This window comes from Gossypium raimondii, chromosome 3, assembly GCF_025698545.1.
Source record: "Gossypium raimondii isolate GPD5lz chromosome 3, ASM2569854v1, whole genome shotgun sequence".
Taxonomy (NCBI): Eukaryota; Viridiplantae; Streptophyta; class Magnoliopsida; order Malvales; family Malvaceae; genus Gossypium; species Gossypium raimondii.
In genome coordinates this window covers 43,642,108-43,703,055 of record NC_068567.1, presented here as the reverse complement: position 1 = coordinate 43,703,055, position 60,948 = coordinate 43,642,108, and the positions used below count along the sequence as shown (strand labels likewise).

The window sequence follows — 60,948 nt, the reverse complement described above, 5'->3', positions numbered from 1 at the left end:
CGGTACTCTGGGTGCAGTGCACTAACTACGAATAATGCAGACTTTATATGCCGCCGATACTCCACGAAACTCCTCTGTCAACCACAAAATCCCAACTCAATGCATATGCAATATGCCACACAATCTCATACATAATCATAACTCAATACTTTTCACATTCATTTGACATGCTTAGCATGTCCTCAATAATCACATACTTTCAGTAAATGGAAACATCGTTCCAATCTTTCAAATTACTATTGTGTTGGTATCAATCAATATCGTTCAATTTCACATACTTTACGGATTTTCATTGTGCATAAATAGCACCCTTTTCAGTACACAATATAACAAATATCTCATGCGTTTAAATCATACATAAGCTTAATATCTCAACACATTATATCATTCAGTCAAACATTCCCATATCTCATAACTCAAATATGCAATTACAAACTCAACCAAACATCCATACTATTAAACTAGCAATTTTGTCAACATGTCAATCTTTTAAGGCTCGAAACATACCTGGTTCTGCCACTCACAAAATCAATAATTTGGCTATTAAGACAATCCAATTAGAAAGCTAATTTATCATATATAACATGATATTTAAAATTTTCAAACAATTTTAGATTTTAGGACCCACACCTTATTTTTTGCTTCCTTGCAGCACACTAGCAAATCTTCCAATTTTCCTTAATAATTCCATAAACGAACCTAAACCAAAATTCAGTATAAATTCAATCAATTTACCATTAAAACAGCCCCCAAACACCTACTTATGAGTTCAAACCAATCGTTGAAATTAGAACTATTTTATGAATCCAAACTAGTTAGATTCCTTACACTTATCGATGCAAACTGTACGTACAATCGTTCTTTGTCTTTACGGATGATTTGGGGCATTTGAGTCAGCACCTAATTCAATAATATATTGGAAAATCAATAGCTAATTAATTATTAAATTCCTTCATTTAATCAATTCATAACCTTTACCCAACGACTATGTCGAAATAACAAACTAGTTAACCTTAATTACACTTACGCTTCATGATTTGTGGGATCCGACAAATCACACGACAACTGCAACACGCAGAGCTTCCTTTAGCTACATCCTTTTCTTCTTTGGAGCGACCTAAGAAGACAATGCTTTAGAGAGAGAAAAATTGGTAAACAGAATTGAGAAAAATTATGTTTCCACACACACAGATATATATATATACTCCATTCACAAGGTCTCCACAAATCAATACCACTACTTAATCCTAATCATTTTCTCTCTCACTATGGAACCAGTCGGTTCCAATCTAACTAAACCAGAATTGAAATCTAACTATTCTCAACTAGCCACTTAAGTTCCTAAATATCTCAATAGAGCCCACAAATTTCTATTTCTATACAATCATCTCCCAGACTCTTCTTTAAATTCGGGCCTTGAAGAGAGTCGGGTGTGACACTATGGCTTAACATAGGCTACTATGGCTCAACACAGGAATGTCCCAAGTTCCTACATCAATTGAGCCTAAAAGTAAGCATCCTGCAACTTAAATACACAAATTAAACCTACCTAAGGCTTGTGTTGGCCTAATAGGTTACTAATAGCAAAAAATGTATCAAAAATACTTATTTTATTAACTTTTACTACTTAGCTACTAACTATTGAAATGCAATAATTAATTATAAAACGCCTAGAAAACATGCTCCTTAAGTGCGGAAATATACCAAAGTGACTACTACATTTGACGTCAGGTCACCCCTTACGGTCTTTAACATGCATTAAAAATGTAGAAATATCATTTAATATGAATATAGATTTAATAGTTATAGTAAGTAAATATATTATATATTTGGAAAATTATTTGATATACCACTTGTAGTGTTTTTTAGACTTCACAAGCAGTTTGAGAGTATGACAAGTGTCATGCTTATTTATAATTTTTATTTTTTACTAAACCTTATAAATACTTTTCATACACTAAACCCGCTTGTGAAGTCTAAAACACACCACACGCGTGTGTATAAGATCATTTTCAGCATATTTTATTTGATATGTAAATGTACAATCATAATCAAATGTTGAAAAACAATTTAAAACTAGTAAGTTTGATAATTTAAAATTTATAAGGAAATGTTTGGTGTTTTCTCATATTATGATTTTAATTGAATGTAATTTTTAGGAATGTGATTGATGAAAAGTTATTACCGGAAAGTTATTTTATAACATTTTATATATATTAAAATTATTGATTAAAAAAATTACATTAACACATTTGATACACTCAACACTTTCATGTAAATGTAATGGTACTTTGCAAAATCACTCCTATTAAATAAAAGATAATAATCATGTATTTTAACATTTTCAATAATTTCTATTATTAACAAATCTTTGAATTAAATAATTAATAATATTTTCAATAATTTTTATTTTAAAAATATTTGACTTAATCCACAAGGTTTGACTTGCTCACGCCTTGGTTGGATCCATTACATGAATACATTTGAAAAATAACTTGTATATTAACTCAAGTTTGTGAATATGTAATATTCAAAAATTTTGCTCACTACATTGTAGGAATAAATTCAAGTGTATTCATATTATATATATATATATATATGAATTGAAATTATCTTAATACTAAAGTTTGATGTTAATGAAAATATATTTTAAAAATATTTATAACAAGAAAAGACATTTTTTAATCTTATTCCTAAACACACAAAAAAATGATAATTTTGTCTTGGCAAATTCTTTTATTTTATATTTTGATTGGAAATAACTTTACAACTATTGGAATACATTGAAAAGAATTAATTAAAATCCGAAAAAGTTACATTATTACGTTTGGTTCACTAAGTATTTCCCTAGGAATGTAATGATAATTTATGAATTTATCCTTATTACATAAAATATAATATTCATATATTTATTTTTTATAATAAGCTTTATTCTTAACCAATATTTGGATTAAATACTTAATATTAAAATTTAATTGATACATTTTACATTATTTTTCCAAAGCCCCAATGTAACATAATTTACATATTGATAAAAAAACATAATTTACTTGAATATGACACATAATTGCTTTGAAATTTGATTTATTACTTGTCTTATCCATTCGAAATTGGTTGTCAATCTTGAAAATCATTCTTGTACAATTTTCAAACACATACAACACATCATAATTCAAAGGTAAATCATGTAAAAAGGTTATGCTTAAAACAATCTTAGAGATAAGCTTGAACTTTAATTTTTTTTCCCTTTTGCTTGTAAAGATTCATAAATACTATGATAAAATTGAATTTTCAATTAATACATAGAAGAAAAGAGAAAAAAATATAATATAATATTTAAACGATATAATATATAGATGATTCCGTTGAATAATTCGTTGAAGTAGAAAAGAAAATCAAGTAGCAAGAAGGAGGTGTAAGGCCCAATTTTAGCCCCCGACCCATACTAGCAAAACAAACCAAAAATATAAAAAAATTAACAGCCCAATAAAAAAACCTAGTGGCCCAAGTGGCCCAAGTGGCCCACAACCTAAACTCAAGTTTTCAGCCAAATCTAACCCTAGCCACCTTAAGCTTTGCTGCTGCCGCACGCCACCTCTTCCCCCATGCGTCTGACTCCCTCTGCCATGCCTGCACTGCCTCTGACCCGCGCCACACACCTCCTCTGCCACTGCATCTGGCACCTGCAAGAGCAAACAACTCGCAAAAGAAGAGGCCAAGCAGTAGCAAACAAGAACAAAGGAACGAAACGAATTTTTTAATTTCGGCTATAAAAGCCCGAATATATCTATGTAATGTCTTCTTCAAAAAAAAAAGGATTGAATACAAAAACAAAATAAAATATTTGAATTTTGTTGAAGGTGATATTCGTTTTTTTTTATGTTAGAAATCTATTGTATTTTATTTATTTATTTTTATCTACGAAATTAAAAGAGAAAAGGAAAGAAAGAACCTCACCTGGAATCGCCCCGCAAGTCAGGTCGTCGGAAGTCCTTTTCCCGTCGTCGGAATCAGACTTAAAAGGGGGCTAGATTTTTCTCTTTCAGCCTCTCGTCGCCGGTCACTGACCACCGGCCTTTAAAAGGGGCTAAAAAACCCATCTTTCGTCATCGGCCACAGACCACGGCGGTGGCGGGGCCGTTCGTCGGCGGTGGCAATGGCCGGATTTGGGGTGCTTTGAGAGGTTTGAGAGGATTTGTGAGTGTCTTATTTTTTATTTTTAAAATTGAATGGCTGAATGAGTAAAAACAAAAAATTGCTTTTATATTAGGACCCATACGGCGTCGTTTTGAACCTAAGCTTCAGGCGCCAAAACGGCGTCATTTTAATACAATCCGAGTGTGTCCCGATCTGCTCCAGAGGGATCTGCGCGTTTTCGTTGAATGGGTTGTTTCCAACCCAGGTCCTTCCGCTTTGTCGTCTGTTTCAATTTGGCCCTTCTGCCTTTTGTTTTGAGTTTTTAATTTGGCCCTGTGGTTTTTGCGCTTGCTTCATTTTCGTCCAGCTTGAAAACGGTGCGCATGGGAATGGGATTAATTTCCACTTTAGTTCCTGTGCCTTTGCGCTTATTTTGTTTTGGTCCCTTATTCCTTTTTTTAATTAAGCCCCTTAATTTTATACTGATTTCAATCACGCCCTTGACCTTTTCAGCCCCATTTTTTTTTATTTTCTCCTTCCATATATATGTTTTTTTAACTGCTCTTGTTTTTATTATTTAGGATATTTCCTTATACATATTGTTTTATTTAAAACTGTTTTAGACTTATAATTATTTATTTCACTTTTTTACATATGTTATTTATTTTGAATATATGTATATATATTATCCATTTTAAATTTATATGTACATATATATTATTTATTTCAAAATTTTCCATATATAATATTTGTTTGAATTGTTTTGTATATAGTTGATGTTTAAATTTCTTTTTCACATTATTTATTTAAAACTCATTTATTATCATTTTAAAATTGTTCTACACTTTATTTATTTTAATTTGCTTTGTACTACTCATCTTAAAATTGTTACATATGTTATTTAATTTATTCATCTTTGATTATTAATGCTAGTCTTTAAATAATGTATGTTGTGTGCTTATTGCCATTATATGTACTATGAATTTTTTATTCGTATTTTAATATTATTGTCATTCATCAACGTAACCATTTATTCATACATTAAATTTAACATTACATCAATTTTTACCCAAATTCGTAAAAGGAAAATTTTGAAAATAAAGGCAATACTCGATACTTGGGATCCTCGAGAGAATTGGGCCCTAACGTGTTGGGTTCTAATTTTTCGTTGAATCTAAATAATCGAGAATGCTCTTTAATAAAAAAAATATAAATAAAAGCTCATTATCGGGAATTCAATACGTTGTGTCCTAACGCATTGGATATGACACGTTGTTTTCTCGAGACGAGGATTTTTCAAAGAAATAATAAAGGCAATATTTCGTATTTGGAAATTCGAGAAGTCGTGCCTTAACTTACTGGGTTTCGATTTTTCTCACGTTAAACCTAAATAACCGAATATCCTTTTAAAAATGAAATAAATGAGGTTTAAATAAAAAATAACAGGCAATCTTATTCTTAGAAATATGAGGTGTCGTATCTTAACTTACTGGATGTGACATCTTGTTACTTCAAGATAATGAGGCATTTTTTATTTTGATTTATTTGAGTAATTTTAAAATAGCACAATATAAAGAGGGATCATATTTTTAAATTCTTTTCGAGTTTTTAATTTTCGACACCAAGACATTAAGTAATCAACTAGGTACCAATTTTGGGCGTTACGAGGGTGCTAATCCTTCCTCGTACGTAACCGACTCCCGAACCCATTTTCTAAATTTCGTAGACCAAAAGCGTTGTTTTGATAAAATCAAATCGTTTATTAAAAACAACCATTTTCTAAGGTGACCCGATCACAACTCATCAAAAAAAGATTGGTGGCGACTCCCATATTCATTTTCATTTTTTTTAAATCCAAGTCGACCCCGTTCTTATAAAAAATGGTGTCAACAGCTTGGCGACTCCATTGGGGAACATAAGAGAGTCAAGCCGTAAATTGATTATTTTTTGTCTTTTTGTCGAAAGTTGAAATTTTTATTTTTAATATATGATCCTCTCATTGCATTCCATCTATTTTTGAGTTTTAGTTTTCATCATGTATTGCATTTTAAATTTTTATATCTCTACACGTTGCATTGCATGACCATGGGTCACATCTTTTAAGTGGAAGTGAAAAACTAGTCCTTTGTGAGGTTTTCACCTCTGTGCAGGATAGTGGGTCGCTTTCGGGATACATCCATACCTAGGTCTTCGTGAGATTTTCATCTCCGTGCAGCCATAGGGAAATGTATCCCCCTGAACTGAACTCGATCCGTATGAGCCTATAATGGGTGAGGATCGAGGAATCTGCTGTTCGGGTACCTTTGCTTTAGAGCCAAACCGCATATAGTGAACCTAAGAGCCTACCCTAGATAGAACCACTTCAAGCCCCGAGTGGTCACTCGAATAGATGTTCTATTTATTCTTGCTTGCTTTTGCTTTGTACTAACATGTTTTCTTTTTAGTTATAATTGCATTGCATTTTCATCATAAAAAAAAAGAGGTGTTGATTCACGTTCAGTTGCTAAATAGAGAGCTTGTCATAAGAAAATGGTTTTCTTGATAAAGTGGATGACAATACGGTTGTCCGAATATAGTCTAAGAAAACGTGATAAGAGAAGGATGATAGTTTAATGGAGGACTACACGACTACCGCTCCGTTGCCCGAGGATTCAATATGACAAAGATTATTCGAGAGCTGCTAAACTTTCTTAAAGAAAAGCCAACGAGTATCACGAGGATGAGTGAGCAACGAGTCGCGGCCTGGATCAAGCAAGAGATGTCCCTTTTGAAGAGTTCGTGAGATTTATCTTAACGCTCGAATGAAGAAGAGGATCGAATGTCACCTCCTATGACGGTAAAGCTGTATAAATATTCGTTTTATGTAAAGAAATTTTTTTTCTAGTAAAGTTGTTCTAATAGAATTGAATCAGAATCAATGTCTCTTTTTGCATTCATTCCATTCATCTGCATTACATTTCATTACATCATTTGCATTAAATTTCACGAAAGAGCCCTAATTAAATGATATTATGGTAGTTACCCTGGAAATCAACAAAAATTTGCCAACCAGATATCACTACTGTACTCGTTGCCAAACAAAAGCAATGGATCAGAGGTTAGAAAGATTGGAACAATTGCAAAAAGAGATGCAAGACAGATGCAAGACAGATGCAGGAACGACTGGATAAAATTCAACAAGACATGCTAGAAGCCCAAAGAACCATGACGAACCAGTTGGCTCAGTTATTGGCTGGAGGGAACGATAAAGGAAAAAGCCCTGTAGTGGATTCTGAGGTTGATCATGAGGACCCTATTTATCCTCCAGGTTTCACCCCGACAAGTACCCAGGCACAACCAGATATGTGCCCACAAAGGATACCTGTCAGTATTAGACCTCAATATCAGGCTGGTGCCTCGGTACCAATGCACTTTCAAACAGGCTCGGGTTCTAATCCCGGGGACAACCCTACCAATCCTGTGGTCCCTGACCTCGATGACGTGGCAGAAATAGAAAAAGCAAGAATGAACTTGCCGAAACAACTTGAGGACCGGTGTAGATGGCTAGAGGAAAAATTTAGAGCCATGGAGAACACTGACTACCATTGTGGAGTTGACGCCAAGGATCTGAGTTTGGTCCCTGATTTAGTGCTCCCGCCTAAGTTCAAGATGTCAGAGTTCAAAAAGTATAATGGGACTAGTTGTCCTGAAGCTCACATCATGATGTTCTACCGGGATATGTTAATAACGAGCAACTGTTAATTCATTATTTCCAAGACAATCTAATTGATCGGCTGCCAAATAGTACAACCAGTTGAGCCGTACCAACATCCATTCATGGAAGGACTTGGCACAGGCTTTCATAAAACAGTACAACCATGTAACAGACATGACACCCGATAGAATCACATTGCAGAACATGGAAAAGAAGCAAAGTGAGAGCTTTAGGCAATATGCCCAAAGATGGAGAGAGGTAGCGACACAAGTCCGGCCACCTCTTTTGGAGAAAGAAACCACGATGCTTTTCATCAACACTCTGAAATCCCCATTCATTAACCATATGTTGGGAAGCGCTACTACGAGCTTCTCAGATATGGTAATGTTTGGCGAGATGATTGAAAATGCCATAAGAAGTGGGAAGATAGATGCGGGGAAAAGTGCTAAAAGATCAACCCCAAAGCACAAGAAAAATGAAGTGAGCAACATGAGCTTGTATAATAAAGGGCATTCAAAATCAATCACTGAAGGCCATCCAAGGACGGTAGCAGCTAGCTATCAAGGCCCTTCAAAGAAAGAATCAAACTCGAGGCCAAACACAGAAAGACTCCAGTTCACACCCATCCCAGTGACGTATAAGGAGTTATATCAAAATCTGTTTAATGCGCATATGGTAGCCCCTTTCTACTCAAAACCCCCACAATCTCCGTACCCCAAATGGTACGACGCAAATGCAAAATGCGATTATCATGCAGGAATTACGGGGCATTCCATAGAAAATTGCATTGCTTTTAAAAAAGTGGTTGAAAGGCTTATCAGTATGGGCATTGTCAAATTTGATGATTCATCTAGTGCAGAAAATCCGCTACCCAATCACATTGATAATGGGGTGAATGCGATGTATAAAGAAGTGTTGGGAAACGTTCACATCAATGCCGTATACGAAGAAACAATTGAAAAGGAATCTCGTTAGATATTCGCCCTTATAAACTTGGGACTGTTCTGAATAATTAGAACTGCAGAAGAGACCCCTGTAGTATTTAGAGCTTACTAAGAGTAATATCAGAACACACTTGTTACTTTCAGCCTAGAGGCATAAGAACTCTTTTGTGAAATAGGCTCATGTTAGAACGTCGTTATTTTAATGAAATATATCTTTGCAATCATTTTTTAGCCAATATTCTTTCATTCTTAATGAATAATTATTTTTATTCTTTCATTATTTTTTCCAAATCATTCTTTCATTCATTCATAATCATATTGTACAGATAATTATTCTTAAATTCATACATTCCTTCTATATTCTTTTGCACCTACAATGGGTCCCTGGATATCAACGACATGAGTGACACTGCTACTGACTCAGAATCTCTTTTTGAGCGAGACATGTGTTTGGAGGGATCTCATGACTTTGAAGATGACATAGATTATATCCTATCTCCGGACTTATTAAGGATGGTAGAACAAGACGGAAAATAGATCCTACCCTACAAAGAATCAATGTAATCCATAACTTCTCCCTATGTGGGGCATGAAGGTCATTGGGTCGATTTCACCAAAAGATTTTGACAGTCATCGATTTATCTTCATAGGTAGAAGCCGCTTCATATGCCAATGTCACAAAATCGACAGTCAGCAAATTCTTGAAAAAAAATCATATATTAGTATAGAACGCTAAAAAGGATCATGTCCGACAACGCACTAAATTTGAACAACAGAACAATATCAAAAGTTTGCAGTCTGTTCACGATTAATGCCATATCGCCCAAAAAAATGGCAAAAAAAACTCTACCGGGGCAACGCTTTTCATTTTGGCTTATCACGTTTCACCCATTGAGGTCAAGATTTTCTTCGCTCTGAGTTTTTGGATCCAATCCTGACTAAAGAGGAATGTTCAAAGCTATCCATCATGGTCAAATGTGCCAAAAGCAAATGATGCGAGCTCACAAGAAAAAGAGAGAAGAAGAAGAGTTCGCCCTAGAGGATTTCACGAAAGGGACCTAGTATTGAAGAAGATCCTTCCCATGCAAAAAAGAACTTCATGCCAAGCTGGGAAGGACCTTAGGTGGAAGGCCTTATATGGAAAAGCGTCGATCTTAATCGGAAGGAATAACAAGGACATGCCTAATCCTATGAGTTCAGATTCAATAAAAAATATTTAAAAAAAAGAGAAAAGAAAGGAAAAGAAGAAAAAAGAAAAAAGAAAGAAAGAAGAAAAAGAAGAAAGAGAGGCCAAGGTGAAAACCCGCAAAGGGCGCCTTGAGACCAAAAGGGATTTGAGTTGAAAACTAGAAAAGGGCGGCTCAAATTTTGGGACAAAATGGGGTATGAGGTGATCAGAGCAGCTCAAATTTTGATCAAATTGGGGCATGTGGCGGTCTTGCTATACCTGAATCAACAGGAAAGGGTAGGCGACATATTGGGGCATCGACAGAGGACTATAGATCACCTAAACACATGTCAAACTTAGAGAGGTCTTCAGGAAGTTTGTACAGAGAAGTTCAAGCTGCGATATCTGGGGTACCTAATCTTCACACTGTCGAAACCGTTTTTTTGGAAAAATAAAAATTTAGTTGTCGACTTATTAAAATAAAAAAATTAGAGTCGCCACCGGTCTTTTAATGAGGTGTGATCGGATCACCTTGAAAACGATTTTAGGTCTACGAATTTTGAGAAAATAGGTTCGGGAGTCGGTTACACACGAGGAAGGGTTAGCACCCTCGTAACGCCCAGAATTGGTGCCGAATTGATTGTTTAATGTCTTAGTGTCGAGAATTTGAAAACATTTTAAAATACGATCCTTTGAAAAGAAAATTTGAATAAACTGAATTAGATGATGAGACTCGCTTATTTCAAAGAAATAAATTGTCACACTCAGTAAGTTAGAGTGCAACATTTTAAATCCTCAAAATTAAGTTTATTTTTTTACTTTTAAAACCTATGCATTTTGAAAAGGATATCTAATTATTTGGGTCAAATGAGAAAATCAAAACCCAGTAAGTAAGGGTTCGATTTCACAAAATTCCTAAATATCGAATATTGTCTTTATTTTTATTTGTTAGAAGAATCCTCGTCTCGAGAAAATAATATGTCATGTCCAATGAGTTAGGACACAACGTATCAAATTCCCGAGAATGAGTTTTTTATTTGTGTGTTTTGATTAAAGAATAATCTCGATTATTTAGATTCGACGGGGAAAATTGGAACCCAATACGTTAGGGCTCAATTCTTTCGAAGATCCCAAGTACTGAACTTTGCGTTATCTTGGAAGTTTTTGAATAAATTGGTTTTGACACTTAAACAATATTAGACGTGACCTTTTAAACGAATAAAGTGTGATGGAGTGATAACGTACAATGCAGAAAGATAATTCGAGATTAAAATGTACACTAATGGATAATGAATAATCAATAAATAAATTTAAACAAGCATAGCAATAATTATCTCAACCATATATCATACAAATACCAACATTGACAAGTAATATGAAGCTAATTGAAACCAAGCAATTTTACATAAACATAAATAAAACATACAAATTTAAAAATAATTTAAGAAATAAATAGCATGAAAGAATGGGAAAGATCATTAATAAACCCTATGCGAAAATAAATTTAAAGCAAATAATATATATATATATATTTATATATATATATGAGATTTTCAAAAGGAAATTCAAAAATAGAGTTAAAAACATATAAAATATAACATACAAAATAATATATACTTAACCTAAATAAGTATTACATACTAAATAAAAATAATATAAAACCAACAACATCATGTATGTGAGGTAAAAATAATTTTAATGAAAGTTATATATGTATAAAATATATATGTATATAGTTTAAAATTAAATAATATATATTACATATGTACATATATAATAAAAAAGTCTAAAATAATAGTACATAATAAAGTAACACATATATATAGCTAAATATAATCAAATATAATAATAATAATAATAATAATAATAATAATAATAATAACAATAATAAATAGTAAAAAAATAATAGCAAATAATAATAATAATTAAGTGATTAGAAAATGCAAGAGGGACTAAACTGCAGTCAAAACAGAAATAACGGGCCACAAATGTAGTTTAAAAAAACACGGAGGGTCTAAACTGCAATTCGCATATTACAAGGGGGGCCAGATTGGAAATTATTCCATTCCCCAAAACGCAGCGCAATGACACGGACCGAAATGAGACAATATCAAAATGCAGGGCAAAAAATAAAAAAAATAAAAAGGACCGATTTAAAAACCATGCAAGAGTAGAAGGCCCTTTTGCGCAATATACCCAAGTGTTGGAAAACGCGCGGATCCTCCCTGGGTCGGGTCACCGCGCGGGTCGGAGGCTTCTGAACGGCATCGTTTTTAAAGCTACTGAAGCATAAAACGACACCGTTTCCTTCACATATATAAACTAAAATAAAACCTAAACAGATCAGCCTCCTGTCATTTTTTTCTAAAAAGAAACTGAAAAACCCTAAAGGTTCTCTGCGCCGCTCTATGCCCAGACTAACCAGAGGCCATTTGTCTTCCAACCGACTCCGATTACAACGGAGTAGAAGGAAAGTCGGCCACCAGGTAAGCTTTGACCCTCTAACTCCTCTTTCTTTCTTTTTTATACACAAATAATAATAAAGAAAAAAACTGAAAAAGAAAAAAACCGCAGAGAGAAAAAGAAGGAAAGAACACCTTCAAAACTCAGTCTATTGCTTTTTTGATTCTTTTTGTGTATTGATATTGCGCGTAACCCTTACAAATTCTGGAAAATGGCTTTATATAGCCGAAGATAAAATGAAATAAAAATTATAACAAAATATATTTTACTCTTTTTTATTTGCTACTCACATCGCTCGCTTTTACTTGTTTGCTTGTGTGCAGTACGACCTGCATTTTAACAGTGGGCATGGAGGCTCGCACGTGGCGTTGGCGCACATGCGAGGAAGGCCCCGTGGTCTGCAGACCAAGGCTAGTTGTGGCTGCTAGTGTTTCGGCGTTTGGGGAATGTTTTGGGCTAGGTTGGGCTGGATTGGGCTTTGGGCTAGGCTAGTGTTTGGGTTGTTTAGGTATTGGGCTTGCTAATGTAATTTGGATTTATTATTTTTTGGGCTTGTAACTATGGCCTGATGGATTTTTAATAATTTTTTGTTTTTATTTATAAAATTGGGCCGGGCAAATTGGGTATTACACACACTATTAAATTTATTGTTCTTGGAATACTTCTTTCTTTTTCAAGATGTGTATTCCCAATCAATTCCTCTTTATTCTTATTATCCTTGATAATTTATTCATTTCGAGCTATGCTCCCAAATCAATTCTATGTTTATCCATCGTAATGATCTTTTGCAAGCATGTTGCATTGGAATAATGATTAATGGACTGACAATACTCCACAATGGAAGTTTTGCATATTACTCTGGAAGTTTCTAAATAATATAGGAACTTGAAACAGGACTATTGTTTAGAAAACACCAAGTTTAAAGGTTGAAATATCTAAGAAGAAAGAATCTGAGTTAAGACTATCCTATTTTGTGGTCCAAACATTGATTGAACAAAATGACGAGATGACATCTTGGTGACATGGCTTCAATGAACAAACAAGCAATGATCATAGAGTGTTAAGAAGAGGTTTTCTCGGAGAAGAAAATTTTGCAACTGTGCAGAAACATTGGGTATGACACCCTGGGAATGGTGTAGGAGACCAAAGAGTTTCACATTCTGTATCCTTGAATTATGATAACAAAGGATCGAGAAAAGGCCAGATCTTTCTACCCTTAGGTTACAGCGGGAGAAAGATGGTTCAAATTTTGTATCTAGTGGATTGAACCTTGAAGGTTACAGTGGGGACAATCCGGTTAAGTAAGAGATGAGCATTACCAACCGGAAAAGATAGCATTCTGACGTGTTGGCAATAAAACCTTATTAAAGAATGAGCAATAACAACTTAAACGTTGAAGGATCATTCTCATGACATTTCTGCATTCATACAAATATCATTCACACACGTCTAGTTCGGAGCATTTGATCATTCTAATCATGTCATCCTAATCACTAGGCATAATTAGGTTCATAAAATAGATTATACAGGTCATGTTCCCCAGAGAACAGATCACTGAAGATAGCAGATCTTGCCTTCCTGTACTGACAGTGAAGTAAATCGAAGACACCATCATTGCCTTCCTGTACTGCCAGCAGAGTAGATTGAAGATAGAAGATCTTGCCTTCCTGTACTGACAACGAAGCAGATCGAAGACACCAGCCTTACCTTCTTGTACTGACAGTGAAGCAGACTAAAGATAGCAGATTTTGCCTTCCTGTACTGACAGCGAAGCAAATCGAAGACACCATAGTTTGCAGAAAAGCAGATTAAATAAACCAATCCTATCTCCCTGAAGTTGTAGTGGAGTGGATTAAAACCACAGATCTTATCTCTCTGAAGTTGCAGTGGAGCAGACAGAAGAAACCAATCCTATCTCCCTAAAGTTGCAGTGGAGTGAATTAAAACCACAGATCTTATCTCTCTGAAGTTGTAGTAGAGTAGATCACATCCAGTCTTATCTCCCTGAAGTTGCAGTGGAGCAGACAAAAGAAGCCACAAACCTTATCTCTCTGAAGTTGCAGTAGAGCAGGTTGAAGTAACAAGTCTTATCTCCCTGAAGTTGTAGTGGAGTAGACAGAAGTTGCTAATCCTATCTCCCTGAAGTTGCAGTGCAGCAGATTAAATCTACCACAACAAGTTTTATCTCCCTGACGTTGCAGTGGAGCAGACTAAAACCACGAATCTCGCCCCCATGAAGTTACAGCAAAGTGGATTGAAGCTATAAGTCGTATCTCTCTGAAGTGCAGTGGAGTGGATTGAAGCAACAAGACACAGTGGACTGAAACGAAGCTACTTGAAGAAGATGAGCACCAAGAAGTCAAGATTCAGTGACACCGGGCAAAATTGGTCCATTTTGATATCTTTGCTCTATTCTCGTTACACGACAACGAGCAAAGAGGGGCAGCTGTAAAGCCCAATTTTAGCCCCGAGCCCATACCAGCAAAACAAACCAAAAATATAAAAAATTAACATCCCAATAATAAAAAAAAACCTAGTGGCCCAAGTGGCCCACAACCTAAACTCAAGTTTTCAGCCAAATCTAACCCTAGCCACCTTGACTTTCTTTGCCGCCACACGCCACCTCTTCCCCATGCGTCGACTCCTCCGCCATGCCCCTGACCGCCTCGACCCGCGCCACATGCCTCCTTTGCCACTGTATCTGGCACCTGCAGGAGCAAACAACACACAAAAGAAGAGGCCAAGCAGTTGCAAACAAGAACAAATGAACGAAACAAATTTTGTAATTTCGGCTATAAAAGCCCGAATATATCTATGTAATGTCTTTTTCTTCAAAAAAAAAAAGGATTGAATACAAAAACAAAAGAAAAGATTTGAATTTTGTTGAAGATGATATTCGTTTTTTTTTATGTTAGAAATCTATTGTATTTTATTTATTTATTTCTTTTATTTTTATCTACGAAATTAAAAGAGAAAAGGAAAGAAAGAACCTCACCTGGAATCGCCCCGCAAGTCCGGTCATCGGAAGTCCTTTTCTCGTCGTCAGAATCAGACTTAAAAGGGGGCTAGAAAACCCATCTTTCATCGTCGGCCATAGACCACGGCGGTGGCGAGGTCGTTCGTCGGCGGTGGCAATGGCCGGATTTGGGGTGCTTTGAGAAGTTTGAGAGGATTTGTGAGTGTTTTATTTTTGTTTTTAAAAATTGAATGGCTGAATGAGTAAAAAAAAATGTTTTTATATTAGGACTCATACGACGTCGTTTTGGGCCTAAGCTTCAGGCGCCAAAATGGAGTCGTCTTAATACAATCCGCGTGCGTCTAGACCCGGTCTAGGGGGATCCGCGCGTTTTCGTTGAATGGGTTATTTCCAACCCAGGTCCTTCCGCTTTTTCGTTTGTTTCAATTCGGCCCTTTTGCCTTTTGTTTTGAGTTTTTAATTTGGCCCCATGGTTTTTGCGCTTGCATCATTTTCGTCCAGTGTGAAACGATGCGCATGGGAATGGGATTAATTTCCTCTTCAGTCCCCGCGCCTTTGCGCTTGTTTTATTTTGGTCCCTTATTCCTTTTTTTTTAATTAAGCCCCTTAATTTTATTCTGATTTCAATCATGCCCTTAACCTTTTCAGCCCCATTTTATTTATTTATTTTCTCCTTCCATATATATGTTTTTTTAAGTGCTATTGTTTTTATTATTTATGATATTTCCTTATACATATTGTTTTATTTAAAACTGTTTTAGACTTATAATTATTTATTTCACTTTTTTATATATGTTATTTATTTTGAATATATGTATATACATTATCCATTTTAAATTTATATGTACATATATATTATTTATTTCAAAATTTTCCGTATATAATATTTTTTGAATTGTTTTGTATATAGTTGATGTTTAAATTTCTTTTTCACATTATTTATTTAAAACTCATTTATTATCATTTTAAAATTGTTCTACACTTTATTTATTTTAATTTGCTTTGAACTACTCATCTTAAAATTGTTACATATGTTATTTAATTTATTCGTCTTTGATTATTAATGCTAGTCTTTAAATAATGTATGTTGTGCGCTTATTGCCATTATGTGTACTATGAATTTTTTATTCGTATTTTAATATTATTGTCATTCATCAATGTAACCATTTATTCATACATCAAATTTAACATTACATCAATTTTTACCCAAATTCGTAAAAAAGGAAAATTTTGAAAATAAAGGCAATACTCGATACTTGGGATCCTCGAGAGAATTGGGCCCTAACGTGTTGGGGTCTAATTTTTCTTTGAATCTAAATAATCGAGAATGCTCTTTAATAAAAGAAAACATAAATAAAAGCTCATTATCGGGAATTCAATACGTTGTGTCCTAACGCATTGGATATGACACGTTGTTTTCTCAAGACGAGGATTTTTCAAAGAAATAATAAAGGCAATATTCCGTATTTGAAAATTCGAGAAGTCGTGCCCTAACTTAGTGGGTTTCGATTTTTCTCGCGTTAAACCTAAATAACCGAATATCCTTTTAAAATTGAAATAAATGAGGTTTAAATAAAAAAATAAAAGGCAAGCTTATTCTAAAAAATACGAGGTGCCGTATCCTAACTTACTGGATGTGACATCTTGTTACTTCAAGATAAGGAGGCATTTTTCATTTTGATTTATTCGAGTAATTTTAAAATAGTACAATATAAAGAGGGATCATATTTTTAAATTCTTTTCGAGTTTTTAATTTTCGACACCAAGACATTAAGTAATCAACTAGGTACCAATTTTAGGCGTTACGAGGGTGCTAATCCTTCCTCGTACGTAACCGACTCCCGAACCCATTTTCTAAATTTCGTAGACCAAAATCGTTGTTTTGATAAAATCAAATCGTTTATTAAAAACAATCATTTTCTAAGGTGACCCGATCACACCTTATCAAAAAAAGATTGATGGCGACTCCCATATTCATTTTCATTTTTTAAAAAATTCAAGTTGACCCCGTTTTTATAAAAAATGGTATCAACAGGAGGAATGAGGCAATAGCTTCTTTTTCTTCTTCTTTTTACCTTTATTAATAGATTAATACCCTAAACTAATATAAAATGGGATTAATTACTTGGAAAATGATTGATTTCCATTACTAAATGCTACCTAAGTGTTGGATAGAATGGTAAGACAAATTACACTCCCTAAGAGATAATTCATATCTAAACCTTGAAAACAACATTATTCAGAGAAATAGTTACGGACCCGACAATAAAACAAATATGAAAGATACCAAAAATAAAATAATTCAAATGCACTTTATTATTTAATATGAATATATATTTTTAAGAATAATATAAATATAATTTAAAACTTAATATTGTATGATTTTAATATTTTTTATTGATTATTTAATAAAATATGATTTTGATTTATGTTTTATTATTTATTCTAAAAATATTTTAATTATTTAATGTTTAAACAAATATTTTAATGGGTATTTTTTTTATTCTAATATCTTTCGGTTGCGTTTAAATTAAAAACGTATCCCACCATGGACTCTAAAAGATTCTTATCCCATCTTTCAGTTCACTCAGTTCCAGTAGGGAAGGTGGGCTTGCGCACGAGTTAGTGTCAGTGAAGATAGCCCAGCCCACCACCCACGGGCTACGACTTGTTGTCTGTCGCTCTGGTGAAGTCCTAAAAGGATCCGATCTTATCGCTTCCCCTGGTCGGGTTCCCTTGAAGTTTCAATCAGATCAAGACTCAGCCTTGCACCATTTGGCTAACCGAGTTCATGGTACGCCTTTTTCCCTTCAGGTTTTAGGACTCCCGTTTTTTTTTTTTTTCTGTTATATTATAACTTTGGTGAGTTGTTTGGGCTCTTTACAGAATTGGAACTGCTCACAATTCATTTATGCTTCGTGCAGAAATTGAAATTTAGTGATTCACAGTGTAGGTTTTCTAAATTGGATTATTGAAAGCTTGAGCTTATAAGAAAGGGCCCAACTATCATGTTTAAGTTCTGACAGGTTCATTCATATCAATTCACTTAAATATGGAGGTTCAAGCAGTTCAATATGGAACTGAAATAATCTATTTCCTAATGTGTAAACAATTCCTTTGTGAAACTGCTCAAGGGACGAACGGATTAATATATTGAGCTGAAAAATACATGATTATATTTGTTACTATTATCTCTAGGACTGTCAAGTTACTTTCAAATGACACTTTATATCGCACGTTCTATCAACCCAGTAAATCTCTAATTAGCGCAAAATGAACGTATTTTTTAGTTAGCCAATGAGCCTTATGCTATTTTAGGGCAGCATAGGCTGGTGAGAGTTTCTTATGTAGGACTGGGATTAATCTGGATGATGCATAAAGAGTTGCCAAAAAGGAGTAGACCATCAAGAGTGAGAATAGAGAAGCATATCCTGCTTCTTGTTCTGTTAACTAGTGTGCCCAGTATAACGTTAATGCCATTATAAGCTGGTTCCCCATGTTGGATTGGGATTAATGTGGATGACGCATAAAGAGTTGACAAAAAGGAGTAGACCATCAAGAGTGAGATGAGGGAAGCATATCCTGCTTCTTGTTTTATAAGTGGGCTGCCAAGGAATCAGTCCCTTCCTAATGTCATTGGAGTCTAGTATAAATACTTTAAAAAAGAAAAAAAGGAGTCAAGTATAAATTAATGTCATGACTCACAAGAGGATTAACTATCTCCATATAATGGAATAGTTGCATGTGCATGCATACACAGGGTTTAAATGATAATTTTCCTTAGTAATTATCCCATCTGGTGGATTGGATAAAGTACCATCTGGCTACATGGTTATGATAATGGAAGCATTGTCCCCTTTTTAGAATTTGATGCTCTTTTCTAGGAAATAGATTCCGAATTGTTTCTCTAAGTATTCTTTTAATGCCTTTTATTTTGCTTGGTTCAACCCCAAATGGTTCTCCCATCTTCTATTTATAGCAAACAAGAATGCTTTGTTTCAAAGTGGTTGTTTGTTGTTGCTATGTTGATTTCCTTAAATTCTCTTTAATTGTAAGAACATTTGGACTTCTCAAAATATACTTGAATAGGCTACTTGCTTGTTTCTTGGGGTTAAAACTTTGTTTGACCATAAATTCGACGAGTACAAGTGCTCTCCAAGATTGCTTTTCTTCTTTTTTTTTAGGTCTGTGACAGATTTTTTTTGACAAAGTTTATATTGTTAAGACTTCTAATGCCAAAGTAGGTAAAGATAAGTAACAAAAAGAAATTATCCCTATTTAAGATCATATCATCACTCAGTAAACTTGAAATGATCTTGTACTGTTCCCATCCATCTCTGATTTGGTCTTCATCACTGTACTTGACATGCATATCATCTGTTAAATCACAACTCTTGAGGGATATTTGTAATTATGTTTTGCTCATTTGTCATCCGAAGGGGTGACATGCTACATTTGACAATGAAAAACAGAAGATGATAGATTAGGTAAAACAAAAGAGTTTGACATACGAACATTGGGAAGGGAATAAATAGAATTATTTCAAATGAATCCTTCAAGATTATAACACTTGTAATAGAGGTTTAGGAAGTTCCACCAAGTAGAACTGATATAGTTTTTCATGATCCAATGAAAACATACTAGGTTTTAAGGTGGGCTGGAATGAAATATCTTTGGAGAATTTGAGGGTCAGAATCGAATCATAAGTGAAAAGAAGAGAGTTTGATGTACCCATTGCTGCTTCCTCCATCCCTCACACGTTTAGTGAACAACCATTTCTGCTTGTTTACAGCTTGGTTAGATCATTGGTGTACTAATTTGCACCAGTGACTGGTATCAGTTTATTGATAGCACCAATCAGGTAATTTACATTTTGGATCATAGAACTTACTTCAACTTTCATATAAATCATAAACCTTTAGTTTAATCAAATTACATCATTCAACTTTTATTTTTAATAAGTTAAGACACTTGTACTAACACTGTTAACGGAAAAGTTGAGTCGACATTTTACTTGGCATATTTCTTACATTTCATCAAAATAAATAATGTCTAGTTGGCATTATAAATAAATCTTTTGGGGTTTTTTAAACCTTTGGTTTGAATAAATTAAAGCTTTCTGAGTTTTATTTCATTGATAAAAAAATCAAATAGTAGAACAAGTAAATTGAAGGGTTTACTAGTATAATATAAGAAAAGATATTCGGTTTGACATACTTCTGATTCTCTCAAGAAAAACCCAGATGAGAACTATATGTTTACACAAGGTGGATGTTTTTGGAAGAACAGAATTGTATTTAACTTGAAACATCTCCAACAGTCAAAGACCAGTTACACATATTTGATCATCATCATCATCATCATGCTAGGAATCCAAGCCTTTCCCCATTCTTTTTGGCCAGTTTATCGATCCTTGCTTCTGTTTAACATCAGGGATTGTAGAATTCACTAATTACCTAAAATAAATAACACAAGATGAATTCAATAACACCATCTCTTCTATCCTACGAGTTGTCTCAATGTCGCTAATTAGTGACGTGAGCAAGAAAAAATAGAAACAATGGTTTCCTTCTTATCAGTCTCACAAATGCAATGGAGACTAATTTTCCCAATAATTTACTCAAATCAGAGGTTTGAGAAAACCTAAAAAAAATATTTAAATGCCAACTAGACATTATTTTGATGACATTTAACAAATGCACCGAATTAAAGTGTAACTCATATTGGTTGATAACTACCAAGCTTTGATAATTGGATTTTGTGGGAGCATTTGACAGAGTAACATTATAGGCAACGAAGGAGGTTCTGGTGCTTTTGCAGGAAAGAGCAAAAGGTTGATCATTTTGGCGACCATGCATTAGCAATACTCTTCTTCTTTGTAGAGGATATAAAGAACCTGATACATGCTCCTCTGGTTTACCATGTGTATCTGTTGAATTCATAATATAATTTACTGGGAAGGCAGCATCTTATCTTCTTTGTGTGAACAAACTACATTGACTCAAGCTAATAGAAGCCAGTAGGACCCCAAAAAATGATGGAAGTCGGTATCTCTTCTAGGCTAATGGTTTTATAGATCAAATTGTGCTATGTGTTGAGATTGAGATTTGTAAATGTTCAGTAGTCACATTCTTTTGCCCATTTTGGATGTATTCCTCTGTTTTTGTTTGCAAAATTTATTGATTTCTGCACTTAGCTTTGAAATTAATTATGATTTTCTTCCCCAATAAGGTGAATGAAGGGTGCCCTTTTCTTCTGGATTTTGGTGGCCGAGATGTAGATGCACCCTCTCAAACATGGGCAATGTCAGCAGTCTCATCCAAAACATTTGGTTTATCGGGAAGAACCTACAGTGACATCCCAGTAATGCTTCCTCTGGTTGATATGTGCAACTATAGCTTCCAATAATGCCAATAAAATAAATTACCTTTATTTTCTTAGCTTCAATTAGTTTTGATTTGATGAAAAGCTCCAATAGGCTATAGTTTTCTCATACATCTCTCATATCAGATTGTAGCTGAATGCAAGATCAAACAAAATGATCTTTTATAGCTGTCAAGCGATTTAATCTTTCCTGCTGGGTAATGGATTTTTTATACCATCAAATCCATATGACTATATTTAGCTCAAGCATGAGGGCTGTCATGGATGCTCGATTATGTCTGCTGGTGTTTCTTCACCCAATTTCTTGTCTCCAGCTCCATGGCAGCAACAAGTTTTGGCTCAGCTTGATTTAGATGGAGAACCTCCAAATCTCAAGGTTATTTCTTCCCTTCATATTATTTTAGATATTATCCTCTTTTGGATTGTTTTCAACAAATTGAACAGTAATGTAATGCCTTCTAATGCTGAACAGTTTATGATTTGTAATGAATCACTAGTCAATTTTAAGTTTTGCTGTTAAATGGCACAACTAAGAATTATCAAAAGTCAGAAATTGATCGATTGGCTACACTTTGATTGGTCTGTTTCATGTTGTTGACACGGTAGAACCTCTACTCTCTTTGAATCTATCATAAAACAATTGGAGTACATCTGACTTGATAAAGTATACAAGAAGTAAAGTACCTTTTGTGGTATGTGGCTTGCAGAAAGATGAAGAAAACTGCCCGTGTTACTGGCAGTTAAATCCCCTGATATTATGCTTCTAGGCTCTTTCAGTTTCATGAGTCTGAAGTTGTACCAACTTCAGCTAACAGTTAATTTTTAGTGTTAGTTTTAATAGTTTTGGTCAATTTAATATTTTATTGCACCTTTTTGTTTATACCTAATAGGTAGCCATAGGTGACAGTTTTTGGCCGCTTAAAGAATTATACCACTAAATGACATGGAATGCAATCGTTGCAGAGATATGATTTGAATATCCTAAAACCTTCATCAACTGGAACTTCCCTTGGAATTGCCAAGAGTAGCTGCTTTTTGCACTGTTATTGCAGTGGAGCAAAGATAATGGATGATGAGTCTATTGAAACAAGGTGTTTCCATCTAACTGAGATTTTGAAGCTTCCGTCATCTAAGGAGACCACTGCTTGAGACCAATTTCTTATGTTACAAGTCATAGAACTGCAGTCTTTTAGGTCTTTTATATTTGTGGGCTGATTTTTTCATCTATGTTCTTGTGACCTGTATATATCTTATATAGGTTGTACAATTTCCTCCACGTATGCAAAATTTTCACTGCGTTTTTACCTGCAGCTGATATTTGGTGCCAACCACTCATTATATCATAGTTATGGTGTTATCCCTGCTATCCTTCTATCTTTGCAGGCAATGTGTAGTGAAAATGATATTAATAAAAGAAGTTTCGATAAATAGGAAACTGGGGCGTCAAAAGCCAGATACGTGATTTGCTACAATCAAACTAGAGAAGGAAACAGAGGAAGCTGGTTTAATCTATACAAGAAGCTTTTAGATATTAATGGAAGAAAAACTATTATGAACAGGGCAAAAGAAGAAGAAGCCGAAGAGAAGAAAGAGATAAGGTTTTCTCCATAAACATGTTGGAGGATACCTACTGCAGATAGAACAAAGATCCAGAAACTGGCAGGGAGAAAAAAAAAACTTGAAACAAGACTAATCCTAAAAACCTGCTGCCATGAGAGTAACCATTTCTCTTTCTTCTCTTCTACAGGTGTATTATGGTAGCTCCTATGAATTCCCAACTGATATGGGTCTTTCAGCTAATCCTAGAGGGGATCGGGACCGTTGCCTGGTAATCTCTCGGAGAACCCTTCTCATATCTGGCTGCTGCAGTGATGGATGCTTGATCTTCTCAAACTCTTGCTTTATCTTCATGACTTGGCTATGAATTGGTACACCTTTATATTCATCCTCATCTCTTATAACTGCGTTGTTGTTGCTACTGCTGCTGCTGCTGATCTTCTTTTGCTCCATATTCTCAACTTCTAAAGCTAAGCTCAAACCTGATTGAAAAATTGCTAATCCTTCACACCAAAGGCCTTGCATACCTGTTTTGTGGATAGTTTTAAGGGTTTATATATATGGTGGGAATAATGAAAAAGACACGATTTCTTCATGAATAGTGAGGAAACGGAAGCTGGTAGGCAAAGTGCGTGTAAATTTCTCCACTTGTACTTATTTAGAAGAGTTTTAAGATGACTCCTTTGAAAGCTTGTTTTGAATATCCAAGATTGCCCCTCTAAGTAATTGGACCGTCTTCTGTTTGAATTTTGATGGAAATAATTGATATTGATGTCTCCTGTTCATATTGTTTAATATATGTCTTTCACATATTAATAATTCCTGCTATATTGATTTAAACGTATTCCTGTATCCATGACATTTATATTCTTTTTTCCTTACCGGATAATTATTTCGTGTCTGAAATTGGCAGTGTAATATAAATAGGATAGGTGGCTGGAGTTGCCCAACTGTTTATTTGACTTTGCTTATTTGACTGGTTTGTAATTTTTTATTTTAAAAAAAATAATTGTTTAAAGGTTTTCATATATTCAACATAGAAAAAATTGTATGTACCCAAAAACGGTGGGGGAATGCAATTAAAAATCTTTGGACCGGATCAACTCTTAATAAAGAAGTAAATATCATGGTACTCGTTAGGAAAGTTATTTCCCAAATATTTTTTGGAACTTTCCTGAGCTTTAATTGGTCAACTTGGAAAAAGCAAGGAAATTTTTTTCAAAATATAATGTTTCTTCCTCATAAGCACTCTAGAAAGTTAGGTGAGTGGCAATAATCTCTAACTTGTGGTTGAGAATTTGATCTTTGTTTTAAATATGGAATTATAGTTAATATCTACCTCTTTAAATTTATTATATAACATATTATTGAAAAAAATGTTTTAAAAATCAGGAGTATATATCCTTTTCCCATTGGCTATTGTAACAATTGTACACCTTGGAAAAGGTAACCTACTACCTTGCATAGAGATACCATAAGCACCTAAAAAGATTTAAGGTATCCATAATTGACAATCAACTTAGCATAATTATTTTCAAATTCATAGTCTTTTAATGACAGAATTTAGATTAAACATTAGTATTTTCACTGAATATGCCAAGAAAATAGTTTTTAATAATCATCTTTTAAAAAATTCATTTAATAATCTTTTCTATTTTTATATGATTATTCACTGGGTTGAAATTCAACTTTAAGTTGAAATAATTGATACCCAATACCGTAATTTTGTTTTCTTATTCTTATTTCTATGCCAATCGTGTGTTTAACGTTTAGATGGAGTGGAATGAGAATTTTCATGAAATCTCCTATATTGAATTTAAACGTTGTGATCACATGATTAATTTCAAGTATATATATATTTTTAATTAAAACTTAACAACAACAAAAAAATAATAAAAGCACCAATTCAATTATAGCATGTGTAAAATTGATATTGATGGCAAATATATATTATAAAAGTATAGAGATGCTGCCATTTGGTAAAAATCTTTGCTCTAAAATATTAATGTGGAGTAAACACATTATACCTGTTACTTACAACCACGAATTTAAATAGCAACAATTACATTTATAATTACGTTACATTCCTAACTTCAAGTTCAAGTTCCCCAATCAATCATTAGATGTTGATTTTCCCTTAATGTAATTAAAACAAAAGTAAAGTCATATTTTGTTTTTGGGTCCTCAAATTGCATCTTAGTAATAAGATTTAACCTTCGATTGTGCTTGCTTTAATCATTGGATATATTATGGAGGCCGTTAGCTTAAGATCTTTGGTTATTAGTTGTAAAGTTCACTCTTTTGTAAAGTTTATCAGATCAACTTCAACTTTCAATTGCTAAAATTTTTCACTAATCATTTTGATTTAACTGATTTTATGTTTGGACTTTCCAGGATATTAACAATCTAATGCCAAACATACATTTTCTTTTTTTTCAAGTTGTTTCTTGAGTACTATCCTTCCACGTGGTTGCCTTTTTTGGCTTTATCCCTCTTGAATATCATCTAGATTCATTTCTTCTATGTCATCTAGATGTAATGAATGTAATGAAAGTCTTGGTGATGAATTCCAAGTCTCCCACATGCTTTTGATTTCTTCTATAATATGATATGGAAAATCTTCTATCTCCATTTCGGCTATCTTTTTTAATAGTCGTACAGATTCTTCATCTCTATCATTCTGGATGCTTCCGGTTTCATATGCCAATATTCTTCTTTCATCAGTCTAGAGTTTATAAATTTCTTCCTGAAGTAAATATTAGTCTTTTGTCATCAAATCTATCCCTCTTTGGGTTTGGTAATAAGTGGGATCTTTGTAACACTTGTCAATGTTTTTTGTCAAGTGTTCTTTGTCTTCTTTGACTGCTGATAATTTGGGGCTTCCAATCATTCTTTGAATAATCCAAATTTGATAGATAAACTTTTTTCTTTTTCAACAATACCAATAAGGTTGCTTATTTCAATATGAAAATAATAATAAAAGTCATCATTATTTATTTATATTTAATAATATAGACTTAATAGATGCAGAAAATCTTTTAAGAGATGAAAAGAAAACTTTTGAACTACTATTTCTTTAGTAAAACCCCATTCAATACTACTTATATCGATGGTTCATGATCCATCTAAATTTTATAGTAGGAATTTTTCATCTAAATCATTAGTAAAAATATAAGCTTGTAAAAAAAATTCTAAAAAGCTTTTTGAAATTGAGCTTGTTGTTTACAAATAGCTCCATTTATTTTTGTAAAATTTATATTGGTAAAATTTTTCTAGCTTTATTATATAAACATAGTCTAAACATTTTATTCATAATAAGACTATTTTTCCTTTATTAATAAAATACTGAAATATATCAAGAAGATTGTTTATTTCCTTAATATCTATATACTCTATTTTAAGCTCATCCCAATCTTATATAAAATAGATTTTAATAATAAACCATCGACTTCATTTTCTTTAGTTGTTTTTCAACTAAAAATTGTGAAAACTTAGTAAGAGCTCTTCTAAAATTGACTCTTTGTTTAGAAATATAAGTTTTCCATATTTCATTAATAAAATTATATAATTCTAATGATAATCCTAGATTGTAAAAATCTTTTATTTTAGCAATTTGTTGTTGTTTCAACAAATTTTCTGCTCCCTTTATCATTTCAGCATAATTAGCTTGGAATGCTGAATTTGGATCTTTGAACCAATGTAATTGACTTGCCTTATTTGATGATAAATGAGTTCCAACTGGTTGTCTTACCATTGGATATGACACATAATATCCTTGATTAGGATAAAAAGGTGCTTGTATAGGTATAGACACAAATCCTTGATTAGAATTTGTTGTTTTCCCTTTGTTGGGTCTTTTATGGACAGTTGTCCACTCACCAACTTTTTCTAGAGGTTTTTTACCTCTATCCATAAGGCCTGCTAAGATAATCAACAATAATATTATCAGTTCATTTTACATATAAAACTTCAAAATTAAAAGTACATAATTCATTGTACCATCTGATTCTCCTTGATACAGTTTCTAAACTTTTGTTAGTAAGGAATTGTTTAACTACCTGAATATTAGTTTTTATTATAAAATTTTCAGGTGCTAAATATATAAAAAAAAAATTTATTCCTTTTTTTATTGCTAGTAAATATTTTTTCATATATTACATAATTAATCTCATTTGATTTAAATTTTCTTGAATTATATCCACATATTAATTCTTCATTATTTATTGTTTTAGCTTTTAAAAGACATCCCCAATGTTTTTGTGATGCATCTGTTTCTAAAATTAATTTATCACATTGTTTAGGTAAATAAACTTTTGGACTATGATTTATTTTAGATTTTAGGTTTTGTATAATTTTTGAGTCTTTTTAGACCAATGAAAAGGTTTATCCTTTTTAATTTTTCATATAACTTACTTATTTTTTCAGATAAGTTAGGAAAGAAGTTCCTTCCATAATTAATAATTCCTAAAATTGTTGAAGTTGCTTTTTATCTTCAATATTTTCAGGAAATTATTTTTATTTTACTATAATATGATATTGTAGTTTAATGCCATCTGCAGATAATTTTAATCCTAAAATTTTGTTTTTGTTTTTCTAACTCTAATTTCTTAGGGCTTAATATGATTCCATGTTTTATGAATCCTTGAGAAATAATATTTAAATGTTTTCTATGTTTTTCTAATGTATGTGAAAATATCAAAATATCATCTATATAGACTACACAAAATTTTTTATATTTATTGAATATAGAATCCATCCATCTTTGGAAGATTTATGGTGCATTACATAATCCAAATGGCATTACTCTCCATTGATAATGTCCATTAAGAGCACTAAAAGCTGTTAAAGGTTTAGATTTTTCGGTTAGCATGATTTGCCAAAATCCTGGTTTACAATCAAATTTACTAAAATATTTTGTTTGTTTAGCTTGATTAATTAAAACATTCTTTCTTGGAATAAAATATCCATCAAAATTTATATTTTGATTTAATCCTTTATAACAAATAACCATTCTAGCTTTTCCTCTTTTTATTTCAAAGATAGTTTTCACCATAAAAGTTGGACTAGAATGTGACTATTAGTTTTTCTATTAATCCTTTTTCTAATAATTCATTAATTTGTATATCAAATTCATCTATATCTTGTTTAGTATAGATCATTGGTTTAACTCTAATAATTTTATTGGGATTTTCCAATTTAATTTCACAATATCTAGGACTATTTTGCCATAATTTTAATGGTTCTTCACTAAAATTATCTTTTAAAATTTTAAACAACCAATGATTTGTTTCTAGTTGTTTAATCTGTTCTTTTCTTGGTGGTGTAAAATTTTTACCACACACAAATTTATGATTTTCTACTAATGGTATTTCACCGAATATTTTTCTACATATAACATAATTAAATTTTTATCAATAGAAAATGGTAAATGTTGGTATATAAAATTATTTCCTAATAATATAACTCCATGCATTGCAGAAAACATAAAATTTTTGGTATTACAAATCTTACATTATTTATGTATATTGATATGTTTCTAGCTTTATATTGGATTATGGTTTCATTACCATCTATTCCTATTATTTTTATTGGATGTTTCATAGGTTTCCATTTTTCTACAGAATTACATTTTTCTACAAGTACTAGTTGTAGCTCATGTATCTAATAAAGCATGCAAAGAATATGTTTTATATTCTCTAAATTGAAATGTAATTTCAATATATGTGTAATATTTCTGGATTGGAAATTTGAAAATGTAATTACATCATTTGTTCCAATTTTCATTTGTTGAATAATTGTTGAAGTTTGTATTTCTTCCATTCTAGTGTTTCTAGAATTTCTACTTGATTCTGTAGGAAAAATAGGAATATGAACTATTTTCATTCCTATTGGTGTAGAACTTGTACTTATATTTTCCTCTTCTTCCTCTATTGGAGTATTTGAGGTAAAATTAAGTATAATTTATTTCTAGACGACATGTATTCTATAGTACTTACAGGTTTAGAAGTACTTGCACTACTTATTTTTCTATCATCCAGTCTTTTCGTATTGATAGATCTTTTAAATGTAATAATTTTGGTTGTATTTCGGTAGTAAATTTATTAGGTTCAAAGTGCTCAATAATTTTATTATTAATCTATTTTATTTCTACTTATGTTGTATTTGTATATTCATTAATAGAAGTCCAACTTATTGCTAGATCTTTGCTAAATCATTAATTTCAGAATTTTTATTTGAATTCTTAAACATAAACACTCTTATATTAGAGGATCGTAATAGATATAAAGTAATTTAGTTTAACTTTAAATCCTATTACACTGTATGTAAGTTTGATTGAATTTCTCCAATAAGTGCTTTTATTAGATTTTCAAATCTTTTATCTAATGTAATTGCTATTATATGTATATCATGACCTTTTCTAAATAAAGCTCTAATAGTTATCATTATTATTCCTAAATGTAATATATCTAACTTGAGGATATTTCTTTTAATCCTCTTTATTTTGTCTTTAGTAAATAATGAGATTTTGTTAATCCTCCTCTAGTATCTTTTGCTCTGTATTACCACTTATTTTTTCTATATGTCATTGACTCAATATTTTGAATTTAGATATTTTATATATTTCTTCTTTAGAAATATGATTTTATTTATTTTTCTATCATTTCATCGAAAAGTCTTTTCTTCTCTAATTAAATTTCCTAATTTTATATCTTGTTGTTCATTTTAGGAATTTCTTCTAATTGATTACTAGAACTACTTCCTATATTAAACATAAATATATTTTCTTCTTCTTCGTATCGTAATCCGTTTCGATATTAATTCATATAATATTTCTTGAGATTTATTTTCTCTTCTAAACAAATTTCTAAGTCTTGTTCTTCAAGTGTTTTAACCATTTTCTTTGCACTTTTTCCTTTATTAGTACAATTTGGTGCTATTTGACCTTATTCATCACATATAAAACATTTACAAATTTGTTTTTAGGTTTTTAAACAATAGTATCTTAGGCACTATTAAAACTTTAGCCCTAATATTTACTTATTTTATCATTTTGGGCTTGATTTTCTTTTTCTAGATCACTTTGACCCTCAGCTTTTATATTTTAGTCAAATTGCATTTTATTGGATAAAAAAATTTGATTGAATTGTTAAAATTTTAACGACATTAATGTGGCAACCTGTGTGATTGTCTGCATTAATCAAATAGAAATAGATAGTAAGTTTTAGTAAAAATAAATTGAGCAAAGCCATAGATTAATGGCAAATAGTGGCCTTGGCCGTAAAATGATAAATCTATCCTTTAACCCCTTCAAAATTTATAAAATTACAATATAATAGAATAATAAAACATATTTTACCCTTTCAAATTTATAATAATTTATCTTTGACCTCTAAAGTAAATTTCTGAATTCGCCTAGAGGTGTGAGCAGCAAATTTAGTCGTATATCTACAAGAGGAGTTTTTTTATTTTTTATTTAGTAAGAATGAAGGCAAAGGTGGAGATGTAAAATTAATGAAGCTAAATGGGAGTTTAAAGTAATAGAAGGGTAAAGGTGGTGAATGGCAATTAGCAATTTGTTATCTAGTTAAGAGATGTTCGCCCCCCAGCAGCAGCCGTTGCGTGAAGCATGAGACTAATGGGTGCCACCAGGCGGACCAGGATTTGCTTCTTTTATTGCCTAAATTATATCATTTACTTTAGATATTTTTTTCCTTTTTTTATTATTGTAATATAAAACAAGAGTAGCAAAATACAAATTTCCTGCTATCATTGGGATTTTCATGGTGTGAACATTGAAGATGGTGAGCGATGACGTGGCTGACGTGAGAATTTGCGGTATCCTCTTCACCAATAGGAATTCAACTCGAGTCCAACCAAGCTGAATCCAATGCGTTGACTAAATCTTTTTTTATTTTCATTTTTCATGATTTTGTTTTAATCTGAGAGAACATTCTACATTTTCTGGATAAGTATCGTCGTCGTCACACCAGCTTTCACCTCTTGGTAAGCTTTGATGAACCACACTTTGTTAATCATTTGTAAATTCCTAAAGAAACAATCACCAACTATTTTAGAAGGCTTAAATATGCCCCCTTAAAACTTTAGAAGTTGTTGCTTATAGTTTATTTTTTTTAATTGGTATTTTTTAAAATTTTTTATTTTGTTAAGGGTTTTGATATGTTTTTATAATGGTGTGAAGCTTAGTATAGGTGACACTTTTAAACCATGGCACGTGGCAATATTGATGTCATAATTTAATCTTTTATAAAATAAAAGTCTAATTATTTAAAAACTTAAAAATAAAAATTTTAAAATAAGTTTAGATTTTTTAATTTTAAAAAATAAATTGTGATATTACAATGACATCATCATTGTCATGTGTTACTGTTTAAAAGTGTCACATGTAATCATATTTAATACCATTACGAAAAAAAGTACCAAAATTCTTGATGGAACGAAAATTTGAATGCCAACTTGACACAAAAAACCATAATACCAATTTGAGGAAAGATGACAAATTCAAGAATCAAAAGAATATTTAAGCCTTTATAGAAATTTGAAAATAAAATATACAAATCATAAATAATTATTTCATTTTAATATAAATAATTTTCTAACTCAAACCATAGTACTTAGTTATTGTAGAATTCACATGCTAAATTTAAAAGAGTATTGAAAGGGAATAAAATATAGTGGCAAATACTTAAATAAATATAAGATAATAGGAATTTGAAATACAATTTAGAAAAGAAAAAAGAAAATCAATCAATTGAACTAGATAATAGGAAATACTATTTTCACGGGTTAGAGCTTTAGTCTTGTAAATCATGTGACCTTAGGTGATTTTTTGGTTTCAAATCCGCCTAAGTCAGCCTAACTCTCGAAAAGTGAGAATTCTCGATAGAAAATCTCCAAAGCACCGAAAATAAAACAGAAACAACTCAAAGGCAAAAGAGCAACAAAAGAATAGAAAATTCCATAAGAAAGCAACACACACAAGATTTTTGAGTAAATGCTCTTAAAGTATCTATATTACTTTGAAGGATTACAATTGAGTGATTACAAATGAGGGGAAAGACCTCTGTTTATATTTGAGCTCCCCCAAATCCACCGGAATAGTTTACTTTACGTCGATGGTCAAGATTAAAGCCTATCTACAATTGAGATTCTTAAAGGATTGACTCCATCCTTTATTATTACAAAATCAAATCTTATTAGATTACAAATCTTTTAAAATTACTTTCCATATTTACTAAGGTAGCCCTAATTTTCCTTAAGTGCTTCATTTGGCTATTAAAGCTTTAATAGATAGGCTTCTCCACATGTTCCACGAATCGAACCAGTTCAAATGGGTCGAATGAGTTCCATTTAATCGATTGACCTCTATAGGACACTCTTTGCACAATCGTCACAGGCTTTGATCTGTGGCCCATGACATTCTCCCGCACCCATTCTCGCAACACCCTTATTGTGTCTTTGAAATGACACTAGTTTGATTTGCCTCGATGCCTCGGCCATTTCCCAACTGGTCTCTCTATTGGGTAGTTTTGCCACTTAGAACACTTTTCTCAGCTTCCTTCGTCACCTAACTCGAACCGTTTAGCTCCTTGGTACATCTCGTTTGCAAGAGTCCACCACTCTTACTTGCCCACATTGTGACTTGCTTCGATTAGGATCATCTTGACCTTCACAAATAGGCTTTAACACACCCACATTGAACTCTGGGTTAATTGTCACAAATTTTCTTATGATGTGCAAGTGTGTACACTGTAGTGATACTAGAGTTATCGTCTCCACATAGACTGATTTTAAAACATAGATTGCATAATTAATGAAAACTTGGAAAATAAATAGAAATTTGAGTGAATGCAAGGAATTATACGAAGTAATTTGAAAATAATGACACAAATTAATAGCAATGAGATGAAGAGCTAGAATAATTATTTCTCCCTAATATGGAACTATTAGTAGCAATGTTGTAGCAATGCTAGGGCAATACAACAATTTATTAATCCGGAATTAACAATTTATAGTCTTTTCTCGAAGTCATTACATTCAATCTCTAATTAATTTATCATATATCTATGCCAAGTTAATATCAAGATTACAATTGCAAGCACCGTTCCTACAAGATTATGCACGACAATAATATATGTCTACACCGTTACAAATTTAACATCAAAGAAATTAAACATGCACCATTCAAATTTAGCAATTAACTCAATTACCCATTAATGTTGATCAAGCAATGGTAAGCATTAAACATGGAAATCACTTAAATGAATAAACATCAAATTGCATAAAACATCCTTAGCAAAGTACCAATAATCCCATATTAGGGTTCCATAGTCATTCTAGCTAATAAAATTTTAGCCCATAATCATCATCAAATTAAATACACTCAAACAAATTTTAGCCATGGTTTCAAACAACAGAAAAAAATAACAGGTAAAGAGAAAGGCAAAGAGATGTGAGTTGAATGTTGGTGGTTTTTCGCAAGTCGTTCGTATCTCATTCTTCTTCCTCTTCTTTGCTTCTTTTCTAGCTCTCTTGCTATGAAAGTTTCTGTTCTGTTTGTTCAACCCTGACGTTTGCCTTTTATTTTCTAAAAATACGATATTTATATCCCCTAAATAAGATAGACTAGGTCAACTCCCTTTCCTATTCTATTTTTGTCCTCTTGGAAGTGTTTGGGCCTTTACATTTCTTGCCTAGCCTATTCTTTCTGGTTCTTGATTATTATTAGCACTTGATTAAAAGATGGGTTAAGCCCAAAAGCTTATGTGATTCTATTTAAGGGTGAAGTCTCTAATATGTTCTTATTAGGCTCAATGCTACGACATTACTGTAGCATTGAGGTTTCAGTTGTGAAATTCAACATATTCTTTTCTCCACATTTCCAATGTTCTATAGCCACCTTCAAGAATAGAAATTTACATTTTTAGTATCTAAATTGGCAGGAATACATTATTAAAATAAAAGCTTAAAAAATTAACTACTTTGTAATAGCCCGTTTTTAGTGAAATTAGAATAGTGGTTTCGGGACCACAAATTCGAGTCCGAAAATAAAAAATATTTTAATATTATTTTATGGTCTACCGTGTGATAGGAATATCGTATAAAAATTTCATTAGGAAAATTTTACCGATTACATGTTTAATTGATAAAAGGACCAAATTGCATGAAATGAAAAGTTGAGTTCTAGTAGCTAGAAATATCAAATAGTTATGGAATTCAAAATTGGAGGTCCTTATATGGAAAATAGACCATTAAAAGGAGTTAGTAGATAAGTATAATGATTCATCCATGGAAAATTAAATAAAGAAAATGACTAAATTAGAAAGATGAAATAATAAAAGATGATATTTTAATTAAATAAGAAATATCATCATTTTATATCATCTTTCTCAATTAAAATACATGGAAACCTTAGTTTTTAGATGTTGAGTTCAACCAAATTGTTTTGGCTCAATTAGGTATGAATTCTTGTCCAGTTTGTAATGATTTTTATGTTTTCTAGATCGTAATAGCTTAATCTAGCTATCTCGGGGATTAATTTGTAAAGTTATCAAAGTACTAGGGTTTTTTCCATGGATGAATATGCATAAATTATGAATTTTTATGGTATAAAATGAAAAGTTATTGATAGATAAACAACTTTTGTAAAGTGAATTTTTATGAAATTGTGATTTATGGACTAAATTGTAAAGTTGTAAAATTCATGGAAAAAATATTGAATTTTAAGAAATACATGGGTTGCTATTGTGATATGTAAAAATTGGCTTGGCTTGGAATAATGACTAAATTGCATGAATTTCATTTTCCGAGACTAGGGACGAAATCAAAATTAATTAAAAGTATAGGGGCAAAATGGTAATTTTTCCTAAGATGTAAATTTGATTGAATTGAATATGAATTTTATTAAATTGATGTTAAATTTACTCATATAGATCCGGATAACTCAAATACAAAGTTAGATCGTTGAAAAGAAAAAGTGTCGAATTAGTAGATTACAATTCACGAACACTTGTCAAGGTAAGTTCTTGTAACTAAATTATGCATATTTATATGTTTGAACTAAATTTTGTATATGTGAATTGTGTAATTGCTATTTATGTGAAATTGATTACATATCCGACAAAGCCCAATAAATGTTAAGTCCCTTTTGAATAAATGAAATTCAATGGATACAAGATTCCCGAATTGTTTGTGGTCCTGTATATGTTGCAGACACACCATAGCTTGAAAGAGCATCCCGTTATTAGCCCTCTCAAGCTCCCCGTTATATGGTTCTTGCGAGCTTCCCGTTAATAGCTCTTCGAAGTATCCCGATCGGTTGTGATTCTGCATGTGTTGTAGACACACCACAGCTCTTATGAGCGTCCCTATATATGGCTCTTCATGAGCTTCCCGATTAAAGGCTCTTTGTGAGCTTCCTGATTAATGGCTCTCTAGAGCTTTCCAATATAGCTCGCTTGAACTTCCCGATATATGGCTATCCGGAGCTTCCCGATTAATGGCTCTTCGGAGCTACCTGTTATTAGCTCGTATGAGCTTCTTGATTAAGGCTCTTTATGGGCTTCTCGTTATACAGCCTAGATAAGTTTCCCGTTATACAGCCCGAATAAGCTTCTCGTTATATAGCTCACATGAGCTTCCTGCTATATGGCTCGAGAGAGGGCTTCTCGATTATGTGCTCTAATGAGCACTCTCGAATATGAATTAATTGATTATAGATTAGTACACTTCGTGTGTATTACTCGCGTGTCCATTGATATTTCAAATAAATTCAACGGGCAAAGTTCCAACATGGGATTATTTGAACTTGAGATGAATTATTATAGAAATGTACTTGTTATATGGATATATGATGTGGAAAGCATATGTATATGAAAATTTTTATATGATGAGCTCATCCTTGTTTCTTGATATTCACATGAAGTACATGATTAACATGTTTCTTGAGGTTATATATGTTTAGGAAAATTGTTAAATTAGATGAATTTTGCATGCTTACTTTAAATGTAAATGATTTGTAAGTTAATTTCCCATTATACGAACTTACTAAGCATAATATGCTTACTCTGTTTTATTTTCCTCTACTCTATAGTAATTCAGAGGCTCGTTGGGTTGGAAGCTTGGCGGAGATATCATCACACTATCCATCGGCTCATCTCAGTATATTTAGTAAATTAACTTTGGTTATGATGGAATGTATAGGATAACTTGGCTAATGTTGGCATACACATGTTTTGGTTGTAATTAGCCATTGGAATGACTTGTAATGGTCATGTTTTGATATATATGGTATTATCATGTTTGAAGTATGAATTTGATTATGCATATATGGATTTGGTATCTAGGTAAGTATAAGTTTTGGAATGACATAATAAAAAATTGTCTATTGAGGTGCCTAAGAGCACATTGGTTGTATGTGTAAAATGTCAAATTTAAGACATTATTTTGGCTTGTTTTAAGTGCTTTGATATGGTTTGTGAATGTATTTAAGTGTTAATGTAGGTGGAAGACAAGTTTGGGTGAGAAATATGGCTAGGAAATGACCTTATTTTGTCCACACGGGCAGAGACACAGGTGTGTAACACCAAACATGGCCTAGATGTTATGGTCAAATCTGGCGATGTCACATGGAAAGGGATTTGAAGACAAGATTGTCGAGTTTAAAAACCGTTACAGTAAGTTAGCTTTTATTTAATTAAAAAAAAACTAGTTGATTTGCTTTAAAACTTGTCTCTTAGCGGAAGCTTTTCTAACCAATTAATTTAGGAAAAATCGTTTCTATTTACGAAAAACCTTAGTTTTTAGAAAAAAACTATGTTTTGTGGAGTTGCAGTTTTAAAAAAAATCCATAAAAAAAGTATAAAGTCCCAAATTTAAAGCCAACCAGTCCACAGTCCAGAACATACATCAAAAACCTCAAATAAGTAATAAATTCTAGGCATTAACGAAAAACAATCTATAATTTATGTGTGGCCACCGTCGAGTCCTCCGCTGTAGTGACCCGTTAAGTTTGGGGATTACCTATACAGATTAAACGGAGAAAGGGTGAGTTTTCACAAACTCAGTGTGTAATCCCCACAGAAAACATACATATAGATAATCAACAGAATTTAGTTAGATACAGTCTGGGGCCCGTGCCCATCACAAAATCAATTTGGGACTTAGCCCATTCAGATACAGTCTCAGAAATACATTAGGGCCTTGGCCTATATCAGATATAGAATGGAGATATAGTAAATCAAAATCCTACCCACCAGCCTCTGCACACCATGTGGGGATTAAATCAACCCACCCATCCCTACACACCATGCTGTACCGAAATGCAGCACATAATCAGAAGGTTGCAGCTGAGCTACCAGATAACATGCTTAATAGCCTTTCAGACACTTCCTCGAAATATCATCAACCCACCCCGATGCAATGCAACATACAAAATATGCCATGCCATTATGCAATTAATAGTACATACATTCAGATATCATAAGTCATGCTCGGTATAGAAATCAGATAGACAGATCACACATATAGGGGTCTAAGTAAAGCTTATCGACCCTACAATAGGTCCACAGTCGACTTGGGCGACCCGTGCAACCTTACAGAACTTTTCAGAAAAATAGGCTCACACGCCTATATGGCCCACTCGGCCCAGATTGGCTTTAGCCACGCGATCCATTTTTAATGTAACCCGTGCTAGTTAATTATTCATACATGCTTTCACTATTTACTTATATATTCTTTCAAAGTTGTCTACTTGAGTCACTGTTACTAAATTATTTATATCTTGAGCTACAGAATTCCAAATTAAAATCTGCTTGATTTCTTTGAAATTAGACTCAAATACCTTTCTACCATAAAATTTTCAAAATTTTAATGTAGCCCGTGCTAGTTAATTATTCATACTTACCCCTGTTCTGCTATTTGACAACTTCGTCCCTTCTTTCCTAAAAATTAATTATCTCTTAGTAAAAAATTTGGATGATGTTTCCATTTGTTTCTATTGAAAATAGAATCATTTATAATTTAAACATGTAAATTTTAACCTCTAATTATTTTTCTCCAATTTTTGTTGATTTTCCAAAGTTAGAACAGGGGAACCTGAATTTAATCTGACCTTGTCTCACAAAGTTTATTATACCTCACGATTTACAATTCCATTTCTTACACTGTTTCTTCTATGAGAAACTAGAATCAATAAGCTTTAATTCCATATTTTTTTCATCTAATTCAATTTTCACAATTTATGGTGAATTTTCAAAGTTAGCCTACTGCTGCTTTCAAAATAGCAAGCAATTTTGGCTTTTCGCAGAATCCTTTTTTTTTTGCATTTCGGGTACACACCTGGTTTTGTTTGATGCTAAAACAGTCCCCAAGCACTCGAAAGCCTATAATCAAGACACTCAACATCAATTTAACAGATTTACAAGCCAATTGACAACCAGGAACGAACAGAAACCTAACTTACCACCAATGATAACCCTCCGTTTAACTATTGTTAAGATGAGAACACTGAATTCACCAGTTCGAGCCTCCCCCTGTGCCTAAATCGCAGAGAAAAAACATTACCACTTTAGTCGTTAAGAGATTCATGATAGAAATGAAGAGAAACACTTACCGAAACTAAGCGAGCACTAACCGCGTGCAAAAACGAAGGAAAATAAAAGGATTAGGGAAAAATCAAGAGGAGAACTTTCTTTTTTTGGAAAAACTCAGAGAATTTCAGCAAGAGGAGAGGGAAAAGAATAGAAGGCAGAATTTTCTTTTTTGGAAAAGAGATTCAAAATTCAGTAATGGGAAAAAAAAGAGAAAATCCCGAGAACCCCCAAAATCCCTTAATCTTCTCCCCTAATTCCCACTACACATCCACTATTCAAAATCCCCCTATTAGACAACTCTATCCCAGAATCTGAGCAAAAAACTAATATCCTTGCCTACATAGGGATTCGAACACAAGACCTCCACCATAATAACACACCATTTAACCACCAGACCAGCAGGCCCATTCTGATGTAATTTACCCAACAATCAAATAAAAGCCTATTAAACAAGAGTAAGGCCTAATTCGTTCAAAATACCAAAATTTACCCAAGCGAAGGCTTGAACTTGGGACCTCCCAAACACTTCCAGAATAGATAACCACTAAAGCTGATAGATATTTGTGTCATTTTTTCACAATAACGAAATTAGAAATTTTGGAGCGTTATAAGTGTGTGTCTCAGCAGTATGTAGCACACAGCCTAGCACAAATCGTGTGTTTTGGACGTGTGTCCCCTACATCTTTTAAATTCAAAATAGAATGCTAAGGATATTTCACACGGCCTAGCACACGGGCGTGTGGCTTGGCCGTGTGACCCCTGCACCTACACACGACCTAGTATACGGGTGTGTGACTTGGCCGTGTGACCCAAGTCAGAGAATTACACGGGTACAGACACGGGTTGGGACACGACTGTGTGCTCTATTTCAAATGCCCACATGGGTATGTGTCCCCTGCACCTTGGAAAATTTTGATATTTTGCAAAAAATTCTCTAAGTACTCGGTTTAGTCCTGACTTGTTTTTTTATGCATGTTTTGGGCTTGAGGGCTCATATAGGGCACTTTATAAATAATTTCTAACATGATTGTTAAATAATATGAAATGTCTGTATTTAATTTGTAAATTTCAATAATGCTCCATAACCCTATTCTGACGACGATACGGGTTAGGGGTGTTACATACTTAACATAAACATAATTAAAATCACTACTAAAACACTCTCAACCACTTTTAACTTGAATGAAATATAAGCTTAAAAGTAATAAAAAAACCCTATATCTTAGAGTTATCATTAACTTTGAGTATTCCTGCCAACTCTAGTTTGTAATCCCCTTGACTTACCCGTTTTAAAACTTTGAAAGGGCCCTTATAAAATTTGTCAGGCCAACAGTAAGTCATAATGAACAACACTAAATAAGTGTTTGAGATTTACCTCGCTATTGCATTTACTCACTTCAACTTCTTAGTTTGTATTAATACTTTTTTCCCCAAAATATGATTCACAACCTACCTCTGTCATAAGTGGTAGCTTCACTAATGACTCAACATGTTTCATATTGATTTTCCCAGCCTTTAGGATTTCCAAAAGGGTCCCTTTAACATTTTGATCTATCGAGTCAATGTTTTTTTCACCATGAACATCATTGGTTAGTTAGTTTGCCAATAGTACCTTAGTTCTGCCCTTCTCATCACGACTTAGCGACACCACACATGGTCGTTGACAAGTATCAAAGATATAAATACAATCGGCAAAAGGAACCAAAAGAGCTTTAATTTAGTTAAGGAAATTCAAGCTAAGAACAAAGTCGTAATCATCTAAATGAATTATTTCAAAGGCTTCATTACCTTCCACTCGTCGATTTGTAGTTCAACTCCTTATGCTACTCCCACAATTGGGACGTCCCTTTTTGGAATTAACTATATTTGCAAGACTCTTAAACCGAAAACAGTCAACCAAACCATATCGTAAAGTGAACAATCAAATCTCAAGCAAGTTTAAGTAATAATCACTTGTTATAAATGAGTAAAGTTAAAATTATCAAACATAAATTAAACATACTAGCATAACTTAAATTTCTATAATTTGAGTGTTAAAATTTTTTTAAAAGAATCGAGATTAAGTCTGGATTAAAATGAAAGAATTACAAAATTTTAAAGAAAAACTACAAACAGGGGTCACACAGCTGTGTGACCAAGCCATGTGTCCAGGGTTAGCCTGTGTGGAACCTCACATGGTAGTGTAACAAATTCACACGCCCATGTGAACTCAATTACATACCCGTGTCAACAAATCGTGTAAGTCACTAACTTATAACACGTAGCAGTGTCCCGGTCCATGCGTGCATTCGATGTTGGGTCACATGGCCGTGTCGCGAGCCATGTATCTAATCGTGTAACATACTGACTTGGAACACACACCCATGTGAGCAAACAGTATGCTACACACGATCGTGTGATAGCCCGTATGCCCCTAAATGTACCTTGAAAATCAAGTTTACCACTTCTAAATTACTTGAGACATAAGCAATATTTTAACCAACCATCTAGATTACTAAAACCACCTACTAACAACATCAAAACAAAATAAAACATTAATCTTAAGTACCTAACCGATGTGCCCTCATAGACACCACAAATAAAAAATAATTCATGAACCACTCAACAAGTAGAAAACATATTTACTGTCGAAACTACTTTTTGATAAACAAATCAGTTGTTGAATTAAAAACGAAAATTGGAGTCACCACCGATCTTTTATTGAGGTGTGATCGGATCACCTTAAAAACGATTTTGGTCTACGAGTTTCAGAAAAAATGAGTTCGGGAGTCAGTTACGTACGAGGAAGGGTTAGCACCCTCGTAACGCCCAAAATTGGTACCTAATTGATTATTTAATGTCTTAAGGTCGAATGTTAAAAAAAACATTTAAAATACGATCCTTTTTAAAAGAAAACTTGAATAAATTAAAATAGACGTTAAGACCCTCTTATTTTAAAGGAGTAAAACGTCACACCCAGTGAGTTAGGGTATAACATTTCTAATCCTCAAAACTAAGTTTGTCTTTAGACCTTTAAAACTCATGTTTTTAAGTTTGAGAAAGATATTCGGTTATTTAGGTCAAATGAAAAATTAGAACTCAGTGAGTTAGGGTTCAATTCCTCAAAATTCCAAATACTGAATATTGCCTTTATTTTTAGAAATCCTTAACTCAAGGTAACAAAATGTCATATCTAGTGAGTTAGGACACAACATTTCGAAATCCCGAGAATAAGTTTTTATTTGAAATTTGTACAATTTTATTGAAAAAAGGGGTACTTGGTTATTTGAATTTAACGAGAAAAATTGAAGCACAGTAAGTTAGGTCACAATCTTCTCGAGAATCTTGGATATCGAGTATTGCTTTATTTTGAAAACTTTCGAATAAAACGACTTTAATGTTTAAACTAATCGTAATCTTTTTGACAAATAAAATGCAATGGGATGACAATGTATAACACGAAATGATAATTCAAAAATCAAATTGTACTCTAATGAATGACAAATAATCAATAAAATACAAATAAACAATACCATACACATAAGAGCAATAATCTCACATCACATGTAAATATTAACATCAACATTCAAAAGCTAATGAACTAAAAGTTAATTTTAAACGAAGTTCCAAAAATAAAATAGATTAAAATAAAAAAACTAGTGTATATGTATAAAACAACGTCGTACAAAAATATTAAAAAACTTAAAATAATATTACATAATAAAATAAAAATGTATATACATAAAAAAATAGGTAGATAAATATATAAACTAGTATAATAACAATATCAATAATATTAATAATAACAATGATCATAATAATAGTAATAGTAAATTAATTAATAAACTAATTTTAAAATATTAAATTTAAATAAAACAGAATTGATAGAAAAAAAAGAAAATAATATAAAGCAAAGGGGCCAAATGTAATGCGCGAATTACTTGGGGGACAAGTAGGAAATAATCCCCGTCCCTCCAAAACGCGGCGTTTCAATTTGAGCTGAAAAGAAATAAAAACAAAATGCAAGGCGAAATTTAAAAAATAAAAAAGAAATTGGTTTGAACAAGCCATGAAAGAGGGCGGACCAAACTCTGATCACGGCGAAGCGAGTAGAGCTTTGATGGTGATATTAAGGTAATTCATGCACCCATTGTTTGTTTCTATTTTACAAAAAGCAACCAATAAGAAGGATTCAAAAAGATTAAAAGAAGAAACAACTAGAAACCACCTTTAGAAATTCAGGCTTTTCTCTTTGATTTCTTTTTTTCTATCAGTATGCGTAATCTTTTTACAGATTTGATCGGCTCTTTTTATAGCCAAAACAGAAAGAGAAATGAAATTCTCGAAAACTATTTTTTTCTATTTTCTCCTATTATTTGCTGTGCGATTGTTTCTGGTTTTGTTTGTTTTGCAGGTATAGCTAGCTGGAGGTGCACGCGCCGGGAAGTTTGGTTCGCATACGGTGCGCGTGGAGGGCAGATAGAGGAGCAGTGTTAGAAGCTGCTAGATTTAGGGTTTTCTGGAAATGTTGGTTCTAGGCTTAGGCTTGGGTTGTCAAGTATTAGGCTTAGTGGGTTTAGGTTTGTGTCTGGCTAGTTTAGGGCTATATTGTTTTGGGCCAATGTAAATGGACTATTTTTGGACTGTTATTTTATTTTGTTTGGTTTTTTTTTTATTTTTTGTTTATTTAATCTTCTTGGGCACGGGCAAAATTTGGGTTTTACAGCTGCCCCTCGTTGCTCATTGTCGTGCAATGGGAATGAAGAAAAGATTTTCAAGAAAGCCAAATTTGCTCAGTCTCATCGAGTCTTGGCTTCTTGGTATTGCTCCAATCCACTGTGTCTGTAAGGAACTAAGATTCGCTTTTGTAGCTTTAATCGGTTCCACTGCACCGCCATGGAAGTAAGATTCGCTTTTGTAGCTTTGATCAGTTCCACTGCACCACCATGGAAGTAAGATTCTTTGTTGTAGCTTTAATCTATTTCAGTGCAACACCGGGGAAGTAGGATTCACTGTTGTAGCGTTAATATGTTTCATTGCAATGTCGGGGAAGTAAGATTCACTGTTGTAGCTTTAATCTGTTCCACTGCACCGCCGGGGAAATAAGATTCGTTGTTGTAGCTTTAATCTGTTTCACTGCCATGCCGGGGAAGTAAGATTCGCTATTGTAGCTTTAATATATTTCATTGCAATGCCGAGGAAGTAAGATTCGCTGTTGTAGCTTTAATCTGTTTCACCGCAACACCGGGGAAGTAAGATTCGCTGTTTAGTTTGTTCCATTGCACTGTCAATGAAGTAAGATTCGTTGTTGTAGCTTTAATCTGTTTCACTACCACACCGGGGAAGTAAGATTCGCTGTTGTAGCTTTAATCTGTTCCACTGCAATGCTAGGGAAGTAATATTCACTGTTGTAGCTTCAATCTGTTTCACTGTAATACCGGGGAAGTAAGGTTTGTGGCTTTAATATACTCCACTACAATTTTAGGGAGATAAGATTTGTCATGATAACTTCAATCCATCCCACTGCAACTTCAGGGGTATAAGACTTGGTTTCACTAATCTACTCTCTAGGGAACATGACCTGTAGAATTCATTTTATGAACCTAATTGCCCAGTGATTAGGATGTCATGATCAGAATGAATCAAATGCTCCTAACTAGATGTGTATGAGTGATATTTGCATGAATGCAGAATATCATGAAAATACTCTCTTAATGTTTGAGTTGTTATTGCCCGTTGTTTATTAAGGCTCTATCATTAACGTGTCCTTGTTCGGCTGGTATCTCGAAAGAAACGCTTAATCATATTGCCCCCACTGTAATATTCGAAGTTCAATCCATCGTAATCTTGGGATATAAAATTTGAACCATCATCCTCTTACTGTAATTTAGGAGTTTAAGTTTTGGCTCTTTCTCAATCCTCCGATTCAAGGATACAAGATGTGAATCTCTTTGGCCTTACACCATTCCAAATGTGTCGTACCAAATGTTTATGCACAATTGTAGAACTTTTTCCTCCAAGAAAACCTCATCTTATCACTCAGTGATAATTACTTGTTTGTTCATTGAAGCTTTGTCCCCAACACGACATCTTGTCACCTTGTTCAATCAATGTTTTGACAACAAAATTTGAAGGGATAGTATTAATTTAGACTTTTCCTTCTTAGATATTTCAACCTTTAAACTTGGTGCATTCTAAACAATAGTCATGTTTCAGGTTCTTGTATTATTTAAAAACTTCTAGAGTAATATGCAAAACTTCCCTTGTGAAAGTATTATTAGTCCCTTAATCATCATTCCAATGTGACACGATTGCAAAAAGAACATAATGATGGATAAAATAGAATTGATTTGAAAGCATAGCTCGAAATGAATAAATTATCAAGGATAGTAAGAATAAAAGAGGAATTAATTAGGAACAGGTATCTTGAAAAAGAATGAAGTATTCCAACAACAAAAAATTTAATATAAATAGTATGAAGACTAGGTACCCCAGATATCGCAGCTTGAACTTCTCTTGTGCAAACTCTCTGAAGACCATTCTGAGTTTGACATGTGTTTAGGAGATCTACAGTACTCTATCGATGCCCCAAGATCTCGCATACCCTTTCCTCCTAATTCAGGTATAGCAAGACCACCACATGCCTCATTCTGATCAACATTTGAGTAACTCTGATCACCTTATCCCCCATTTTGATCAACATTTGAGCTGCCATTCTCGGGTTTTCAACTCAAATCCCTTTTGGTCTCAAGGCACCCTTTGTGGGTTTTCAGCTTAGCCTCTCCATTTTTTTCTTTTTTCTTTTTTCTTTATTTTTTCTTTTTATTTTTTAGACTCAAAGCGCCTTTTGCGGGTTTTCACCTAGATCACTTCTTTCTTTTTTGATAAAGTGCTTCTTGACTGCATCTGAGTTTACAGGGTTTGGCAAGTTTTTACCATCCATCTCACTCAAGATTAAAGCTGCCCCGGAAAAGGCCTTCTTTACAACATATGGACCTTCCCAATTTGGCATCCATTTTCCTCTAAAATCCTTTTGTATTGGAAGGATCTTTTTCAACACTAGGTCCTCCTCGTGGAATTCTCTTGGATGAACCTTTTTGTTGTAGGCCAGCATCATTCGCCTTTGATACATCTGACCATGCTGAATAGCTTTTAAATTTTTTCCCTCTATTAAGTTCAACTGATCGTACCGAGACTGGACCCATTCTGCTTCATCCAACTTCAACTCAGTCAATACCTAGAGAGAAGATATTTCAACCTTAATAGGTAAAACTGCTTCCATCCCATAAACCAGAGAGAAAGGTGTTGGCCCGATAGAAGTCTGGATAGACGTTCTATAGGCAAAGAGAGCAAATGGTAGCTTCTCATGCCAGTCTTTGTAAGTCCCAGTCATTTTTTCCACAATCTTCTTTATATTTTTGTTAGCCACTTCCATCGCACCATTCAGTTTTGGGCGATATGGCGACGAGTTATGATGTCTGATCTTGAATTGACTGTAGACCCCCGCTATTGTTCTATTGTTCAAATTCAACGCATTGTCGGATATGATTCTTTCAGGGATTCTATATCGACATATGATCTCATTTTTCAAGAATTTGTTGACTGCTGAATTCGAGACATTTGCATATGAAGCAGCTTCCACCCACTTGGTAAAGTAATCAATAACCAGAAAGATGAAACGATGTCCATTAGAAGCCTTCAGTGATATTGGCCCAATGATGTCCATACCCCACATGGAGAAAGGCCATGGAAAAGTCATAACAGGAAGAGGTGAGGGAGGTGCATGCATTTTATCACCATAAATTTGGCACTTATGGCACTTCTTGGCATACTTGATGCAATCTTCTTCCATGGTGGACCAGTAGTACCCGAATCTCATGACCTACTTGGCCATTGTGAAACCATTTGCATGAGTTTCGCAAATACTCTCATGGACTTCTTCCAGGATCCTTCTAGCCTCCACAGCGTCCACACATCTTAACAGTACCTAATCCTTCCCTCTTTTGTATAGGATCTCCCCATCTAAGACATATTCAATGGCTAGTCTTTTCAATGTTCTCTTGTCATTCTCCGTTGCCTGATCAGGGTACTCCCGATTCTTCACATATTGCAGTATACTCTGATACTAAGGATGGTCACCCTTTTCCTCTTCCTCAATATGGTAACAATGAGCTGAAATTTCATAAATGCTCATCTGAATAGGCTTTATGTCCTCTAACTTATTCACTTGGATCATAGAAGCTAGAGTAGCCAATGCATCAGCCATCTGGTTTTCGTCTCGTGGGAGGTAACAAAAAGTGATGTCATCAAGCTCATCAATAAATTCAAGAACCTCCTTTAGATAGCTGATCAATTTAGGGTCTCTTGTTTCCCATTCTCCTTTGAGTTGGTATATTACTAATGCAGAATCCCCATACACTTTCAGCACTTTTATTTTATGTTCAATAGCTACACGAATACCTATAATGCATGCTTCATATTCCGCCATATTGTTTATGCAATCAAAATCCAATTTGCTAGCAACAGGATAATGATATCCGCTTGGGGATACCAAAACTGCCCCAATCCCATTGCCCACAACATTTGAGGCCCTATCAAAGTTTAGCTTCCATAAATGATTCATTCGGGGATTTTCTTCAATGGTTGCCACATACATCAAGTCCTCATTTGGAAAATCAAAGTTCAAAGGCTCATAATCCTCCAAGGCTCTACTAGCTAGGAAGTCAGCTATTGCACTTCCTTTCACAGCCATCTGACTTACATACACTATGTCAAATTTGGAAAGCAAAATCTGCCATCTGGCCATTCTCCCATTTAAAGCATTTGACTCCAATATATACTTTAAAGGGTCCAATTTTGAAATTAACCAAGTCGTATGATACAACATATACTGCCGTAATCTTCGAGTTGTCCAAATCAATGCACAACATAACTTCTCAATAGACGAGTACCTCATTTCACAATTAGTGAATTTCTTGTTGAGATAGTATATCGCCCTTTCTTTCCTTCCTGCCTCATCAGGTTGGCCTAACACGCACCCCATGGAATTGTCAAATGCCGTTAAATACAGTATGAATGGCTTATTGGGACTAGGTGGTGATAGTACTAGAGTATTAGACAAGTACAACTTTATCTTGTCAAAAGCCTTCTAACATTCCTTATCCCATACACTCGGATTATGTTTCTTTAGAAGATGAACCTTTTGACCAATTTTTTAAAGGCAATACAATTTTCTATTGATGAACCTTTTGACCAATTTTCTATTGTTGGTTAGTAGCCGCCTTTCTTGGCTGGTTCATCGTAATCAATTTCGAGTAACCCTTGTTATATGTACTCATGTTGTTCACCTCATTCTCCTTTTCTTCGAAGCCGACCTTCGGTTACTTTCTCCAGCGTCAATCTTCCCACTCTTTATGGTGTTTTCAATAATTTCATCATTCATAACTATGTCGGAAAAGCTTTTTGTTGCACTTCCTAACATATGTGTGATAAACAGGGCCTTCAGTGTGTTAATAAAGAGCATTGTCATTTCTCTTTCCAAGAGTGGTGGCTGAACTTGGACGACAATCTCCCTCCACCTTTGTGCGTATTGCCTAAAACTTTCATTCGGCTTCTTTTCCATATTTTACAGGGTGATTCTATCAGGGACCATATCTGCTACATAATTGTACTACTTCATAAATGCTTGTGCTAAATCCCTCCAAGAACTAATCTGGGTATGGCTCAATTGATTGTACCACTTAGATGCTGCCCCTATGAGGCTATCCTGAAAGCAATGCATAAGTAGTTGGTCGTTGTTAACGTATCCAGTCATACGCCTACAAAACATGATATTTTTAGCTTCAGGGCAACTGGTCCCATTGTATTTCTCAAATTCTGGAATTTTGAATTTGTAGGGGAGTACCAAGTCTGGGACCAGGCTCAAATATTTGGCATCAGTCCCATGATAATTCTCGATGCTTTCCATTGCCCTGAATTTTTCTTCAAGCCACTTACACCTTTCCTCTAGTTATTTTGGCAATTCTTCCTTTGTTTTCTTTTTTTCTATCACTTCGTCGAAATCAAGGATAACAGGATAAATAGGGTTATCTCCAGGGTTAGAGCCTGATCCAGCTTGGAAGTTCATTGGTATTGAGGTACCAGCCTGAAACTGTTGAGGCCTGATTGTGATAGAGGATTTGCGGGGTTCCACATCAGCTTGGGTATGTACCTGTGGAGGGGTAAAGCTGGAGGATAGAAAGGTCCATCACTGTCTCCTTCTTCAGCATTAGCCATAGGGCCCTTTCCTTTATCATTTCCCCCAGCCAATAGTTGGATAAGCTGAGCCATCATATTTCTTTGAGATTCCAGTATCTTTTCCATCATATCTTGCTGAATTTTATCTAACTGCTCTTGCACTTGTAGCTGAAGTCGGTCTTGCATCTCTTTTTAGGATTGTTCAAGTTTTTCCAATCTTTGATCCATGTCTTTGGTTTTTGCTCGAGTACCGTAAGGGTGTTTGGTTGATTGGTTTTCCAGATTCGCTGAGGAATAATTTTAATCATTTAGGATCTTTTGGTGGACTTTAATGCATACGATGTAATGTAATACAAATGCATGAAATGAATGCAAAAAGGTGTCGATTCCAATTCAATTCCATTTAGAAAACTTTACTAGAAAACAAACTTATTTATATAAAATGGATGCAAGTACGGCCTCGCCTTTATACTCCAAGAGGCTACGTTAATCTTTTTTTTCATCCAGATGCTTTAAAATAAATCCCGCAAATTTCCAATGGATGCCACTACTAGCTCCTTTTTGCTTGATCCTGGTCGCGACTCCTTGCTCACTCATGCTTATTAGCTTCTTTAAAAAGGTTGGGATGTTTGATGACTTTTTAATAATCTTTGTCAACTTGAATCTTCGGGCAACGCAGCAAAGTCGTATACTCCTCTTGTTACACCTCTCGCGTCACGTTTTCTTGGACTATATTCGGACAACCGTATTGTCTTCCACTCTATAAAGAAATTTGTTTTCCATGACAAGCTCTCTATTTAGCAACTAAACGTGAATCAACACCTCTTTTCTATGATGAAATGCCATACAGTCAAAATGTCATGTAGCCAAAACAAAACATAACAAGTTAGTATTAGGTATAAACATAGAATCTAGTACAATCAAGAAATAATAAAACACCTATTCGGGTATCTATTAGGGTCTAGAGTAGTTCTACCTAGGGTAAGTTCTTAAGGTTCACTATATGAGGTTTGGCTTCTAGGGAAAAAGTACCCGAACCAGCAGATTCCTCGATCCTCACCCATTATAGGCTCATATGGACCGAGTTCAGTTCAGGGGACTACATTTCCCTATGGCTACACGGAGATGAAAATCTCACGAAGACATAGGTACGGATGTATCCCGAAAGCGATCCACTATCCTGCACAGAGGTGAAAACCTCACGAAGAACTAGTTTCTCACTCCCACTTAGAGGGGTAAAATTGACCAACTTATGTAATGCAAAATGCACATATATTAACAGACTTAAACCGACCAATCATGTTATGATGAAAACCAATGAATGCGAAGGGGAAATCATAATTTAAAACAAAATTTGATTTTTCGACCATAAGATAAAAATTAATCAATTTATGGTTCGACTCTCTAACCAGTCCCCAGTGCAGTTGCCAAGCTATCCAAACTACTTTTTTATAAACAAAAATTAGTTTTTGACTTAAAAACGAAAATTGGAGTCGCCACCGATCTTTTATTGAGGTGTGATCGGATCACCTTGAAAACGATTTTGGTCCATGAGTTTTAGAAAAAATGAGTTCGGGAGTCAGTTACGTACGAGGAAGGGTTAGCACCCTCGTAATGCCCAAAATTGGTACCTAATTGATTATTTAATGTCTTAAGGTCGAATGTTAAAAAATAGATTTAAAATACGATCCTTTTTAAAAGAAAACTTGAATAAATTAAAATAGACGTTAAGACCCTCTTATTTTGAAGGAGTAAAATGTCACACCCAGTGAGTTAGGGTATAACATTTCTAATCCTCAAAACTAAGTTTATCTTTATACCTTTAAAACTCATGTTTTTAAGTTTGAGAAGGATATTCTGTTATTTAGGTCAAATGAAAAATTAGAACTCGGTGAGTTAGGGTTCAATTCCTCAAAATTCCAAATATCGAATATTGCCTTTATTTTTAGAAATCCTTAACTCAAGGTAACAAAATGTCATATCCAGTGAGTTAGGACACAACATTTCGAAATCCCGAGAATAAGTTTTTATTTGAAATTTGTACAATTTTATTAAAAAAAGGGGTACTTGGTTATTTGAATTTAACGAGAAAAATTGAAGTCCAGTAAGTTAGGCCACAATCTTCTCAAGAATCTTGGATATCGAGTATTGCTTTATTTTGAAAACTTTTGAATAAAACGACTTTAATGTTTAAACTAAGCGTAATCTTTTTGACAAATAAAACGCAACGGGATGACAATGTATAACACGAAATGATAATTCGGAAATCAAATTGTACTCTAATGAATGACAAATAATCAATAAAATACAAATAAACAATACCATACACATAAGAGCAATAATCTCACATCACATGTAAATACTAACATCAACATTCAAAAGCTAATGAACTAAAAGTTAATTTTAAACGAAGTTCCAAAAGTAAAATAGTATTAAAATAAAAAACACTAGTGTATAGGTATAAAATTGCATCGTACAAAAACATTAAAAAACTTAAATAATATTACGAAAAAAATAGGTAGATAAATATATAAACTAGTATAATAACAATATCAATAATATTAATAATAACAATGATCATAATAATAGTAATAGTAAATTAATTAATAAACTAATTTTAAAAAATTAAATTAAAAAAACTGAATTGATAGAAAAAAAAAGACAATAAACTAAAGCAAAGGGGCCAAATGTAATGCGCGAATTACTTAGGGGACGAAGTAGGAAAGAATCCCCGTCCCTCCAAAATGCAACGTTTCAATCTGGGCCAAAAAGAAATAAAAACAAAATGCAAGGCTAAATTTAAAAAATAAAAAAGAAATTGGTTTGAACACGCCATGAAAGAGGGGGACCAAATGCGCAAATTGCCCAATGGCTATAAAACGCGCGGATCCTCTCTTCGGGTCGGGTCAACCCGTGGGTCACAGGCCCTATACGACATCGTTTCTCACACCATATACACCATTTTAAAACCCTAAATCAACAACCACTTATTATTTTAAAACAAACTAAAAAAAACTAAATGCTTCCGCCTCCCTAAACGCCATTTCAACTCCACTGATCAACAATCTAGAAGCCCCTGCCCAAACTTTGATCACGACGAAGCGAGTAGAGGTTTGATGGTGATATTAAGGTAATTCATGTACCCATTGTTTGTTTCTATTTTACACAAAGTAACCAAAAAGAAGGATTCAAAAAGATTAAAAGAAGAAACAATCGGAAATCACCTTTAGAAATTCAGGTTTTTCTCTTTGATTTCTTTTTTTCTATCAGTATGCGTAATCTTTTTACAGATTTGATCGGCTCCTTTTATAGCCAAAACAAAAAGAGAAATGAAATTCTCAAAAACTATTTTTTCTATTTTCTCCTATAATTTGCTGTGCGATTGCTTCTGGTTTCGTTTGTTTTGCAGGTACAGCTAGCTGAAGGTGCACACACGCGGAGGCGTAGAACACACGGGGAAGTTTGGTTTGCATGCGGCACGTGTGGAGGGTAGACGGAGGAGTAGTACTGGAAGCTGCTAGATTTAGGGTTTTCTGGAAATGTTGATTTTGGGCTTAGGGTTGGGTTGTCAAGTATTAGGCTTAGTGGGTTTGGGTTTGTGTCTGGGTGGTTTAGGGTTATATTGTTTTGGGCCAATGTAAATGTACTGTTTTTGGATTGTTATTTTATTTTATTTTATTTGGTTTTTATTTATTACTTTTTTGTTTATTTGATCTGCATGGGCGTGGGCAGAATTTGGGTTTTACATTTACCATTTCCATAATCATACCACTTTCAAAATGGCCACATCCAAGGTTTACAAGTACATCAGCTAAGTCATTTAACCATTCCACATGACCATTTATATCATTAGTTTAACTAGACAAAAAAAACTTTGTTAACATAATTCCAAAACACCCTATTTACATGCCACTCTTAACCTACTTCCAAAATTAACAAAAGATATCTACCAAAAGTGTGGATGATAGTGTGGACTCCCGAATTGATCCAACCGATTGCAAGAGTCCAAGAGACTTACATTCATGAAGAACCAATCATATAAGTTTGATATAACTTAGTAAGTTCGATGAGAAACTTAATGATCATAACTTAATTAAAATTTTATAATGTAATTTAAGAGTCAATTAAATAGTCCCGTTAAACACCGGCACGAAGCCTGCTAGGCACATAGCCCGATAACACCGGCATGAAGGCTTGCTAGGTACATAGCCCAATAACACCGGCACGAAGGCTTGCTAGGCACATAGCCTAAAAACACCGGCACAAAGGCCTACTAGGCATATAGCCCGATAACACCTTATAGACAATCATACATTTCTAATATATATATACTTAATAAGTTAACATATATTAACCAATATAAAATTTAAAGATCAATCCATTGACAAAGAACTTATATAACATACAAACTAAGTAAAACGAACTTACTTGGACTGAATTGTAATAGTTGTAAAACTTTAGGGACTATTCTAAACTTTTCCCTTTTCCACGTAAGTCAACAAGGTCTTGATCTAAAATGTAAATTTTTCCCTTTATTAGCTTATATTCATATGCCAATTAATTCTACATTTTATATCCTCTTATTTTTGAAATTATGCAATTTCTCCTAACATTTACAACTTTTGCAATTTAGTCCCTTAACTAGAAAATCATCAAATTGATCATTTTCAATAAATCAACTTACAGCAGAATATTCAAGGCCTTTGAACAGTCCCAAACACAATTCATTTTCACTATTAAACCATGCAATTTTAACATTTTAATAATTTAATCCTTATATTAAAAATTAAATAAAATCACTTTACAAAACAACAAAAAATCACAATCAAAGCTTCAAACACATAATTATCATAAAAAACAATCAAGATTCATCAATGGCAACTTGTAAAATTTTTAATAGATTCAAAAACGGAGGTACGGGTTAGCTAGACCTAGTTGTAACGATCTCAAAAACCCTAAAAATTACAAGAAAACGGGCCAATTTCCATACCATGCAAAGCCAAGGAGTTGACCGAAGCTTCCTAGGTCTTCAATGGTGATTTCAGCAAGTGATAAAGAAAGATGAAGAAGAAAATGTCTATTTCTTTCAATTTGTTTTGTTTCATTTTGATTTACTTACAAAGTTGCCATCCAATATGCTTTAATTAATTAATTTTGTTCCTTTTACTGTCCACTAACTTTAACAAGGTTTAATTACTTCATTGGCCCTCCTACATTTGTCAGTTAAGCTATTAAGTCATCTAAATGCAATAATTACTAAGTTTTGCACCTTTTACAATTTAGTCTTTTTTTTCTTTAATTAGCTATCTAAACGTTAAAATTCTTAAACAAATTTTAATACGACTCTAATGACTTCGTAAATATTTTATAAATACTATTTATAGGCTGACACGACTAAAATTTGTGGTCCAAAAACCATTGTTCTGTCCCCACCAAAAAATGGGTTGTTAAATTGCCCCCACTTAAGAAATTTCGTCCACAAAATTGTTACCTGAAAATAAACTCGTAGACTGTAATTCCATCAATTCCTCTATTTCCCATGTAGCCTCTTCATTACCATGCCGATGCCACAAAATTTTTACTAACGAAACTCGCTTGTTTCCCAATTATTTTACTTCCCGGGCTAAAATCTTCACTGATTCTTCAGACTATGTCAAATCTGACTGCAATTCAATCTCACTGTGAGGAATTACATGTGAAGGATTGGATCTGTATCTTCTAAACATAGAAACGTGGAACACATTATGAATCTTCTCAGGTTCAGGAGGCAAAGCCAATCTGTAAGCTACAAGACTAATTCTTTCAGTAATCTCATCAGCTTAATAAACCTCGGACTCAACTTCCCTTTTCTGTCAAAACGTAGTATCTTTTTCCACGGATAAACTTTTAAAAACACTCGATAGCCAATAGTAAACTCAATAACCTTATGCTTTAAATCTGCGTTAGATTTCTGACAATCTGACGCGACTTTTAAGTTATCTCTAATTGTTCTAACTTTGTCTTAGTATCTCGAATTAAATCAACCCCTTCCAACTTCCTTTCACTCAGCTTTGACCAACATAATGGACTTCTACATTTATGCCCATATAATGCCTCACACGGTGCCATTTTTAAGCTCACTTGATAACTGTTATTGTAATCAAACTCAATTAACGACAAATATTTCTCCCAACTACCCTCAAACTCAATAATGCAACACCGAAGCATGTCTTCTAAAATCTAAATTACTCGTTCAGATTGGTCATTCGTTTGTGGATGAAAAGCCGTACTAAATTTCAATTTTGTAGTCAACACCTTGTGTAACTTACTCCAAAATCTTGAGGTAAACCTCGGATCACGATCTGAAATGATTGATAATGGAACACCATGTAATCTAACAGTTTCTTCAACATAGAGTTTGGCTAATTTTTCCAACGAATAATCCATTCGTACAGGTATGAAATGTGCAGATTTCGTTAGTCGATCCACAACAACCTAAATTTCATATTTCATTCTCGGCATTAACGACAATCCTGTAAGAATATCAATTGTAACTTGGTCCCACTTCCACTCTGGAATCATGATCGATTGCAATAACCCAGATGGGACTTGATGCTTAGCCTTTACTTGTTGACACACTAGACATTTAGATACAAAATCAGAATTTTCTCGTTTCATTCCCTGCCACCAATAAAACTGTTTCAAATCACAATACATCCTTGTACTTTCCGGATGAATAGAATACTCACTACTATGAGCTTCTTTTCACAAATTTTGTTTAAGTTGCAAATCATCAGGTACATACAATCTTTTGCGAAACTACAAATTACCATCATTACAAATGCTAAATTCAGTATCCTGACCAGTCTCAACTATCTTCTGTTTGGCTGCTAAATTCGGATCAACAAGCTGTAATTCCTGTATGCTTTGTAAAAACAAAGGCACAACCTTTAACTCGACTAATATAGAACCATCACACTTCATCTGTAATTTTCCATTCATCGCTCGAAGGGCGAAAAAGATTTATGGCTCAAAGCATCAGGAACCGCATTTGTTTTACTAGGATGGTAATCGATCACAAGCTCATAATCTTTTAACAATTCTAACCACCTTCGTTGTCTCAGATTCAACTCTTTTTGGGTCATAAAATATTTCAAGCTCTTGTGGTCAGTGTACACATGGCACTTTTTACCATACAGATAATGATGCCAAAATTTTAAAGCGAACACATTTGTAGCTTACTTGAGATCGTGCGTCAGATAATTATTTTCATGAATTTTTAGTTGCCGAGAAGCGTATGTGATGACCTTTCCCTCCTGCATTAGAAAACACCCCAAACCATTTAGAGAGGCATCACTATAAACAAAAAATTCTTTCCCCGATTTAGGTTGTGTCAAAACTGGGGCTTATGTCAATAAACTCTTCAATCTTTCGAAACTCTGCTGATATTTATCTGACCAAACGAAAAAAACATCTTTTTGTAACAGTTTCGTCATAGGTGAAGCTATGCACGAGAAATTCTTTACAAATCGATGATAGTACCCAGCTAATCCTAGAAAGCTTTGTACTTCAGATACATTTTGTGGGTTTTTCTAATTCAAAATAGCCGAAATTTTACTCGAATCTACACTTATCCTATCTCTTGAGATCACATGACCGAAGAATCTTACTTCAGTAAGCCAAAATTCACATTTACTAAATTTAGCATATAGTTTCGTTTCCTGCAAAGTTTGCAATACAATCTTCAGATTTTGAGCATGTTCGACTTTAGTGTTAGAATAAATCAGAATGTCATCAACAAAGATAACAGCAAATCGATCTAGATGGGGCTGAAAAACTCGATTCATTAAATCCATAAACGTTGTCGGAGCATTTGTCAACCCAAACGGCATAACTTCGAACTCATAATGTCCATAATGAGTTCTGAACACTGTTTTTGATAGATTGACATCTTTCACTCGCAACTGATAATATCCCGGTCGAATGTCAATTTTTGAAAACACTGAAGCTCCCTTCAATTGATCAAAAAGGTCATCAATACGAGGTAACATATACTTGTTCTTTATAGTCATCTTGTTTAATTACCGATAGTAAATGCATAACCTCATCGACCCATCTTTCTTTTTAACAAACAACACAGGTGCAGCCTAGGGCGATACACTTGGTCTAATAAAACCTCTGTATGTTAGTTCTTGCAACAGTGCTTTAAGTTCTTTAAGTTTAGTTGGAGCCGCTCAATACGGTACAATCGAGATTGGAGTAGTATCGGGCACTAGCTCAATAACAAATTCAACCTCTCGCTCTGGTGGTAAACTCAATAACTCCTCAAGAAAAATATCTAAAAATTCCCAAATTATTGGCACTTGATCCATTTTTTTCTGAAACTTCAGAATCCAAAATGTAAGCTAAAAATGCGTCACAACCTTTCCACACTAACTTGTGTGCTTTCATTGTTGAGATTATATTTGAAACACAATCTGATTTATCAGACTCAATAGAAATTACTTCACCATTCAGACCTTTCAACTCAACTCTTTTCTGTCGACAACTAACCTTAGCATCATGCACATTTAACCAATCCATACCCAAAATGACATCAAACTCTTTGAAGGGTAACAACATTAAATCGGTAGGAAAGTTGTAGCCCTAAATTTTTAGTGGACACTACTTGCAAACCAAATCAACTATAACACTATGGTTTAAGGGGTTCGTGACTTTAACAACACAATCAGTTGACTCTACATGTAAATTCTTTTCCGTCACTAACGTAGTGCATATATATGAATACATTGACCATGGGTCAATTAATGCATACACATTAACATTAAAGAAAGAAAAGGTACCCGCAAAAAGTTATCCACTTTCCTCACGACATTGCCCCTTTAATCTTCTCCAGTTTGGGGACATTAATCTCTCAATTCAATGTTGCATTCAACACCCCTTTACCCATAACAGCTTAGCACATAGCAAACTCTGTCAAGCTCCTCAATTCTTGTGATCAAAGCCCTCATTGTGGACTTAGTTTCCTCCTTTAAAGCCATTATCATAGCTTCAAGAGCATCATCCCCTATTGCAAGCTTATTCATAGCGAAATTGAGCACCCATTGCATCTATTCCACAGTGGAACTGAGAAAATCCAACATAATTTCCCTGAGTCACTCTTCCATCGAGTCCAACTCTATAGTCCGTCTCTGTGACACCCCAAATCTGACCGGGACAGACCGGCCCGAATTCGTAGTGTTACATTAGCCACTTACGTGACTTTCCACCTAATGACCACCCAAGGCACACCCCAGCCTTATAACACATCAATCTTATCTAATTATTAGTTATTTATTAATGCAAAAGCAAATTATGAGCCAATTTTAAACTTTTTCTAGGTAATTTAACCTAAAGGTATTTTCATCATTTTACCACCTATGGTAAAACTAACCCGATTTTAGATCAAAGTGTTTACCGACCTTCTTTTAGTCAAAATTATACAAGCATAAAAATTTTAGCTTAATTAGAGTGTGTTTACTATGTTTAATTCAAGTTTTATTATTAGGGACTAAATTGTAACAAACAAAAACTATCAAGACATATTCCAAATTATAAATTGACTGTGTTTCTATCAAATTTTATCCATTATGAGACTAATCGAAAAATTTTACCAAGTTTCCTTATCATCTAAGGCTATAATTAGACTAATCGATTTTCAAGACTAAATTGTAACTTAAACAAATTAGAATACCAATTTAAAAAGATAAAAATTCAAACCCCCAAAATCCACATGGCCGTGTCCCCAAAACCGTGTGTCATAATCTACCGTGTTTGCATGTGAAAAACATGTCGGCTGATCCCACACGCCGTGTGGAAATCCAACACGCCCGTGTCACTTACCCACACGTCCGTGTGAAAATTACTACAGCTATTTTTGTGAAAAACTCATTTTAAAACACAATTTTGCATATTTCGATTGCCAATTAAACCCGATTTAACCACGATTAATTAACATACATATACATACACCTTCACTTGAATTTATTGACATCAAGTAAGCCTTAATTATATAAAATTAGGCAATCAATTTTATGCATAACAAACATCGAATAAATGAAACAAGTAGCGTACCTTAGTCGCTAGTAAACCACTCCATGGAAACTTCACTTAAACAATCGTTAGTATAAATTTCATGCCTCACACACCGTGTTATCAATCATCGTGTTATCAAGAAACAATACACCATAAATCATTCAATAATTAAACTCAAACATGCCTCAAAATTATTATAAAACCATCTAAAATAAATGTCCAAGGTCCAATTACAATCAAAATTAGGCTAATTCCTAGGAGTTCCACAATGCTTTATTACAATCCCTCAAACATGTAATAAAGTCTCTACCAAGTCTAATTCTCTTGGAACTCTCTTGCTCGGCTCCTCAGCTCCTCAAGCCCGATGATTAATTGCATGAATTGTGAGGGTCTGAGCTTTAAAAATCTCAGTGAAAGTTAATAAAAATGACTTGTAAATCAACATCCAAATCATGCTTAAATCACATCCAATCAATCACCAATTATCAACCATAATTATAAAACATGTCAATTTAATTTTCGTATGCTTTATCAATATCAAGAATCAATTATTCATGGCTTACAAACATTGAATGATATAACAACAATCACACATAAATATATTGACATACACTTCTGATGGCTTAATCGGGTGATCATACATCGGATAAATGAATCTTTGAACTCCAACAAATATCAAATACAATCTACCAAGTTGAGCGAGCTGAAGCACACGCTCCCTTATAGCGCCTCAAATAACCCAATGAGTGGAGACTCATGCTCAACACTCCCTTATCTACTCCAAACAAATCAGTCCACCTAGAGCCATATGCTGACAATGTCACAAATAGAGGTGAGTACTCACAAATCCTATGACATGCCAACGATATCCAATGGATCCGGCATGCATGTTGCCAATATATTTAGTCAAATATAGCATATAAATTAGTAATTATTGTGCTCAATTTAACGTGACAAAATGCTAATGTGTAACATGTAACATAACCATTTAACATCCAATTAAATCAAGCATTTCATTTGCCATTTCCCAATGTCCAATTACCAAATTGTAACACCAATATATCATGATCAAAAACTCCAGTAAACATGCTTTAATCATCAATATAATTAGCCTAATGAAATAGCACAACACCACCCAAAAGCTTACTTACCATTATTCAATAAAAATTCAATTCTTGCACATTTAATATCAATCTTGCAAAAATCAGCCAAACAACCATAAATAATCAATTAAAATAATCAATTAAGCTACTAATTAAACATAAATGTGGGTCAATTTATCAAATCTCCCTTAGAAACACTCACCATACAATTTATTCTACCATAAACAAGTGATCAACCAAGCAAATCTAAGCTTTAATTTCGGTTATCTCGGTCCTCTTCAAGATTTAGAGCTTTAACAGAGATAAAGTAGACATTACCACATTTCCAATGCTTTAATAAACATAATTTAAATTAACTATACTAATCAAAATCCTCTCACAAAGATACCTTACCAGATTTGTGACATCAAGTCGAAAATTTGATTCCTCACAAAATTGATCTCTCCAGCTCTCCTAAACACTTTCAATCATCAATACTAGACCAAATACACTTATACTAAGTGTTAGTGATCGACCCGATTAAGCAACAAGTAACAAAAATAGCGGAATAAATTGAGAAATTGAACATACAAATTTAACGTGGAAAAACCCCTCCAAAGAGGATAAAAAACCACGGGCAAAGATAATTTTACTATAATGGTA

The 60,948-nt window shown here is 33.6% G+C and overlaps 3 protein-coding genes and 1 long non-coding RNA gene across 5 annotated transcripts; 1 reads left to right on the top strand and 3 right to left on the bottom strand.

The window, feature by feature from the left end:
- Positions 1–3,325: 3,325 nt before the first annotated feature.
- On the bottom strand, positions 3,326–4,231 carry LOC105794363 (uncharacterized). Its single transcript, XR_001133907.2, has 2 exons — positions 3,958–4,231; positions 3,326–3,683 (listed from the first exon to the last, which is right to left on the bottom strand). It is a non-coding gene; the product is annotated as an uncharacterized LOC105794363 (long non-coding RNA).
- A 13,728-nt stretch (positions 4,232–17,959) lies between these two features.
- Positions 17,960–24,119, top strand: LOC105794362 (uncharacterized). 2 transcript variants are annotated; one of them, XM_012623513.2, is made up of 5 exons: positions 17,963–18,177; positions 21,615–21,746; positions 21,894–22,143; positions 22,731–22,858; positions 23,151–24,119. In XM_012623513.2, exons 3-5 carry the CDS (start codon positions 22,042–22,044, stop codon positions 23,227–23,229), a joined length of 309 nt encoding a protein of 102 aa, XP_012478967.1. In that variant the 5' UTR covers positions 17,963–18,177; positions 21,615–21,746; positions 21,894–22,041; the 3' UTR covers positions 23,230–24,119. The 2 variants fall into 2 exon arrangements, with proteins under 2 accessions (XP_012478962.1, XP_012478967.1); XM_012623508.2 differs by having other exon boundaries at positions 17,960–18,177; positions 21,615–22,143.
- LOC105794361 (uncharacterized) lies at positions 23,173–23,849 on the bottom strand. Its single transcript, XM_012623507.2, has one exon. The coding sequence runs from the start codon at positions 23,847–23,849 to the stop codon at positions 23,532–23,534; it is 318 nt and encodes a 105-aa protein (XP_012478961.1). The 3' UTR covers positions 23,173–23,531.
- A 22,920-nt stretch (positions 24,120–47,039) lies between the features above and the next one.
- Positions 47,040–47,570, bottom strand: LOC128039960 (uncharacterized). The gene has a single exon (XM_052628904.1). The coding sequence runs from the start codon at positions 47,568–47,570 to the stop codon at positions 47,040–47,042; it is 531 nt and encodes a 176-aa protein (XP_052484864.1).
- Between the last annotated feature and the right edge of the window lie 13,378 nt (positions 47,571–60,948).

Coding starts and splice junctions, on each gene's coding strand:
- LOC105794362 (XM_012623508.2), top strand. CDS start 22,042: ATGTCTGCTGGTGTTTCTTCACCCAATTTCTTGTCTCCAGCTCCATGG. Junction 22,144..22,730: donor GAGAACCTCCAAATCTCAAG/GTTATTTCTTCC, acceptor CAATCGTTGCAG/AGATATGATTTGAATATCCT. Junction 22,859..23,150: donor GATGAGTCTATTGAAACAAG/GTGTTTCCATCT, acceptor CTATCTTTGCAG/GCAATGTGTAGTGAAAATGA.
- LOC105794361 (XM_012623507.2), bottom strand. CDS start 23,849: ATGCAAGGCCTTTGGTGTGAAGGATTAGCAATTTTTCAATCAGGTTTG.
- LOC128039960 (XM_052628904.1), bottom strand. CDS start 47,570: ATGTATGTGGCAACCATTGAAGAAAATCCCCGAATGAATCATTTATGG.